This window comes from Symsagittifera roscoffensis, chromosome 8, assembly GCF_963678635.1.
Source record: "Symsagittifera roscoffensis chromosome 8, txSymRosc1.1, whole genome shotgun sequence".
Classification (NCBI taxonomy): Eukaryota; Metazoa; Xenacoelomorpha; order Acoela; family Convolutidae; genus Symsagittifera; species Symsagittifera roscoffensis.
In genome coordinates, this window is record NC_087069.1 from 33,256,069 (window position 1) to 33,328,157 (window position 72,089).

The 72,089-nt window shown below is 35.5% G+C and overlaps 2 protein-coding genes and 1 long non-coding RNA gene across 3 annotated transcripts in view; 1 reads left to right on the forward strand and 2 right to left on the reverse strand.

Annotated features, from left to right (window-relative positions):
* Positions 1-18,973: 18,973 nt before the first annotated feature.
* On the forward strand, positions 18,974-35,166 carry LOC134853199 (uncharacterized). Its single transcript, XR_010164325.1, has 3 exons — positions 18,974-19,360; positions 23,539-24,015; positions 34,548-35,166. It is a non-coding gene; the product is annotated as an uncharacterized LOC134853199 (long non-coding RNA).
* A 35,691-nt stretch (positions 35,167-70,857) lies between these two features.
* Positions 70,858-72,089, reverse strand: part of LOC134853560 (uncharacterized) — a 4,054-nt gene continuing 2,822 nt past the window's right edge. The window contains exon 3 of the mRNA XM_063869560.1: positions 70,858-71,269. Coding sequence (XP_063725630.1) covers positions 70,858-71,269 — 412 coding nt within the window. The remainder of the gene's footprint in view (positions 71,270-72,089) is intronic.
* Positions 72,014-72,089, reverse strand: part of LOC134853117 (histone H2B.1/H2B.2) — a 419-nt gene continuing 343 nt past the window's right edge. The window contains exon 1 of the mRNA XM_063869060.1: positions 72,014-72,089. This exon is cut by the window's right edge and continues 343 nt beyond it. Within this exon, the coding sequence (XP_063725130.1) occupies positions 72,054-72,089 (36 nt within the window). The 3' untranslated portion in view covers positions 72,014-72,053.

Consider the following 72,089-nt stretch of genomic DNA (forward strand, 5'->3'; position numbering starts at 1 on the left):
GGTACTGATTTCGTCTAATAACTCTTTTGGTAAATTCTCACCTGTTAAACTCACATTTTGTGTGTTTTCTTTTGGCAAAAATATTTTTTTGAAATTTTCAATTTTCAAACACGACATGTTAGCAACTAGTAATCACACAAGATCAAAAGAAAATGAAGACAATCAATAAGTATATTTATCATGATTCACAAAACTTGGCATATATATGTGATTCGTCATTTCGGTTCAACAGGCAAATCAACTCCTCGTTCAATGAAGAAAAACTCATATTTTGTGAATTTGTCATGGTTACAATTAGATTTGAACTTTACAACAAAATGAGCAGCAACTCTGATAGTGGCTTGAACTAAATGTATTTCCTCAACGTTATCAGTTTTGACTAATTCTTTCAGTTCAGCTGGAAGCTGATGGTCATGCAAATGGATTTGTCTTCTCTCTCCCAGCTGGGGTTGGAGCCCTTCCAGGTTGAGATTGAACAACGGAATTGACTGGCGAAGTTCCTGGAGTCTGGACATTGTACAGGTGAAAGTAGTCAAGAACTGTAAAAAATTTCCGTAAATTATCGATTTCGATATCGTTCAGTGTAATTTGTTCGAGTTTTTGCAGGAGAGGTTTTCCTCGACAACCTAATATGCCTGTCCGCGTAAGAGTAACTTTAATTCTTGGTGTTAAACTGTTTTCAGGACTCTGATTAGTCATTGAAGCGTAAACCACCAAATTTGGAGATAAGGTTGTTTGCATCATTGGACAGTTCATTTTGTAACCAATCGAAAAAAACTTTAGATTTTCTACGGGTACAATGCTTTAATAACTGATGCGAGGGAAGTAAATGAGAATGTCGTTTGCAAATATGTTTTTCTTGACCCAATAACTGTTCAATCTTTGGGCATCCAATATCTTCCAAATTGGTCACGGGTAATTTCAAGTATTCAGCTAATAAAACAGATTTTTGTGTACCTTTAGCAAAAAAATGGGAATTTGGGTTCCTCAAACGAATGCTGTCAAAAATTTGATCCAAATATGAGTAAGGGTATTCACCTTCGTCCCAACGGAGCCCGTGTAGAAATTTAGATACCCAATTATAAGCTTTTTTCTCTTCTTTTGATAAATTGTTGAATTGAACTGGTGGCAAAAAATGAATTGTATCAATTGTATTAGCAGAGCAAACGGAAAGTTCCTTTATGATCAGAGGTTTCTTGCCACATTTAAATCCTTCAATATCTAAAATAATGAGATGGTTGAAAAACAGATTTTTAGTTTTCTTTCTTTGGGTTAACATGACTTTCACTCAACATTCCAACAAACGAAATAACTTTGGTTTGAATGTTTTAAGAAATAAGCAAAACGCAAAACCTGTCACGTGACCCAGCTAACAGTTTTTTATTGGACAAGGCAAAACATATGTGTACCCAGGACCGATATGATTTTTTTCTTGCAAATATCCTGCTCCGTCATGCAAAATAGCATGTATTCTAAGAAATTTGAAATGTTTCAAGTGTTTGTCGAGCGACGAATTGTCTATTCCAATTAAACCACCAAATGGTCTGTTTTTCAAAACAAAATCCAAATTATTATCAGCATCCAAATACAAACAAGTGGCTAAAAAATACTGAAATCTGACTGATTTGTCTGGATATTGTGATTTTAAGTCTATAAAAATTTCATGAATGAGTTTTAAATCGAAAGTTGAAATCATGTTTACTGAACTCAATATAATAAAAAAGGAATCATGAAAAGTATCAATTAAAACTTAACTTTCTTTTCAACAATAAATTTTACAAATAGCACATCAGTATCTACATCAAGTTTTCCATATCCACTTGTCAAAATATCCATTATTTTACAAAATGCGGCAGAATGGGGTCCATTAATTAAACTTTCAAATCTTTTCAAAGTTTCTGTATTCATCTCATCTGTTTGAACATGTCTGCTTTCTGTATGTTTCTTTGAAACTGAAGTCGAAACTCTTACGGATTTGTTTGACGTCGACGATGCAGCATGCGTAACAGTTTTATCAATTCGTTTCTGTCCCCCAACGGCCGGAGATTTCTTGCAAACGTTTTGATTTGGTGAAGTTTGTTTGTTAGATGATGTTGCAGAAAGCAATAAATTGGGTAAACGTTTTTTGATTGCAGTGAAATCTAACAAATCGGGATTGGCTGCAACAGGTTGTGCTGAATAAGTGAGAGCTAGTTTAAGCTTGTCAAATAACTCACCGTTTCCTTTGACATCTTTAGCAGGAGAAACCAAGTATTTGAAGCAAGTGAAAATACAAGGAACACTGAAACATTTTTGGGAAGGAAAAAATTGGTTTAATTGTTCCTCTGAATCTACTTGAACCAATATATGGTAATGAGTTTTTTTTCCTTCTCGACTGAAAAAGGGCAATATTCAGATTTGAAGTGGCTTCCAAAAGCATTCCAAAGAAATAATCAGGTAACACAACTTCGAACATAGCTTCTGCCATTTTGTAAAGGAAAATTAATTCGAGTCATGCTTGAAATCGTTTGTGTTTGAGGAAAGTTGAGATTTCCTGGCTCGTTTACAGTTAGACTGTGGTTTGTCTTTGTTTTCAACAGTATCAGAAATTTCACTTGTTTGCGCTCGGATTGACTTTCACGACTTTAGTAATTTTGAAAATTCTTCGCTGCTTAAGGAAAGTCTTTGTACACATTCAAATTCAGCGCCTTCAGTTGCTTTTTTGAAAACATTCAGGAATACATAAGTTCCAGTTTGGTCATATGTTTTCAATGTAGCACGCACTAATCTTTTACTGTTTTCCGAAATATCAAAATAGCAATCGCCAAAATCTTTATCTGCATTTGCTGTGGTGCTTGTTTTGGTTTTATTCATTGTAACGAGTAAATTTTCAAAGTAACTTGATTCAAAACTGAATAGAAAGAAATGAATGGTTTCGATTGAATGTATATGTCTGCAAAAGAAAGCGTTGTATCTATTTTAATTTATATACACATGTACTTTATATCGCAAAGATATTGGATTGCAATTTAGTTCAAATGGATAAGTATTTTGTGCATGTACAACTGATAAGAATTTTAATGGGTGTTAAAGGTCACAATGTTTAAACGTTCTTTTTGATACAAGCTATTTGTTTGAATGCAATTTAGATAAACATAGAATACCACGTAAGGTAACATAAATATTTTACACGCCCTCCCTTATTAAACTGATCAAAAACTACATAGGAGGTCTTGAAATTTCTAATTTTAGAAGAACCAATCCCTATTTTAATCTCTTGAGGCGTTTTCACAATTCATTTCTCTCCGCGTTACGTTTGTCCTTTTCTTCCAACTTTTCTTCAAAAATGCCTTGTTATATTATTGCCGGATATTCCAATAACGAAAGAACCATTTTTTATGAAACAGTTCACGGTAATTTTGTAGCAATAATTAACGAAGAAAAAAGTTTCAATTCTGATGAGTGGACTTGTACTCATCACGTTATGATTCCCAAAATTTTTTTACATTTATTCAGTAAACTTTCCTTAAAAAATTCAAAGAAAGACGAAGAACTGAATATAAAGTATTTGAGTTACCTTACAAATTCTGGTAAATATACGGATCCTGACGAGCCTCTTGCTCTTCAGGTTGATATTTCAACTTTATCAAAACCAGTAAAAAAAATTTTGTATAAATACGATTGTGATGTTACTCCGATGTGTGAAAACCAGTTAGAATACTTTGAAGAAATTGAATTTTTTGATCGTTTATGGGAATGGAACAGATTGAATCACCATCATTAGTTACCCCGAAAGCTGATCCTTCTCCTACAGTGTCACCATGGCTTGATGAACCAGATTCTTCAACTCCTACGCGCACCCCCGAAGCGACAGTGAGTAATCATATGGAAAATTTGACTCCTTCTCTATGCCTTGCATCAAAGAAAAAACGGAAGCTAACAACACTAGAGAAAGCGCAGGAGTATTTGGACCTTATATAACTTTGAAACTGAGGTTGAGTTTTATTGATCTTTGTTTGTTTTTATTGTGTATAATAAATTAACTTTAAAATTGAGTTTGAGATTATATCTTGTGTTTGTTCATATTTTTTTACACGATTGTGTTCTGATTAAAAATTTAGTCTAAAAGCCTTTAAAATTTGAAGTTAAAAAAATCATTTCTTTTTCAATTAATTGACTATTTTTTTTCAATTAAAAACAAAAAAAAAGTTCGTAAAATGTTTATTTTTTCCACAAATAGGAGTTAACATATTAACATTGAAGTTCTTATTTACATGATTGATCTTGAGAAAAAAATTGAAAAGCATCCATATTTATGCTAATTTTTTGAAAACAAGATAAAAAAATATCAATTTCGTTTTTTGAAAAAAAAAGATAATTAACGTCAAAAAAACTGTAAAAAAATAATTTTGGATGAAAACCTTTATTGTCATTTGTTTATCCATTTAATTATCATACAAATTGAATATAATAAGAAATAGTATAAAAGATGTTTAAAACCAACTTTTTGTTAAAAATATATATATTTTTCATTTTTTTTAGTTAAAAATTTGATTTTTTAATTACAAAAAGGAAAAAAAATGCAATAATTTTTTCTTTTTCTTCAAATTGGAGTTACCATATGATCATTGATACTGTTGTCTCCAAAAATGATCTTCATAAAAAAATACAAGTATTCATCATCATGCTAAATATTTGAGAAAAATAATAAAAATCAAATTTTTTAATTGATGACTCATCGTTTTTTCATTTTTCCGAAAAAATGCGATTTTCAACCAGAAGACGCAATTTTTTATTATGAGCAAGTAGTGTTGTTATGAAAGTGCAATGAGGGGCACGACTAATGAGATTGTGGGAGTAGATGTTTTTTCAATAGTCTTCGAGAAAAACGCTAATCCCCTTAAACCCCCCTAAAACAATAAACTCATTTTTCTTTACAGAAAAGTATTTTTTCTGACTTTTTTTTCATATCGAAAGACAATTGAGACAAATTCATGATGACATGGACCATGCAACCGCTCCGTGATTGACATCATTGATAACAATGCACCTGGAAAGTTAAAAAACTGACAGTTTTTCAGTTTTTGTTTTACTTATTCATCATTTCAACTGTTTTTGATTCAAATTTTGACATTTTTAGAGAGTATTCTGTCCCCTTGACAATTGGGATGTTTAGGATTTATTATGTGTTGTGACATGCTCAACTTTTATTCGCAATTTCGAAAATTTTATCAACTTATAATTTGAATTGATAAAATATAAAACTAAAACTTTTATCTCTTGGCTCTAAAATCATTTTGGATAAAAATTTAGCTCAAACTTGGTTTGCTTCGATTAATTTTTATCGTTTGTAGTAATTATATCAATTCAAACAACAATTAATCTGTTTCGCCTAATCGAATTTGAGTTTGACAGTTATGGCGGGAAATTCAAATGTAATTCAAATTTCGGCGGGAAAAGAGTTCAAATTCAAAGTTAAGCGGGAAAAGCTATTCAAATTCAAACCGAGAAGGGGAAAAAGGAATCGAAGCGCAGTAATTTAAACCTTTTGGTGTTTAGTTGGGATTCATTCCCTTTCCTGCTTCGCTTTAAAACAGTTCCAGAGCGAAATGGGTTTCAAGTGTAATTATTGTCCCAAAGTTTTTACAATAAAAACTAATAGATCTCGTCATGAACGAAACTTTTACGCTGTTGAAAAAGAATTATACGTTTTTACTTGCTACCATTGTAATTTTAGCACTTTACTGCTATCAAAATTACAGCAGCATATTGAATCAGATCATCAAAAATTTAACAATTTATGTCGGTATTGTCGGCTTGGTTTTTGTGAATTTAAAGATTTCAAGGGTCACATGCAATCAGAGCATGGGCTACCTGTTTTGAATCAACAACTTACACCACTCAGCAACCCCTCTAGCTCAATCACACAAGCAAACGATACTGATAATTTTCCAGCTTCAATTGAAGTTCATGAATCAGCCATGAAAAATACGTTAATGACTTTTATTATTCCCAACCAAAATATTGAACATGATCTTATCGAATTTATGACCTTGAAAAAAAATGAGATTCAAACTTTGATACTAGATAGAACCTGTAATGGACCCTGCAAAGTACAATTTTTGGTTAAACTTACTTTAATCAAGCATGCTACTGTTGTTTCGGACCAAAGCGTGCAACAACCTGAAGACGAACTCGTTGAAATTTTCGCTAATTCTATGATGACTCCCCTTTACGCAAACGGTTTGTCTGATGAAATATTTCTCGAAATGCTCGAAAAAATGGAAGCTGTGTTCCAGAATTTTTCAGCCCATGGTAGCGGCTGGGTTCTGCAGCGTGTAAATGAGCTTTACATTAAAATCGGAAAAATGTTGCCAATCAGAGGCTCTTCGTTTATACCTCTACCTGCAAAAATAGCAAATTCGCAACAATTGATTAATATTCGTAATCACAACGACCACAATTGCTTTTTGTTATGCTACACTGCCGCCTATCATCTTAGATATAAGCCTGATCTAATTGTCGGTAGGTTAGTTGATCCTAAACTTGAAGAGACAGATCCACACACCTATACAAAGCCCGGAACGCATCAGGCTTCTGATGATTTCTTTATGCCTATGAGCTTGAACATGATTCCTCAATTCGAGCGACTTAATAACGTTCAAGTAAACGTGTTTCAATATCAAAAAGGAGATCTCATTCCAATGATTGTCTCAAAGTTTGAAAGCTCAGATAATTTTATCATGGATTTGCTTTTGTTATATGAACCCGGAATGCACCACTTTGTTTTGATAAAAGACCTGCTCCGATTTGTTTGTGAAGTTCGAAAGCAAAAATTCCGAGGTTTCCTGCAGTTGTGTCGTAACTGTTTTCAAATTCATTACAATGAAATTGATCATAAAACGCATGAGCGATTATGTAAAGATCATGAACCAGCTGTAGTGATAATGCCAACAGCTGAAAATGGCTGCCACAAGTATAAATTTAAAAATTTTCAAGCTCTCTGATATGCACCTATTGTTGTTTATTTTGATTTCGAATCGTTCCTGAATCCCGTTACAACATGTATGAACAACCCACAAATTTCCTCATCTCGCGTTCTAGAAAAACATGAACCCTCTGGGTATTCAATGGTTGCTATTGACCATGAGTCCTCAGAACCATTTTTCTTTAGTCTTGACAGCTCTGAAAATTGTTTAGAAAACTTTATCAAAGAGTTACATCTATTAGCCCGAGACGTTTACATCTATAAACGGAAAGTGCCACATTATTTGGGAGATCGCAGCCAACTGCGTAAAGAAGAAACTTTAACCTGTTGGATTTGTCAAGAAAACTTCAGTGAAAGCGAAGAAAAGTGCCTGGATCACTGTCACTCTTCGGGAAAATTTCTAGGATGGACCCACGACAAATGTAATTTAGCGCGAAGAAACATAAATTACATTCCAGTCGTGGGACACAATTTACAGAATTATGACATGCATCATATATGTCTAGCGTTGAACGAATGTGACTCGCGTAGTACAATACAAGTCATTCCATCCACCGATGAGAAATATATTTCACTAATTATCGGAGTAGTGGTTAAAACCATTACACGAAAAGATCAAACAACACAAAACATTTATGAGTATCTTCGTTTTATAGATTCTTTCAAGTTTCTAAACTCATCACTACAAAAGTTAGTTGACAACTTGCCTGACAACAAATTTACAATTCTGGAAAACCACTTTCAAAACGTAAGCCAAACTTGTAGAACTCTCATACGTAGAAAAGGATTCTATCCTTATAATTACATGACCGACCGTAAAAAGTTTGACGAAAAAGAGTTACCGCCTCTCGAAAAGTGGGTGAATAGTTTAGACGGAGCTAAAATTGCTATTAGTGCTGATAACTTGGTTGAAGCAAAAGAAGTTTTCAATCAATTCAATTGTCAGAATCTGCGCGACTATCATGACTTATATTTGTCATGTGACACATTGCTCCTAGCCTGTGTCTTTGAGGAATTCCGCTCTATCAGCTATGAAACATACAGCCTTGATTGTGCTCATCATTTCACCGCTTCCAATTTAGCTGGTGACGCTTTCAAGCGGGTATGTAAAGCTGATGTTGAATTGCTAACGGATCGAGATCATTTAGACATGGTTGAAAAAATGATGCGAGGTGGTACTGCATCAATCTTTGAAAAACGACAGTTCACTGCAAACAACAGGCAAATGAATGAAACATTTAATTCGAGCGAAGATACTACCTATGGCTTCATGGTTGATGCCAACAACTTATACGGTGGAGTAATGCAAACTCACAAACTGCCTGCACGTCATTTCGAGACAATCGGAGTTAGAAATGAAAGAAATAATCAAGAAAACGAAGATGAGAATTCCATGTCAATAGAAGAAATTTTAGCAACCCCTGACGTTTCAGACTACGGTTATATTGTTGAAATTGATTTAAAATACCCTCAATTGTTGCATGAAAGTCACCGTGACTATCCACTGGCACCCACTAAGGAAGTTGTTCAAAAAGATTGGTTGAGCAGATACCAAACAAATATCTCAGAACAAATGAAAAACAATGAAAACTGTGGACCCACAATAGGTAAAGTGAAAAAACTTTTACAAACTCTACATGATAAAACTCATTATATAATTCATTATAAACTCCTGAAACTCTACGTGAAGCTTGGCCTTATCGTTACAAAACTGTACCGCATCGTAAAGTTCAAACAAGAATTGTGGCTCGAACCGTACATAACTCTAAATACAAACAAACGGAAAGCGGCAAAAAACAAGTATGAAGAAGCCCTGTACAAACTATTGATCAATTCAATTTATGGAAAAATGTGTGAGTCAAAAAGAAAGAGAATGAAAATCAAGATTTTACGAGATGCTGAAGAAACAATGCGAAATATAAGTAAGTTTGAATTTGAAACCTACAAAATTTTTGGCGAAGACACGGTTGCATTGACATTAGCACCAACGAAAATCAGATGGGATGTACCCACAATTGTAGGAGCGTGTATACTAGAGCTAGCAAAGTTTGAGATGTACAAATTTCACTACGAGGTTATGAAGCCCAACTTCAACTGTCACCTCTTGTACTCAGACACTGACAGCCTAATGTACGAAATAAAAACGGAAAAAAACTCGAATTTTTATGAGAAACTGTACGAGAAACGTGAAATTTTGGACAACTTTGACTTCTCCAATTATCCATCGGACCACTTCCTCTACAATGTAGAAAACAAACTTACAGTTTTAAAGTTTAAAGACGAATTCCCGGGTGATATAATTACAGAATTCGTTGCATTGAAGCCAAAGCTTTATTCAATACTATCGCAAAGTAAGTACATTTCCTTCAATAATACCGGCTCAAAATTGTTCAAACAGCGCTTTTTATTTTCAAAAATTAAAAAATTTCGAAAAAATTTTTTGAAAAATTTTGAAAAAAAAAATGTCAAAAATTTTCGTTGAAAAAATTTAAAAAAAAATTTTGTCAAAAAAATTTCGTTGGAAAAAAAATTTGGTAAAAAAAAAATGTTATAAAAAAAGTTTTGTAAAAAAAAAAATTTTGTCATCAAAAAAAAAATTTGGAAAAGAAAAATTTTATGAAAAAAAAATTTGTCATCAAAAAAAAATTTGGAAAAAAAATTGAAAAAAAAAAATTTTCTGAAAAAAATTTTTGAAAAAAATTTTGAAAATAAAAATTTTGGAAAAAAAAATTTTATGAAAAAAATTTTTTGTGAAAAAATTTTTTTCTGAGTAAAATTTTTTGAGATGACTTAGGTTTTTTGGTGCGTCTGTGGGTGGGGGTAAGGGGGGGGAGGTATAGGTTAAATGGTTATCACCTTTTTTTTAAATGGGGGGGGGGGGGGGTGTGGATCTTCTGAAAAGGATGCGTTCATACTTTTTTTTTCAATTTCAAGTATTAGTTTACAAAACATTTAGATATATAATGATTAGTGAGCATCATTTTTTTAATAGATACACGGAAGCACTCAGCAAAAGGAATCACTAAGGTGACTCAACGGTTGCTAACTCATGAAAAATACATCGAAACTCTCGCGTCTGGAAACCTTGTACGAGCCGAAAATACTCGCATCATCTCCGAGAGGCATATTCTGAACACTGTTCGAGCAAACAAAATCGCATTATCAGCCTATGATGATAAGCGATACATCCTCAGCGATGGTATCTCTACATTGCCATACGGTCACTATAGAACAGTAAATGCTTCTATCTTTCCCGATAGCAATCAGGATGATGATGATGATGATGGTGAAAGGAACGTGAGTGAAACTAATAGCACCAGTCACCACAAAGATCAAGATTTAGACGATTGGCTGAAATTTTTCGAGGAAGAAGATGAGATAGTCGACTGGGATCACGAGAGCTCGAACCAAGAAGAAATCTTTACGCAGGATACGAATTATGGGTCAGAAGATAGCTTTCTTGTGTTAGATACTCAACCGAGCCGTTCGTTGAGAGACCTGTTAAATAGTATCACCAGCTATGAAGCTCCAGATCCAGGTAGAGTTCGTGTCACAGAAATTGTTGAGAGTGATATCGAAAGCGATGATTTGGTTGATCCAAATGCAGTTACTTCTTCTTCGTCGTCGGATGATGAAGGGTACCTCGACCGCGAAGCAGTTGAAGATTCAGCACCGCAGTCAAAAAGACGTAAAACAAACAAAAAACTCTAATGTTGTGTGTTTGATTCAAGTTGAATACAAAATTTAATGATGTAAATTAGTGTACTGTATTATACTTACTTTCCACGTTTGTTCACTGTTAGGTAATGGCGGGCTACTTTAAATCCACTTTTGGTTTTGTGTTACTATTTTATCTAGAGTGGTTTTGAGAGTTTTCATATTGGAATTGACCCCAAACTGCTTTTGGTGCGTTTAACCGACACTTACTTCAGAAGATTGTGTGTATAATTCAACCATTTCAGTTCATATCTCTTTTCACCAAGACCAAAGCGTTTGTAGAAACATTGAAAGAACCAATTCGCAAAGACCTTCAACAGCAAAACACAATGAAAAGTTTTAGTTCAATTGGAATACAACATAGCTTGCCGAGCTATAGGTGGCGGAAAGAAATAATATATCGCCAGTACGATTTTGTTTTAACCAACACAACTTACACATAAGGATCATTAAGTATAAAAATTATACATAGGGATCATTAGGTATAAAAATTATACATAGGGATCATTAGGTATAAATATTTTACATAGGGATCATTAGGTATAAATATTTTACATAGGGATCATTAGGTATAAATATTTTACATAGGGATCATTAGGTATAAATATTTTACATAGGGATCATTAGGTATAAATATTTTACATAGGGATCATTAGGTATAAATATTTTACATAGGGATCATTAGGTATAAATATTTACATAGGGATCATTAGATCATAACAAAACCTGGCTATGGGTGAGCAGCGGGTCTCAGGTCACTGTACCAAGCATGCATGATCTGAAATGGACATTGAGTAAAATAAATTTTCATCTGCAACCAAATGTAGAGTCTTGTTACTATAATAACAACAGAATCCAAATTCTGGGCAGGAGTGATGTGAAGATTGACTTGAAAGAGTGGGCGACAAAGGCCAAAGTTTTAGTGATAGCTGTGAACGACCAATCAATCCAATCAATCCTGGGGTGTGATTTGATGAAAATTCTAGGCGTCGAGTTGGCGCAGAAGGTGAAAATGACCAAAGTTGCGGAAGAAGAAGACGGCGAAAACGCTAAAGGGCTTGAAAAGTTGCAAAAATGTTATGATAAGTTATTTCTGAAATTTTTGAAAGTTTAAGAAAAATCCGAAAAGCAAAAACTAAGGCTGAATTTTTGATCAAAGGAAACCTATAAAGAAGAAATTGCGTAAGGTGCCTTTTAGTTTCAAAATAAAGTAGGCAGGTAGATAAACCGATTAATGAAGAACGGTTAAAATATAAAAAAAAGAATGTTTCAGTAACGAAATCTGAAAATAAAACTTTGCCATTGGCGATAAGAGAATTGATTAAGCAGGGAACTCAAAAATGGGTGACAAACATCAAATATCGATGTACTATTAGATGGGATTAGTCAAATATTTGCGGAATGAAAGGCCGACATAGTACAGTTCAGTACCCTGAATTTCATATCATCTGCCCACGGGTAGGTGGCGTTAGAACAGAAAGCCAGCAATTTTGCAACTTTTTGTTAGTGGGGAGGGAGCCAACTGGAGCATGCTGATTTAAAACTGTTTTTATGTTTTCAGTACTATTCCGGCGGAGTTTCAAAAACTATTCATACGTTGCGAAAAAGTTTCGGCAAGTGCAAGGGTTTAAAGATCACAAATTAGTAAAGTCTTAAGACGATAAGCTTCAACACGTCGCTCTGATGGAAAAATTGTTATAGAAACTGGATATCGCGAGCGTCGCGTTTGAATTACGAAAAGAAGAAGTCGCAAAAGCAGATTATCAAAATATGCAAAGCAAAATTTACGCCTCTTGCAAGAAAAAAAGCAAACAAATAGTTCAAACTGCCATCATCAAGAGAACAACTGAAATCACGAACCAATTGCATTATTGCGTAGTCTCCATAAAATTTTGCCGAACCTAGTTGAATATAAATTCTTAGGATCCTTATTGATCCTAAATAACGACTTAGACTGGATACATGCATGAGGTATGGAATACCCTTTTCGAACAGTTAAAGAGATTAGTCAACCTTATTGTCGAGGTAAAGCATTTCCATATACTCCGCATAAAACGAATAGTGTGTGACATTAGTCACGATGGACTTGGTGCGATTTTAAAACAACTCAAAAGGGACGCGGGACAACCAATATTTGACTATCACATGGTTATGTCAAACAAAATTAATACATGGAAGAATACATGGTTATGTCAAATAAAAGTAAGCACGCAGTAGAAATGAAAATACCTGGAGCAAGGTTCCAAGCTGATGTATCCGGAAACAAAACCTGGCTATGGGTGAGCAGCGGGTCTCAGGTCACTGTACCAAGCATGCATGATCTGAAATGGACATTGAGTAAAGTAAATTTTCATCTGCAACCAAATGTAGAGTCTTGTTACTATAATAACAACAGAATCCAAATTCTGGGCAGGAGTGATGTGAAGATTGACTTGAAAGAGTGGGCGACAAAGGCCAAAGTTTTAGTGATAGCTGTGAACAACCAATCAATTCAATCAATCCTGGGGTGTGATTTGATGAAAGCTCTAGGCGTCGAGTTGGTGCAGAAGGTGAAAATGACCAGAGTTGCAGAAAAAGAAGACGGCGAAATCGCTCAAGGGCTTGAAAAATGGCAAAAATGTTTTGATAAATTATTTCTGAAATTATTTTGACGGAAAAAGAAAATCCGAAACGCAAAAACTCAGGCTGAACTTTTGATCAATGGAAACCTGTACAGAAGAAGTTCCGTAAGGTGCCTTTTTGTTTCAAAATAAAGTAGCCAGGTAGATAAACCGATTAATGAAGAACGGTTAAATTATAAAAAAAAGAATGTTTCAGTAACGAAATCTGAAAATAAAACTTTGGCATTGGCGTTAAGAGAATTGATTAAGCAGGGAACTCAAAAATGAGTGACAAACATCAAATAGCAATGTACTTTTAGATGGGATTAGTCAATTATTTGCGGAATGAAAGGCCGACAAAGTACAGTTCAGTACCCTGAAATTCATATCATCTGCCCACGGGCAGGTGGCGTTAGAACAGAAAGCCACCAATTTTGCAACTTTTTTTTAGTGGGGAGAAAGCCGACTAGAAAATTTTGATTTAAAAACGTTTTTATGTTTTCAGTACTATTCCGGCGGAGTTTCAAAAACTATTAATACCTTGCGAAAAAAGTTCCCCAAGTGCAAGCATTTAAAGATCACACACTAGTAAAATCCCATGGCGCGAAGCTTGAACAGGTAGCTCTGATGGAAAAATTGTTAGAGAAACTGGATATCTCGAGCGTCGAATTTGAGTTACGAAAAGACGAAGTCGCAAAAGCCGATTATCCAATAAGCAAATCAAAAAATTTACGCCTCTTCCAAGAAAAAAAGCAAACAAAGAGTTCAAACCGCCATCATCAAGAGAACAACTGAAATCACGAACGAATTGCATTATTGCGTAGTCTCCATAAAATTTTGCCGAACCTACTTGAATATATATTCTTAGGATCCTTATGGAGTCTAAATAACTACTTAGACTAGACTCAGGCATGAGACATGCAATACCCCTTTCGAACAGTTAAACAGATTAGTCAAAATTATTGTCGAGCCAAAGCATTTTGATATACTCCGCATAACAGGAATAGCGTGTGACGTTAGCGACGATGGACTTGGTGCAATTTTAAAACAACTCAAAAGGGACGGGTGGCAACCAAACATTTTTGCCTTATCAGATTTGAAGACGACAGAGAAAAACTATAATGATATGGAGTTGCTGGTCGTCGCATGTGTAACAAAACGTTTTTGCAACTGCATCTATGCAAAAATGGTTTTCAATTGTAATATTGGATCACAAAGCGTGACCTGATAATTTTAAAAAAAATTCTAATAAATTCTAGAACCAAAAACAATTTTCGAAAAAAAATGAAGGGCAAACTATCATGCAAACCAATGGCAACCAATTCAAAAACGTTCAACAAAAACGTGCAAATACCGAAATGAATTCAATAGTGCCACCAGAGGGCGTGACGTCATGTGGTTGAAATTCAGTCAATCACGACCGAGATAGAGGTATAGAGAAGAATTTATGCAAAAACGAGCATCCCATGATCAGACTTTGTTCTCAAGCTGTTTTGTCAAGTCATTATGAACCCATCAAATCCCCTATTCTAAACGCACTCTCCCCGTCGTTGATGCATCGCAATCAATTGGCTATCGCGAATTAGAATAAAATCTTTAGCCAGACTTTCCAAGGAAAACTTAGGCGAAGTGTAAACAACAGAAGAACCAAATGAAATAGTTCAACTGAACTGGACTTCTGCGTATTGGTAAACTATGTTACGGCCACAAAAAATACACGTTAATGACAGTAAACATTTTCTCTCCTTAGTAATCCGCACACGTATGTTAAAGTAAAGAATACAAAAACACTAGGAAACCGCGCATCGTAAAAGACCAATAGGAGCGAAAAAACCAAAACCGAAATCTCTCAAAAAAAGGGCTATTACTGAGGACACCAAAAAAACCATAGAGACGACGAATAGGAGATTTAAGCAGCGTAGAGAATAGCAGTGACGAAAACGTGATCAAACTGAAGAAAACAGCTAGCAGTCCCAGAGCAACCGAAACGAATAAGGCGGCGAAAGCCAACAAGGCGATCGAATCCGCGGAAACATCCGAAACTTTAATGCAATTCGAAGAACAACCAATCATCGTGCCAAAAAGGAGGTGTAAACAAATTACCAAGATCCGAACACAATAAGCCCTTCGACAGCAGTCCCGATAAAATACATGGATAGAATAAATTATAAATGTGCATCGTAAAAGACTCCCAATAAGAGGGAAAAAACCAAAACAGAAATCCCTCAAAAAGTGGGGCATTACTGAGGAGACCAAAAAAACATAGAGACGACGAATAGGAGAGTCAAGCAGCGTAGAGAATAGCAGTGATGAAAACATGATCAAACTGGAGAAAACAGCTAGCAATCCCAGAGCAACCGAAATGAACAAGGCGACGAAAGCGAGCAAGGCGATCGAATCCGCAGAAACATCCAACACCCTAGTGCAATTCGAAGAACAACCAATCATCGCGCTAAAAGAGGGGTGTTGGCAAAATGAGCGGAGTGATGGTTTGGAATATCGCGGAAAAAACTCAAACCAATGTCAAAACACAAATCAACTCACCGTGAGGGCCGGCGTTAAAACGCCGAAAAACTCAATTGAAACAAAACTTATTTAAAATGAATGATTTCTTAAGGGTACATTTATCATTACCTCTGGACATTCAGCCTTACCTACTTACAGGATGTTTGTATACGGATGCATGATTTACTTGAGTTATTTAGAAATTTTTTAACTTTTGTTTTAAAAACTTTTATAGTCATTTCCAAGACATATGTTATTGAAATTAATTTAAAGTCTCTGTTTGAAGTTTGCTGTCTGAAAACCTGCCATTTGACATTTTTGACCTCTAGTTTGTCTGGAGTTACCTGAAACAAAAATAGCAGTTGCTTTATTGTTGTTGGATCATATAGTTGCACTCTAAATTGAACATTATGTCTTATCCGTTTTCTAACTTACATCGAATCGATTTTTAGAACTGTACATCGAATCGATTTTAAATAAAAGTTCTGCAAAAGAATGAAATTTCTTTTAAACTTTTTTGTGTTTTTTGCACAGTAACCGGCGGCTATCCTTGCTAAAATTGATTTCAAAACTAATTGCGGAAAAATTTTCAGCAGAATCAATGTGTCGAAGAAAATGCGTCATAGTTTTTGGAAGTCAGATGCAGTATATTTTTAAGTTATCCGCACAAACAAAAAACTTCATAATTTGAATCGTTTTTCTCAAAATGGGACAATTTTAGAAGAAATGACGAAATCAAAACTGCATATAATTGACCTAGAAGTAATATGAAACCATTTGTTGGAGAATAAAACGACTAGTTTTTAAAATGATAAAATAGAAATTTTGTGAATCATATATTATAACTTGCTTATACGGCTGCATACGGTAGTAAGAAAACAAACATTTGTTTCTCAAAATTTGTTCGCTTGAAAAAAACAATCACATTGATTTAACTTATCTCAGTTGATTTTGCATAAGTCAAGTCGGGCCGGTTGCGGAGCGTTTGGGTCCGAACTTTTTGAAAAAAAAATTGACATAATAAATTTGATAACTGGTGAAACTTTTCAGCATTGTTTGTCTTCGTCATTTTTCGCCTAAAATCGACCCAAAGAAAAATGAGTTTTATATTTCAAATTTCAATTGTTTTGTTCGGATACTTCAAATAAGTGCAGAGGTTATAAAATTTTTTCTTTAAAATCGCCAATGGTGTACAAACATGAGAAGAACTTGCTTTCAGCAAACTTTTAAAAATGAAATTAAGCGTTTAATTCTTCGAAAATTTTAAGATTCTTCTAAAAACTATCGAAAAATTTAGTTTTTTTGGAATTTCGTGCAATAATTCAAGTAGTTGTGTTGCAGCGATACCACGCATGATCCGTGCTAGTTGCCCGAGGCGGTGAAGTAATTTCAGATGCTTAACTAAGCAAGAAAGCATCAACAAATTTGTTTGTATCAGTGCGATGCCCAGTCCAGCTTACCCCCCCCCCCCCCCCTCCCAGTTCCTTCTCAGCTTACCCCCCATATAACCCACCCCTTTAGTTGTGGGAGTTAAAAAATGCTTGATGAGGCGAGGGAATGACGTTAACACATGGTATTTAGAAATTGACATGGTATACATTTTGCAAATTTCTCGCAAAACTTGCAAAACTTTGCAAAAATAATCGAAATTAGTTCTAAAACTAAAATGGATTATAATCAATTATAAAGAATTATAATGGATTTTTAGTTCAAAAATAATCGATTATAATGGATTATGTTGGTAAAAATAATCAATTTCAGTGACAAAAATAATGGATTATAATCTAATATAATGGATTATAATAGAACTTTTTTTAATAAACAATTAAAATGGCAATATAATCAATTTCGTGGTCATTTGAAAATGTACAAAGCAAATAACAAAGAAATAAATAGACCAAAGAGCATACCTCAATTATATTTGGAACGTTTTTTGTTTCGGATTAAATCTCAGCTTAGGCGCTATTAGCACGAAACATATCGCTCGTTTATTGTCCGAAACTTTCAACCTTTATACTCCCATAACTTTACGAAAATTGATCACAGGTGAACTTTTTTATCAAGTTGAGCTCAGGATAACAATATCTTTCAAATGATATAAAATGATGAATTAATGATTGAATTACCGTCAAAAATAGCTAGTTAAGAAAGTCGAAACAACAAAATGGCTGCAAAAATGATTCAGCTATCACTTGCCCGGAAGTTTCAATACTTACCCGGAATTAAATACCGATCCAGCATTAGTTTGTTAATGTTCAGAAATATTAATATTGCAATGTTAATATAAACATAAATATAAAAAATATAACAATGTTCAGAAAATGAGAATAGTAAAAAAAGTTCACATAAAGACAAATCTGAGCCATCTTTTCTCATATATTCATAAATTCTTATTTTGCGGTGGGTTTTGAATTATTAGGGCTTTTATCCACTATGTTTTGTAATATCAGAGTAAATACTTCAGATATTTTTCTGTTTATTTTCAATTATTTCGTAAGATATTTAATTTATGGGCTCGTCTGAAGTCAATTAAATTCTGCATAGTATTATCAGAGTAAATCCTTCAGATATTTTTCTGTTTATTTTTAATTATTTCGTAAGAATAAATTATACGCTCGTCTGAAGTCAAATATATTTTGCATGGTATGTTCAATACAAAGCGGATAAAGCGTGGAGGTATCAAAAGTTCTCTCTGAGTGAAGTAGGGGTTCAAATCTGAGTAGGAGCCAGTTTTTGATCAGTTCTTTGTTTTTAAAAAAAATTATATCTGATATTGCAAAAAAAAGCTTTGTTCCATCGATTATTCAGTAATTTTTAGTACTGCAATTTTGCCTCTGCTTTTTATCTCTTATCCAGAGTGAAAATGGCAATGTACAGACTCTAATGCAGTTTTGGAGCGGGATCTACTTAACAACCTCCACCCCTTTCAAGAAAGGGGGGGGGGGGGGGGTTATTGTTAAGTAGATCTTTGGAGTGTTTCGCTGAAATATTATTGAGTCATCACTGATTTGCACTGAAAACAACCCGAGTTATGCATGAGAGTAACCATGATGTCATTGTAACATATAGTTCAAATGCGCCATATTATGTGGTTTGTTCAAGCTCTATACCTTCTCTATCAACAGCGAGATTTGAGTTGATCCAATTTCAGACTAGATGTTCGGTAGTACAAATCATTATTTTAGCAGCAAACTTAATTATATGAAATAGCATTCCGGTGGAATTTACATTGTAAGCATCATTTTCTTGAATTTTATTAGAACCATTTGACATTTGGTATTCTTGTAAGTAATAAGAATCAACACAACACGATGCTCTGGGAGAGTATACAAAAAGTTTTAATGGTGATTTTCGCCTGGCGACTTATTTGTGGAGTTGCAGTTTGTTACCGAAACTTCCTCGTATATCATATTCTTAAGAGGAGCACCAAGAAATCTGCAACGGACTTCGTGATTTTGTGCAACTTGTTTTCAGATGGACTATATGGGGCTCAAATGGTGTTGTCATTCGCTTTCGTTGTTATTCAGTACGTGATGGCTAAATTTGGGCTCTTTCCTGACTTCCCTTCTTGGTAACATTTATTATGATCCTCGACTTACCTAAAAAACCTAGAAAAAGTAACTTCAAAAAATTAACTTACAAAATTGCCATGGTATGACTTTGAAAAAATGCTTTGAGGTTTTTTCGACAACTAACCATTAAATAATGATTAAAAAATTACCACCAATCCGAATTGATATTGTTTAACAAAAGCTTTATATTGAAAAGGGCAATTCAGATTCAAGCAATTCGATCTCCATTGTCGTTATTTCGCATTAATGAGACTTTCAAGGTTGATTTCATTGCTGAATGTATCAAATCGGTATCATAAAAAGTGAGCTTCCACATGGTCTGAACATAAGACTGAACATAAAACCACAACCTCGGCCAGGGACTATATCTAGTTAGGGGGGAGGTACTTGTTTAATTGAGAAGAGCCAAGCATTGGCTAGTTTAACGGTACTGTAGTTGCACCTGTTTATAAACTTCGATCAAAATAGATTAGTCATAATAAGAAAATAATTGAATTTAGTCGAAAAATCAAAATATACATACTGTTAAGTTTATAATTTTGTCTTATTTGACAAGCACTCGAAATGAAATAACAAGCTCTTCTAGTGGGAGTTCTTGTAGACAATTAAGTGACATGAATGGAATCATAATTTAAGGAAACACTTAAAAGAAGAAAATTTCTTCTTTTTCTCTTATATAAAGTTTTTCAATCAGCTTAATATGTTGATTAGCAGAGTGAACATATTTATCTCTGCTGGAATGAGATCCAAAACTTTTGCCCAAATATAGGTTTTTAAGAAGAGTCGCTAGTGACCTTTTTTCTGACTGTGTTTTGGCCAAACTAAGGGATAACTGTGAGTTGGTTCCTGCTCTATCAATCAAACACAAAGAGAAGAATTATAAATACATTTAAAAAGTTCTTTTTGAACCTCAATGACAAAAAATTTGAGAAATGTGCTCAAATTTGATTTTTTCAAGTTGTCGCTTATCGAATCATGTATTCGCATGAAAAAAAATATTCGTATTTTTCTCCGCTGTGCTTGTTTTAACATTTTCTAGTCTAGTGAAGCAGGTAGAACCATAGATCAAGGTGCCAAATGCTGTTATGCTTTTTGCATGATATTTGTAGAATACGAGAAGAAACTTCACTAGCTAATTATCTCTTAATTTGTAAATAACATCACAGAAACTCTTTAATTTTAAAACCACATAAATTAAATGATCATCAAATAGTAAATTGCTATCAACGTGAACATCTATTTATATGTAATAATTTATCACAAATAGATATTTCCGATGGCTTTAATTTTCCAAATTACATCAATTTTACGCTTAGATGAATTAATTAATAATTTATTTGCAATAAATCAATCATTGACTTAGATTCTCTCAAAAAATTTTTTTCTAAAAACGAAAATATTTCTATTAGCCGCACAAAATGTGTTTCTTTGCTAGTCTGTCATTGTTTTGAAAAATCTATTATATGTTTGAAAAACAAAAGAAGTTACAAGATTGATCCCTGTGGTACTCCAGTTAAAACTGGCAGACTTTTTGAGGAAAGATTATTTTCTGTAACGTCTTGACACCGATTACTTAAGTAGTTTTTCATTATTTCAAATATTGGTCCTCTGTAAACATAGCATTCTAACTTTTATTAATATCTGATGATCTAGAGTATCGAACAGTTTTTTAAGTTCATTGAAGATTGCCTGACCTCCCCCATTTTGTACGGAAACCCAATTGTTGCTTTAAAAATAGCTGCAACTTGCAAAAAACCGTTAAAATTCATTAAAATGAGGCTTTCTCGAAAGCACTCCTCAACGATATTATAAGACTTAAAGGTTTACAAGGTTCAGGCTCTTTTATCTTTCCTTTTTTTTTTAACTCAGGCACAAAATTCTGCAATTTTCAGACAATTGGGGAAGATACATTCTTTTTATTTATAGCAAAGGCTAGGTATTCATCAATGTCTGGTGAACACAGTCTTAAAATTTTATTACTCAGAACATCATGGCAACAAAAATTCTTACTTTTCATTTGTTTAATGATTTTCGAGAATTCTTTTACATCAGTGATTGAAATAACCATTGATCTCATTTTGTTTTGTTTTGTTTCAAGTACATTCAAGTGAGGTAATTGTTCAGAAAACTGCCTGCCATTACATGCAAAAACACTTTACCTAAAAGGCAAGGGAGGTGAATCAGTATTTGTTTTGGGTTTTTGTAAGTGTTTTAGAGAATGATAACTTGTTCTTAAAATTCTTATTTTCCACAGTGTTTTTGCATTGCGTTCTTTTTTAGCGTCTCGAAATTGTATTTCGTTCTCATTCTTTAACCTTACAAAGAAATTGTGATCGTTTTCAATTGGATTTGATAACTATATTTGAAAGGCCTTGTCCCTTTTGTTCAAAGTACAGCGAAAATGCTTTCTCGTCCACGTATTTTTTTTGAGTTTTTTGTATATCTCAAAATTGATCTGAGCAGACATTTATGCATGTGAATAATTATTCGAAAACGCTTTTCAGATCTCCTGTAAAACAAATGTACTAAAGTCATTGAGCTAACAGAAGAAAAACGGCAGAGCTTTTTTTTCGCTCAAAAGGTTTAGGAAATCTAAGTGTATTATGCAGCGATTTAAAACTGGTTGACGATTGCGATTACAAAACCTGGCCAAAAAAAAATTTAAAAAAAAACTACTTACAAAGCAAAAAAATTATCAGTTAAAAAAACAGATCGAGGATTTTCTCAAGGGGTTTGGTTTTAGAAAACTTTGACAGTTTGCACCCTTTTCGGACGACCAAATTAAAAAGTTATGATGACTATAAATCTTTAAACCGTGAGCAATTTTGAAACAAAAAACAGGCGAAGAAGTCAACCAAAAGTGTCAAAGGTTTTGATCACAAAACATCAAAAATATGAATCCGGGTTGACTAAAAAATGCCAGCCATACAGTTTCCATTAAAAGAAAAAAAGATAATTTTATAATTTCGTAAGCTTTATAGTCAAATCTTTATAGTCCACATCTATGGAATAAGTATCACTATCGTTTTTTCGTAAAGGGAGTTGCATGATTAGAAAAAATAAACTATATATTTTTTAATGACTTGAAGCTTTAGATTTTTGTCTGAGAGCACAATAGAAAAAGAGTTTTCTAATACGGAAACCATAGATCAAGACCCGCCAAGATACAATACTACATTTTGACTTTTTGCTGTCTAAGTCTATGTTAATATCTAGATCTTCATCCAGACATAATTATATTAAAAAACAAAACTTTTATGTTTGGCTTAAAATTTTTCTTCAATATGAAAACTTGAATGCTTAAAAACATGCAATTTTTTGTTATATCTGCGTTTAGATTATCACATAAAATTTTCTGGTTGCAAACAAAACACCTATTTTGATTTTTTCTATTTTCGTTTGAATCTACAGTGCTGCTTTACATTATCTGGACAAAATGAACTAAAACCATCGCCAAAAATTAGGAGATTAAAATTTTTTAAAAACTTCATAGAAACCATGTTAGGTTACAATCTTGGTCCTAATTTTTTTTTGTTTCAAAATAGCTGTAACAAAGTTTTTATAACAAAACAATGCTAAAAAAAAATTTTTCTAAAAAAATCGATCGCAATATATAGCCTGAAAAAATTCCAAAAAAGTGTCAGTTTTTTTTTCTATTGATAATACTAATCATAATAAATTGGGTTTTTTGGAAGGAATGGAGAGGTTATATTCTGGTTGGAGCAGTGAAATAGTCGCTTTTTGCTAATGTCAATTTTTTAATTCGGCCAAATTGGCAAACACTGTTTTCCGTTTTTGCCTAACCACCACCGAATTTCCAAGTTCGGTGATGGACAGCCAAAAAACAAAACGGCATTTGACAGCATCGAATCAAAATGTGAACGTGCGCAGCAGACAATTTTTTAACAGCCCCAAGCAAGCTAAACCCTCTCTACTTCTCCTAAATTACACTAACAAATTTATGAAAAATTTTTAAAAAAACAGACAAACCTTTTTTGTATTATGTTAATTTAAAGAGTTTGCAATGACAGTTTTGATTGAAAATTTGTAAGCCATTATGACAGCAGCGTTCTGTTCTTATTTTTTTCTTTTAGCCTGTCAAAAAGACTTTCAAGTTTGTGCAACAGCATATCGTAAGGAATTTACTTATCAAAAACTAAATGTTATCAAAATCCAGGAATGTTGGAGTACACTTGTTCAACGGACTTCTCCTTTGCTTTGATGAGTTCTTAACTCTTTTTTCATTGCTCATGCTCTTTTTGATGACGATGAACCGCTACTTTGCAATTTTGAGTCCTCATCGGTATAAATCGGTATTCCGTAGAAGCAATATGCGTAACTTTATGATCATGATACTTCTACTGGTAACATTCCAATTCACTATCATGTTGACGCCTTATATTTTCTTCATTATTTTCGAAGTAGATTATCTAGAACCTTCAGCTTCTGGTATAGTTTTCAACGACTTTGGATATCTTTGTTACGAATGTTGCGACTTCAAATATGACTTTCGTTTGATAAGTTATAACGTTTGGTCGCAGATCAAGATGATACTGGTGGTGCTGCTGTCTATTTTAATGGTCGTCGTCTATGTCCGGGTTTCGAATGTGTTCAAACAGAGTTTGTGGGCTCCTTTGCTCAGGCCATTTTCGAGGTGTGTTTTTTATATCCTCATTTTTGTTCCTGACCAAATTATAAAATACACGAGACTGCTCATATCAAGGATCTGAATGTTCCGGCTGCCTTTTAAGCTCTATGAAATAATGTTTCGACTGGGTTTGAATGAAGTTCAAACTCACTTAATTTTTGAAAAAGAAAAGACAACAGATAGAACTGATGCAGATTTCCTAAACAATTTTTAACTTTTTGTTCAGGCGAGTTAAATGATGTTTAAAATCATTGGAAACTTGTCGTAAAAATGAGACAAAATCGGCCATGCTTCTTTTATATGAATAACAACTGTTCCGACTATTTTTTGAATAAAAAATGTTTCGGCTGGTTTTTCCCAGACCAATTTCAAGTTGCTTAAATTATCAAAAAAACATATTTTCCTGTGCTTAAATTTAAAAAGATATTTCACCTGTGATAGTTTTTTGTAAAATTATGGGGGTTTAAAGATAGGCAACTTGAGACAATTTTCGAGCAGTTAATGCGTAAGCGGCGATTTAATCCATCTTGGAAACCAATTCAAATTGAATTGGGGCATGCTATTCATTCTAATTAATAAGTTATATTAGTATTATGTGTTTACTATATCGCTTTTGTACTTCAAATGATTTTCAAAAAATAATCAATTTTTTGCTCGTTAAATTTTTCAATGTTTTTTTTTTGGAAAATTTCATCGTTTTCTAGAAAATTGGAAATTATTAGTAGACGTTAAGGGGAAGTTGGAACATTAAAAGCGTCGCCGGTATACGAGCAGTTTTTTTTTCAGAAAAAATAGACCTGTAGAAAAAATAGCAGAAAAAAATAGCTTTCGTGTAGATTTTATTTTTCGAATAACGTTTGCTTTGTAAAATCAAAAAAAAAATTCATATGATGCAAGTTATAATTCGGTTGAAATTGAATTTGAACAAATTTTCAATTTTTTGAGGAAAAAAATGGTTTTTAAGAAAAACAAACTAGATCTTAAGGGTAAAATTTTAAAAACTGTAAAAACGGATGAATTGGAACCTGATCTAGACTACATTTTATGATTGGATAATTTAGATATTTTACCAATGTAAAGTATTTAATATTAACCAATCATGATCCATCTAACTAACAACCCACTTATTTGTAAGTGCTGAAGTTACTTGTAATTTCAGCACCAGAGAGATTTGAATTTAACTTAGAAATTAGTTGGACTCTCCCGAGCACTTCAGCAGCCGCAATAAACCAGTATACCCTAGATCTATTGAGCCTAGCAGAGACTAGTTAAACAACCTGAGACTAGATAGTATAAGAGTAAGATTAGGATCGGTATTAGACTAAGAAGTTGCACGAATCTATCCGGCCGAAAATAAGATAGCGTGACGAGCAGACGGTGTACCCTATCCGAAATTACTCTATGAGTTAACCAACTCGGTCCTAACTCATCTGGTGCGATCCCAAGATAACCAAACACCACCTTCAACTACTCAAAATCCTCAAACATCTACACGAATTTCTTTTCAAGACAATCCATACACTTTTGAAGAACGACATGCTCGTTTATCAGAACCACTAGAACCAGTTCAACGACAAGCACCTCTAAGCGAACCAACATATAACCTATACCCAACACTACCACAAGAACTAAGTAGAATAAGAAATCCTAGTCAAAACCAAAATACAGTCGAAATAAATAGACAAATTATACATCCTCGACGAAACAGAAATTTTCAAACTCCCCGAGTTCATTTTGATATACCTCAATCCCCATCACAAAACACTCCAGAAAACCCCATTGGTATATTACCAGAAACCCCTACGCTTCTTTCACAACGTAGCACCTCAAGCCTACCATCAGATTACTTAGGTTCAACACCAACATCTGAACAAATACGTGAAAATCCCTTTAACCCCCCAAACCAGGCATCACGACTACCATATTGGACAACACATTCATTTACACAAGGTGAATTAAATTTAGTCAATAATCCAATAGATATTTCTACGGATACAACAACATCCTCATCACTACCAGAAACATTATCACTACCATCAACACCATCAATAAGCCAGATTTCACCACCACCTTTTAACTTAAATTTTCCAAATAATCTCGACGCCAGATATCGAGAACAATCATCAATAAATATTCCTTTAAGACTAGATTGGAATACATTTACAGCACCTCCACCATTATTTGGACAACATCAAGAAAGTAACCGCCTTCATAACTGGGCACTTAATAGATTACAATATCGCCAAGATATTCACAACGATATCCGTGATCACAATATTCAAATACTCCAACAAAACAGTTTACAATTAAAGTTTGAAACCACAGTTAAGTTAAATAATATTACCCAACATCCCTACCCATTAAATCCACCTAACATAACAGCTCAATCACTACCACCACCGTTTATAACTACTGAAGTAATATACAAATACGACAGATATACCAAAAACACAATTGGCTACATTACATTTTATAATCCATACTCAGGATTATCATACACATGTATATTCTAAAATTATTAATTTTTCTCCAACTCCTTTTTCTAGTAATCTCAAATCAAAACATAAACCCTTCTCCTCGTACAGGACCACAAGATTTATTAGTAACACATTACGATTGTGAAGAAAATGAACAAAAAACACTACATAAATATGCAATAAATCAAGTATCACAATGTGAAACAGAACCACAAGCTATAGAAACCACAGATGTAATAGCAACACTCTATTCAAAAGCCCGAGCAACAACAGTTACAGGTTATAAATTCACAGCAACATTTTCCGAAAAGAAAGTACATTGTTCACAAGTCTCGAACGGAAACAAAAACCGACTTGACCATGAATCATTCTATCAGAGTAATATAGAACGTCTTTTACATCTCAATCCCGACGATTGTAAAAATGAATTACTTAGACTAAACATCACACAAAATAAAAACTCCGCAAGAAAGTTAGTTAATTTTCAAGTTTTTTCAGACTCTGTACATCAATCACAACTTGAAAGACACCAAGGACATATAAAACTAGACGAAAAATACCCGTATAACGGCGCACACGGACGATTAACCTATGACCTACACGATAAACATTGGATACCACACATTGGTATAAATGACCCATCAAACTGCAAAGCAGACACAAAAAATAAAGGATACCAAGAAATAATGTTTTTCGATTGGAAAATACAACTCGAAAAAATACAACTAACACGAGATTTATCAGATAATACAATGATCTATCAAGGAATCCGATTACCTTGTAAAAATGATCAAGGTTATTGCGACCCTACAACGAGAACACAGGCAACCATTGTTTGGTTCCCCGAAGATACATGTACAACATTTCAAGTAGCAAAAATACACGCTCGTATGATAAAATTTCACGAAAAATATTTTATACAATCAATTCCATATGAACAAGTCCATCCATCACGAAAACTAAGTTCTAATTTTAGAAACATAGACAATATAGAAAATAAATTGACACGTTTTCAAATATATCAAGAAACAGAACTTGCATGTAAATACAGGAATCCACTTCACAGAACACAATACTCTGAAATATTAGTTGAATACGAAAAAGGATTCGACATGACCACTGGAAAAGTAAAAATCGACCCATATGCCACAGGTCATCCTCCAAACGAAGGAACATCCTATATACCAGTTAATTTTGAAAAAAGCAACGGACAACCTGGTGGACATCTAAAACCCCATGACACCAGAAGCACACGCTTACAAGAATTATCACTAATGAATACTACTAATTTCGGTAATATCCACTATGATATTCATTTAGATATGAAACTAGATTATACAATTAGCCGAATTTTTCAAGAAATGACACTCTCCGAATTAGAAACACTACACCAACTATGCGAATTAGAACGAACACAAATATTACAATCACTTGCACTAGCAGTATTAAAAATACCCTATGCAGGATACTTATTATCTGGAAATAGATCAAATTTTTTAGACTATGAAGGAAACATCTTATGGTTTTATACTTGTACTAAAAAAGTATCACCACTATACGTTTTTGAAGATAAACGATGTTATAAAAGAATCCCTATCTTTTATAAGAATAAAGTACATTTCGTGGATACACTTTCACGAAGAACCTATTTCTGGGATACCGCAGTCCCATGTGGATCAGAAAACAGCCACAATGTAGTACAACTAAACCCTGATGAAAATAAATATTATCTTCTCACTCCATATCCCACATTAATGCAATCACTCAAAAAATTTTCACCAGAAAGCATTCGCGCTATTGCTCGAAACCCAAATATAGACTTACAATCAATAGGAATCTATTCAAAATCAGATATCCAACATCACATTAGAACACAACAATTCCAAGAATTATTAACACAAATGGACACTATACAAAGACAATCAATAGACCAAAATTTACGCAAACTTGCAGAAACCGCAGGATTTGCCGAAATCTACACGCAAGACTATAGCGGATATTTTAAAGACATTAAAGATTATATATATCTAAACGGTGAAAAATACCGTCCCCAAGATATATCACCAATTAACATTTTTAGCTTTGTTACACTCAAAAATGAGATCCTCGATTTTCTATGATGGCCCTACTACATCTTAGAAAAATTGACTATTTTATACGCAATGTTTAACTTTATTGGATTTCTTTTCTCACTTTTAAAAGGAATCTACAACACATGTGCTATACACACACAAGTAAACAGACAAGCAAGCGTAGCACGCATACTCTTTGCAGGATTTTTTGGAATCTTTTCTACATCTATAAACAAAATTCTTTTAGACGCACAAATAAAAGAATATAACACAAAAATAGCAACACGACAAAATACATACGACGAAGAACATAACAATGTAGACATAACGCCAACGGCACCACAATTACCACCCCTACCAAATAACCATCCACTATCCCTAGTCCCACGAAATTTTCGAAATTTAGCCATCACACATAATCCAAATTTTCGACTCACCACATCACAAAGTCCCATCCAACATATAATGACACACCAGTCACAAGATGATAATACTTATGAACAAATTATTGAACAACCCCATACCACCGCTTTTCAGTCTCAAAATAATCATTTTTTTAGCCCACGATGAGCCGCCAACTTGGATCACTACACCGATCAAATTCCCACCCAACCAATCTTACCTCTCCAATCCCAATAATACCACTTTTTGCTTTTCCGCCACCCGATTTTCCATCTAGTAATGTAACATCAGGCATGAATTCCGACACTAATTCACACATCTCAGTTTTATATTCCATCTCACAACTCAATAACCCGAATATTGAAACCCCCGATGAATTTGCCGACTCAGAACCATCCCCATCCAATAATTTTAATAACTCTTCTAATTTTTCTCAACCCCCTTTTCAACCCATATTATCCAATAACCCTGACCCAATCACTCCCACACCCTCTTATGCTTCCCAAGTTACCCCAACCTACTCCTCATACCATTCTGACCAATCATCTCATTCTCCAGACACCCCCCGAATCTCCCCAGAGCTAGATAATTTTATTACCCTTCAACAACAACCCTACCACCTTAATACCCCAACCATAAACCAAATCTCCTCCACAATAAATTCATCCAACCCCCCTACCCCTACACCCTCTTCAAATTATACTGAATCATTAGCACCATCATCCACATCAACTGAATCTTCACTCAACACTAATAGAGCTTACCGCACTTTTAAAAGAAAGTTCCCCAACCATCCTTTCCCAGCAAAACCAGGAACAGCCCGTGAATACATCAACCACCCCAAGCATACTAACACAAAAGAATTTTTAGCCATCACCTTACCCTCATTCCCACAATACACCTTAAACACCCCCCACGACACTAACGAAACACGCAACTTTGTAGATGAATACGTTTTAATGCCCACTCTCTCTTGGACCTCATATTATCATTTTACTAACCCTCTTTGCTTACCTTTATCTAACACTCACATCGATATAGAGCGAAATACGGACATGCTATATCGACTCACTACACCACTAACACCTAGACAATTTACTTACGTTGGATATAAAAAATCACTAAAAACACACACTGCACCTAGAGCTAACGAATATACACTCGAATACTATGATCACAACATCATCAGAGCTAACCAAGATCAATTCTTAGACGACGATCGCTTCGCTAATCCACAAATTACCGAGAAATTTTTCATCAAGACACCATATATATTTACACTAAACATCTTCGACCGAAAGTTTGATCACATTATTTCAGAAGCACTAACAGACACACAAGCATACGAAAGTTTTAAAGAACGCTTCCAAATATTTTCACTAACCTTTCATTTCCTTGCACCACACGAAAGAGATTTACACTGCTCACACGATATTATGTTGCGCACTAAACAAACCCACACATATAGTTATTATCGCTTCATCCAAAATCACTTTGACCTACACACACCCTCTAGACAACCACACCATCGCTTTCAATTCATTAATTCCAAATACACTTCATCATTTTTCCTAAATTTCACATATTGCATTAAAGATACTAACCTTCATGGTATTCTTCGCAATTATGATCCCATAACCCAAATGTACATCTTCTGTCCCATCACCAAGACCTTCAACGCCGAAGAATCCCGACCCTTCCTTATCCCGCACGAGTTTGTACAACCTATAGAAATCCCAATTTTAGAATTCATCCACAACACTAAATTCAATCACAAATTATATAATCTAATCCAAAACACACCTTATGAGTTTGCAGTTGGCACTGAAGAACTAACCACTATTAAGGCACTTCAATTGCTTTGGCCACTGCTTCAGACTAAAAATATCATCCGCATCTTAGCAAAACTACTAACAACTTCAGAACTAATTCACGACATCTTCCCCCACGGTTTTTTCCCCGACGACTAACAGGTAAGTATGAATTAAATGAATATTACTAACTAATTAAAATATTAAAAAACTCACCATACCTTATCCATGTTTTCCTTAAATTTTTAGCCTTCAATCCGACGACCACCTACAAAAACCACAAAAAACAAATAAAGATCGCAAATTTCATCAAACAGATTTCAACAAATTCTATTAATCTCTTACACTTATAAATTTATAAATTTAATACCAATGCAATAAATTCATTTCTAAAATTTCCCCCACAAGCAGTAAATCTAATTATGATGAAAATTTGTAACTTAAAATTCCCCCATAACTAGCAGTAAATTTCCAAATTCTATGCAGTAAATTAATAAAATGCAATTGCAGTACTAACCTTTTGATATTCTCATTCATTCGCACAGAAATTCTATCCACACTCGCACAGCTCGCCCACGAAGAATTGTTTAAAATAATGAATTTCAGTTTCAAGTTTTCACACTCAACAACTCTAACATATAATAACATGTTTCAAACCTTCCTTTAACCCGGTTGGAAAGGAATCATATACTAAACAAAACTAACCAACGCAGCTTACTAAATACCACAAATCATAGAATAACAGCATGACTAAGAAAAGGAAACCAACGGTACCCAAACCGGATTAACCCAGTTTAAAACTGGATAATTTATTCTTTTGAAGACTATTATAAAGTCTAAAAAAGAAATAATAAAACACAAAAAAGTCGAAAGACAAACCCATACCACGAACAATTTGCTTTTTGGAAAAAGGACATAACCAACAAGACATAAGAAAAACCACAACAAACCCAACATAAAACGTTGTCACATAACAGGACCCCTCATAAAAACCGCATGAAATCATACTCCCACTCCTGGCCTAACCCACCAGGAAGGACGTCCTGAGCATGCTCTATAGCCGGCCTAACCCACCGCGCTACATCCACGCTTTGTGACCACACCTCTATTTTTAATAAGAGCTACTCAAGTGTGAGTAACTCTTCAAAATAACCGAACTAAAACAAAAAGCTTTTGTGAAAACAACTAACTAAAATCATAATTAAAAAATATTAAACTAATAAATGTTTTATAAAATGTAAATTACTTTATGCAATACATAGATCAGAATACAACACCAAGGACGAACATCTAAAGACAAAACGACCCCACTACACTCGAGAGAGAATGACCAACCACAATCGATATGCCACTCACAATCACAACTCAAAGGATTTAGAGTACGACTTGACTTCGCAGAAAAGGACTTCATTGAACTAGACCAATGACCACCTCGATGTTCAAGTATACGTACAGATCCGAGTAACCAGGCATCCCCTCCACGCACAATCTCCACGCAGAACAGAAAAACCTGACATAGCAAACCATTCTGAAATCAGATTTGAGTTTGTTGCAAAGACTTAGTCGTTGTCACTAGAAGACACAACGTCTTATGTCTCTAACTCCAGCTTCCTGGAACTTCTTTAACAAAGAAGAAACCGAAGAAATAAGATGTTCGCCAAACACCAACGTCTATCATCCATCCTTCGAATTGCAGAAGAACTATTCTAAAAAACTCTGTAAAACCCGGATGGGTGGAACCTGATCTAGACTACATTTTATGATTGGATAATTTAGATATTTTACCAATGTAAAGTTTTTAATATTAACCAATCATGATCCATCTAACTAACAACCCACTTATTTGTAAGTGCTGAAGTTACTTGTAATTTCAGCACCAGAGAGATTTGAATTTAACTTAGAAATTAGTTGGACTCTCCCGAGCACTTCAGCAGCCGCAATAAACCAGTATACCCTAGATCTATTGAGCCTAGCAGAGACTAGTTAAACAACCTGAGACTAGATAGTATAAGAGTAAGATTAGGATCGGTATTAGACTAAGAAGTTGCACGAATCTATCCGGCCGAAAATAAGATAGCGTGACGAGCAGACGGTGTACCCTATCCGAAATTACTCTATGAGTTAACCAACTCGGTCCTAACTCAGAATTTAATAGGACAGAGTTATTTTATGAAATTGAAAAGGAAATGTTTTTTTTAGCCAGATGGTCGGAAAAGCAAATTTGTGGAAAAGCCATTTATCTCACCTGCACATCGGAAAATTTTAAACTGAAAATTGAGGATTTCAGCAAGAATTCATTTTTAATATTCTCGGTAGTAGCGGATTTAGGGGAGGGAAACGCCATCGAAGCCTTAGTTGATCATTTCATAACATTTTTTCACGTTTTTGACATTCTCAAACACCAAGTTTTGTGAAAAATTGAGGGGTACAAAAATTAAACTGCGGATTAATTTGCATCAATTCATTTTTGGGCAGTTTTGTGCGACATATTCGCAAATTATAACCTAAATAAAATCTTAATACATAAAACTTCAAAAAAAAGAAAAATAATTTGTTGTCTTTGAACCCGGGTAGTCAATATCTTTCATGATGTAAAACAATTTCTTACTTTTGATTAAAAATTCTACGATTTGTTCAAGATAGAAAGTCAATCAACTTTCGAATTGACTAATTTTCTCACATTGTTCACGAAAAAGTTATTTTCTACTTTTTGAATGCAACTGATGCAAAAAATGTATGCCATTTGAGAAACTTTTCATTTTTATTCCATTTGGGAATTATGCCATTTGAGACGTAATAAAAAAAACAACCCTAAGCATAAATTTTTTGGAATTTTTTCGAAAGTCGGATCAAAAAGAATAACGCAACTTCAAATCTGAAATTAAAAATTCACTAGCTTCGAGAATAGTTGGAATTACCTTTAAAATTGATTGAAGGAAGGTAGTTTAATTGATTTTATCATTTGAGAATCTTCTAAAAAAGCAACTGATTTAAATTGTTAGTTGATACAACTTTCAAGGTCGTTAGCAACAGTGAGCAGGTCTCAAGTTAGAACAGTTTTGAGCAGAATTGAAGCTCAGCAGTCTCCTTTTTTCAGAAAATGTCGATAGTTATAGTACAATAGGGCAATAATTGCACAACACTTTAAAGAAAAAGGACCAAGAAAAAGTAAAAAAAGTTTTAAGAATTTTTTTCCAAAATTTTTTCAAGTTTCTTTTAGAGAAATTTTTTGAATTTTTGAAGTTTTCGATTCAATGAAAAAAGTTTGGAAGCTTGCAAGCATCTGAGAAATTCAAAATAAATTGACTGCCTAAAACTTTTTCATTCAAAATTTGAACTCAAGGCTTCAAGATAGACAATAAAAGCAAACAAGTTGCCAACATCTTCTATTTCAATAAGCACAATTGTTCGGGATAACAGACAAATGTCGCGCATATATTCCGTTATTTTCTTTGAAAGTCTGGAATACAACATCGAATTTTGTGTATAAAAATTGTTTAAATTTTTGCGTGCTTTGGATTTGGGAATGGATGGTATTAATCGTTTCAGATGACAAAAAGAGTGTCACATTTTGAATAAAAATGCACCAAAAATCATATAGCAGTTTTGTTAACGCCTTTATGTAGATCGTTTTAGAATTTGAAGCTTTGTTTCGGGCTTGTAAGGAAAAATCACAAATAAACTGTTTCGATGGCTTCGACCACTTGGTTCAAAAAAGTTATTAAAAACGCAAAAAATTGTTATTAAAAAACCCTCTCAAACCGGTACACTGGAAGAATTCCTCTTTGTCAAAAGAAAGAGCAAATCGAATTAGAAAAAAGTGGCGATTCTCAAATTGACAACACGAATTCAACTCGGTTCTCCGAAGGTCAAATGATCGAAACTGTAAGCGTGGACGACACGTCAAAATGTGCACTCAATTCAGACGATTCCCATGCAAGCCTGAAAGAAGCAGCCGAGAAGAAAAGATTCGAGCAGCAGAGAAAAATTACTCTGACTTTCTTTTATGTCGGAGTTTTCTTCATTTTTGTCGCCTTGCCGAGTTCCATGTTTATGGCGACTTCAACGATGCGACTTAATATCTTGATGTGTGAAGACAGCTACACATACGACGTCGAACAAGTGCAGATGATGATTTTCATCTCCTTTCAAGCATTGTACGGGGCAGTGTTTTTATTGAACCCATTTCTGTATTCTTTTCGCCATCCTTACATACGAACCAAACTGAAGAACAGGAAAGGACTTCGCTATTATTACAGACAACTTTTTTGCAGCCTCTGTTCAAGGAACTCGGAAATAAGCAACAGCCAGTCAATTCGGAGTAGACAAGAATCACTGAATAATTAAGAGCAAAAAGTTCGGACAGACAGAATTAATTTAAAAGAGCAAATGACTTTTTTCAGACATTTTAGCATGCAAAAACTATTTTTTCAGACACAAATTATGTCTCCAGGTCTTCTAAAAACTAAATTGCTCAAAAATGGCAGATTACTCTTTTTAATCATTTCAGTCTGTCCGAACTTTTGGCAACTTTCTAAATTATTGTCATCCTTGTTAATCAGAAATCATGTAGACGACCGACCCAAGTCAGTTTTGTTTTCAGACTGTCTCAAAAACTAACACTTAGCTATAGCAAATTTTATAGACAACAGCGGGCTTTTGACTCAAAAATAGTCTGAGCGCAGTCATAAACAAAGTCACGAACATACAACCCCCCACGCCACATGAATTCGAGCCCATGACCAGCCAAAATGCCCCCGTGTACGGCAAAAAAAACATTGGCCAATACGCTCCAAAAAACTGCTATAATTGCATTTAATCATTAAACTCCTTAGCAATTTATCTCAGTTTCAGTTCAATCATGCATTAATTATTAGAAGCAAGATCTACACTGTTGTTTATTTTAGAAAACTCGCCTTTTTTGGCACGAATGGCAGTTGTTTAAATGTTTCATAACGATTCATAAATCGAGTGAGTCATGGCCGGTTGGTTTGTAAGGCTGTACGCTAAGGGTTATAGAGCAAATTGATTTTTTTAGGACCAAACTTGGTGTGAAAATTGTTTCAAAATTGTATTTAGTAAAACATTTGTTAGCTCACAGACTGGGTACTAAAGGGCAGCAGTGAAGTTGCACGGCGTTAAGCTTATTTATAATTTTAACCTTATTTGCCGTCACATAAATTTGGCACAAAAGCGATATAATTTGCTTAAACTTGCTTAAAGGTAAACGTCATGGTCGCGCAGAAGTTTCCACGTCGCTCAAAGTCGAGCAGAAATTCGGAACAAATAAATTTCCAGGCGCACAAAAAACTCGATTGGTCGTCAAAAGTGTCAATATAAATAATTGGGTCGCGCAGAGCCGCCTTAAATCTATTTTGTCGCGCAAAGTTGTGCAGAAAGCTTAAAGTCGCGTAAAGTCGGCAAATTTAACTTACGGGAGAGGCTCAAGTTGCGCTGTTTTCTTTGATAGCGCAAAGTTGATTGCAATTTTTTTTGTAGCACAAAGTTGCAACATCTTTTTTGAGTCGCGCAAAACCGCGGTGTGTTTTTTGGGTCGCGTCACAACCCAATTTTGTGTCACAAGATTAGCGACATACCCGTTTTGAATCGCGATTTAAATTTTCAGAGATAAGATATCAGATAATTTTAAAACCTTCAAATTATTTATGGATTTTTCTTTTTTTTTTCTAGTTCTTCCAAACAGATCTAGTTTTTTTTCTAGTTTTTTGAAGAAAATGACCCAATGCTTTTGCCTTGGGTGGTTATTTACTCTGTCAATTTTCGACTTTCATACAAAAATCTTTTTGAACTGTTTTATATCATCTGATAGATATTTTATCCCGAAGCCCAAAAAGCTAAATCTGTTTCACCTGTGATCTATTTGATAAACAGATGGTTACTTAGCAAATCGCAAATTTGGCTAATTTGGTATAAATAAGGCTCGACATAATGCGTTCTTATAACACGCGCAAACGGGGGTTTTAATTGTTTCGAATGGAATTGAGGCTATTCTCATTATTAAAATTTAAAGCGCTAAAAGCATCCTTTTGTACTCAATATATCGCGTGGGGTTCAATTGAAGAAAAAAAAATTGAAAATGTTTTTAAACCATCCTATCAACTTATCAACCCTTTGCTCAAATGAAGAAAAAAAATGAATTTTTTAGATATCTATCCAATTCTTTAAACTTCTCCTGGCCATGCACATCACTGAACAAAAAATAGGTTTCATTTTTTTTATAAAATTGATGTACAACCAATCACAAGAACTAGTTTAAAATGCAAAATTTTACAGAATGTAAGTTGCAAAACGTGATTAAAATTTATTAAAAAAACCCTTAAATAGTAGCTTTTCAGGCCTCAATTAGTAAGCTTAATTGGACTACTCCTGTACTTATAAAAAGGACTTAATTTGGAACAAATTATCGTCATTAAAAGGGGGTTAAATTGTTGTGGGGTTATCATGTTACGGGGTTATGATATAGGGGGTGTAAGCAGAGGGGGTTAAATATCGTAGGGTTAAAGAGTGGGACACCATTTTTTCGTTTTTCAAAACAATAGTTTGGCAAAAAATCCATATTTGGATCCAATTACTGGTGTGAATTCAATCTGGAATGATTTAACAACCGCATTTCGTTTGCATATAGACACTACGCGTTAATAAAAACAGCACATTACCAAATTAACAAATATAGCTATTTTCAAAGCTCTTTAGTGGTATAAAAAATCGAAATAGCTTGTATACTGAAATCGTCAGCATTTTTTGCACCAATTTTATCAAAAAAAATGTTTTGCTGTTTTTATCAAAAGTATTTTATCAAAAAATTTCATCAAAGAAATTTTATCAAAAAAAAGCCCTCATCAGCGTCGACAACATTGAAGCCATCAAAAAAAGTAGAGAACAACAAACTGCCTGGCATACTTTTTGCTGCTAGGATCAAACAAAAACAGTCGACAGAAATCAAAATCATAACAAGTTGTTCTCATCAATTAGTTTTCAGTATAGTTCATCAATTGCCGAGCATCAAACTTGATGGAACGCTGAAAGCTGTAGCTTTTGTGCTCGGTTGCTTTTGTGCTCGGTCCTAAAGGTTTTGCTAGTGATTTGAGTGTCATGTAAACAGGTAACTCGAAAACTGAGTAAACAGTTCAAATTGTCTTTGCATTTTGTACAATTTAGTTTTGTTTGCTGTTCCAAAATCAGGTGAGTTAGGACCGATGTGGCTAACTCATAGAGTAATTTCGGATAGGGTACACCGTCTGCTCGTCACGCTATCTTATTTTCGGCCGGATAGATTCGTGCAACATCTTAGTCTAATACCGATCCTAATCTTACTCTTATACTTTCTAGTCTCAGGGTGTTTAACTAGTCTCTGCTAGGCTCAATAGATCTAGGGTATACTGGTTTATTGCGGCTGCTGAAGTTCTCTTGGAGAGGCAACTAATTTCTAAGTTAAATTCAAATCTCTCTGGTGCTGAAATTACAAGTAATTTCAGCACTTACAAATAAGTGGGTTGTTAGTTAGATGGATCATGATTGGTTAATATTAAATACTTTACAGTGGTAAAATAACTAATTTATCCAATCATAAAATATAGTTTAGATCAAGTTCCACCCATCCGGGTTTTACAGAGTTTTTTAGAATTATCTTTCTGCAATTCAAAGGATGGATGATGGACGTTGGTATTTGGCGAACATCGTATTCTGGTCCGGTTCAAAAGTGTATTCAGTAAAACATTTGTTAGCTCACAGACTGGGTACTAAAGGGCAGCAGTGAAGTTGCACGGCGTTAAGCTTATTTATAATTTTAACCTTATTTGCCGTCACATAAATTTGGCACAAAAGCGATATAATTTGCTTAAACTTGCTTAAAGGTAAACGTCATGGTCGCGCAGAAGTTTCCACGTCGCTCAAAGTCGAGCAGAAATTCGGAACAAATAAATTTCCAGGCGCACAAAAAACTCGATTGGTCGTCAAAAGTGTCAATATAAATAATTGGGTCGCGCAGAGCCGCCTTAAATCTATTTTGTCGCGCAAAGTTGTGCAGAAAGCTTAAAGTCGCGTAAAGTCGGCAAATTTAACTTACGGGAGAGGCTCAAGTTGCGCTGTTTTCTTTGATAGCGCAAAGTTGATTACAATTTTTTTTGTAGCACAAAGTTGCAACATCTTTTTTGAGTCGCGCAAAACCGCGGTGTGTTTTTTGGGTCGCGTCACAACCCAATTTTGTGTCACAAGATTAGCGACATACCCGTTTTGGATCGCGATTTAAATTTTCAGAGATAAGATATCAGATGATTTTAAAACCTTCAAATTATTTATGGATTTTTCTTTTTTTTTCTAGTTCTTCCAAACAGATCTAGTTTTTTTTCTAGTTTTTTGAAGAAAATGACCCAATGCTTTTGCCTTGGGTTGGTTATTTACTCTGTCAATTTTCGACTTTCATACAAAAATCTTTTTGAACTGTTTTATATCATCTGATAGATATTTTATCCCGAAGCCCAAAAAGCTAAATCTGTTTCACCTGTGATCTATTTCATAAACAGATGGTTACTTAGCAAATCGCAAATTTGGCTAATTTGGTATAAATAAGGCTCGACATAATGCGTTCTTATAACACGCGCAAACGGGGGTTTTAATTGTTTCGAATGGAATTGAGGCTATTCTCATTATTAAAATTTAAAGCGCTAAAAGCATCCTTTTGTACTCAATATATCGCGTGGGGTTCAATTGAAGAAAAAAAAATTGAAAATGTTTTTAAACCATCCTATCAACTTATCAACCCTTTGCTCAAATGAAGAAAAAAAATGAGTTTTTTAGATATCTATCCAATTCTTTAAACTTCTCCTGGCCATGCACATCACTGAACAAAAAATAGGTTTCATTTTTTTTTATAAAATTGATGTACAACCAATCACAAGAACTAGTTTAAAATGCAAAATTTTACAGAAAGTAAGTTGCAAAACGTGATTAAAATTTATTAAAAAAACCCTTAAATAGTAGCTTTTCAGGCCTCAATTAGTAAGCTTAATTGGACTACTCCTGTACTTATAAAAAGGACTTAATTTGGAACAAATTATCGTCATTAAAAGGGGGTTAAATTGTTGTGGGGTTATCATGTTACGGGGTTATGATATAGGGGGTGTAAGCAGAGGGGGTTAAATATCGTAGGGTTAAAGAGTGGGACACCATTTTTTTGTTTTTCAAAACAATAGTTTGGCAAAAAATCCATATTTGGATCCAATTACTGGTGTGAATTCAATCTGGAATGATTTAACAACCGCATTTCGTTTGCATATAGACACTACGCGTTAATAAAAACAGCACATTACCAAATTAACAAATATAGCTATTTTCAAAGCTCTTTAGTGGTATAAAAAATCGAAATAGCTTGTATACTGAAATCGTCAGCATTGTTTGCACCAATTTTATCAAAAAAAATGTTTTGCTGTTTTTATCAAAAGTATTTTATCAAAAAATTTCATCAAAGAAATTTTATCAAAAAAAGCCCTCATCAGCGTCGACAACATTGAAGCCATCAAAAAAACTAGAGAACAACAAACTGCCTGGCATACTTTTTGCTGCTAGGATCAAACAAAAACAGTCGACAGAAATCAAAATCATAACAAGTTGTTCTCATCAATTAGTTATCAGTATAGTTCATCAATTGCCGAGCATCAAACTTGATGGAACGCTGAAAGCTGTAGCTTTTGTGCTCGGTTGCTTTTGTGCTCGGTCCTAAAGGTTTTGCTAGTGATTTGAGTGTCATGTAAACAGGTAACTCGAAAACTGAGTAAACAGTTCAAATTGTCTTTGCATTGTGTACAATTTAGTTTTGTTTGCTGTTCCAAAATCAGGTGAGTTAGGACCGATGTGGCTAAACTCATAGAGTAATTTCGGATAGGGTACACCGTCTGCTCGTCAGGCTATCTTATTTTCGGCCGGATAGATTCGTGCAACATCTTAGTCTAATACCGATATTAATCTTACTCTTATACTTTCTAGTCTCAGGGTGTTTAACTAGTCTCTGCTAGGCTCAATAGATCTAGGGTATACTGGTTTATTGCGGCTGCTGAAGTTTTCTTGGAGAGGCAACTAATTTCTAAGTTAAATTCAAATCTCTCTGGTGCTGAAATTACAAGTAATTTCAGCACTTACAAATAAGTGGGTTGTTAGTTAGATGGATCATGATTGGTTAATATTAAATACTTTACAGTGGTAAAATATCTAATTTATCCAATCATAAAATATAGTTTAGATCAAGTTCCACCCATCCGGGTTTTACAGAGTTTTTTAGAATTATCTTTCTGCAATTCAAAGGATGGATGATGGACGTTGGTATTTGGCGAACATCGTATTCTGGTCCGGTTCAAAATTGTATTTAGTAAAACATTTGTTAGCTCACAGACTGGGTACTAAAGGGCAGCAGTGAAGTTGCACGGCGTTAAGCTTATTTATAATCTTAACCTTATTTGCCGTCACATAAATTTGGCACAAAAGCGATATAATTTGCTTAAACTTGCTTAAAGGTAAACGTCATGGTCGCGCAGAAGTTTCCACGTCGCTCAAAGTCGAGCAGAAATTCGGAACAAATAAATTTCCAGGCACACAAAAAACTCGATTGGTCGTCAAAAGTGTCAATATAAATAATTGGGTCGCGCAGAGCCGCCTTAAATCTATTTTGTCGCGCAAAGTTGTGCAGAAAGCTTAAAGTCGCGTAAAGTCGGCAAATTTAACTTACGGGAGAGGCTCAAGTTGCGCTGTTTTCTTTGATAGCGCAAAGTTGATTACAATTTTTTTTGTAGCACAAAGTTGCAACATCTTTTTTGAGTCGCGCAAAACCGCGGTGTGTTTTTTGGGTCGCGTCACAACCCAATTTTGTGTCACAAGATTAGCGACATACCCGTTTTGGATCGCGATTTAAATTTTCAGAGATAAGATATCAGATGATTTTAAAACCTTCAAATTATTTATGGATTTTTCTTTTTTTTTCTAGTTCTTCCAAACAGATCTAGTTTTTTTTCTAGTTTTTTGAAGAAAATGACCCAATGCTTTTGCCTTGGGTTGGTTATTTACTCTGTCAATTTTCGACTTTCATACAAAAATCTTTTTGAACTGTTTTATATCATCTGATAGATATTTTATCCCGAAGCCCAAAAAGCTAAATCTGTTTCACCTGTGATCTATTTTCATAAACAGATGGTTACTTAGCAAATCGCAAATTTGGCTAATTTGGTATAAATAAGGCTCGACATAATGCGTTCTTATAACACGCGCAAACGGGGGTTTTAACTGTTTCGAATGGAATTGAGGCTATTCTCATTATTAAAATTTAAAGCGCTAAAAGCATCCTTTTGTACTCAATATATTGCGTGGGGTTCAATTGAAGAAAAAAAAATTGAAAATGTTTTTAAACCATCCTATCAACTTATCAACCCTTTGCTCAAATGAAGAAAAAAAATGAATGTTTTAGATATCTATCCAATTCTTTAAACTTCTCCTGGCCATGCACATCACTGAACAAAAAATAGGTTTCATTTTTTTTATAAAATTGATGTACAACCAATCACAAGAACTAGTTTAAAATGCAAAATTTTACAGAATGTAAGTTGCAAAACGTGATTAAAATTTATTAAAAAAACCCTTAAAAATGTGCTAAAATATCTCGTCAAGCAAAAACGTTACCAAGAAAAGTGTAAAAACAAATCAACCCCTTCAAATATCATAAATCGTTATAAAAAGAACATACCGAGTGGTAAACATAATATACTTACGTATCTTCAAGTTTTCCTTAGCTGAAACTGAGAGTTAAGCATGGTACTTTGTTATTCTAGTACATTCTAATCAGAAGGAATTACGTCTATATCCATTTTTTTGCCATCTTACCACTTTTCACTTTATTTTATAAATCTGAAACGCATTCACCACTTTTTTATTTTTATCCCTATGCAAAAACAATACTGTCACGAGGCTATAGCATAGCTATTCAGCTTTGCCACAGCTGATATCTAAAGCTTTTTTTATTGGTGTACAAAACTGAAAACAGGACTTCTCGCGTCAGGGTGGAGCCTTGAAATTTCTGATTGCTGTTTCTCGTGGCTCATTTAGCCTTTGATAGCCTTTCGAACAGAAATTTACGCTGTTTTATGTATATATTTTTTCGGTTCCCAAGCTTATCACCCCGTGTTTTGTAACCCCCTTTTTCTTAACCCCCTCTCATATAACCCCCAAATCAGGTAACCCCACTACAATTTAACCCCTTTTTAAAACCAATTGTTAGAATCAAAGTGAAAGTTACTTGAAAAGGATTCGGAACCATATCGTTGGTAAACATCAAAGCTTTAATTGCGAAAAATTTTGCGAACCAAAATGAGTTAACACGCACGCTGCTAAATGCGTTTTAGATTTGAACAGAAATGACCTTGCCGATAGTCTAGACTTTGATATGAACTTGAAAACGAATCCGACCGACATGATTCAAACTGGTGCATATACAAAACAGTCCAAAACCATTTGAATTTCTTGACCTTGATCTTTTGGCGCCGACAGAATTGATCTACGCTTTGAAAACTCAAACATGGGCTTAATTAAGATCAAAGAGCCAAAGTTGGAAGAATCTAGAGTTCAAAGGATCGAATCCCTGGCGGCACAATAAATTTTCCAATTTTCCCAAAAAAGTTGAATTTTGGGTCAATATGATAACGGGTATATCAAGGGTACAATAAATGGATTAACCTTACAGGGTTGGGCGGATGGAAAAGAAAAGTCAACACCTTGTATGTATTTATTATTTTGCCGGTTTCAAATCGACTCTAGCTCAATTTTGAAAAATCAAGGAAAATAATTAAACTTGGAAAAAATTTTATTGCTTGGCAATATAAATTAAATAGCAAATATTTAACTCAAGTTCGCCATAGCGCGAAAGAAATGCAAATCAGTTTTTTCTTCGTAAACATGCATAATATTCTGCACTTTTTCGTTGAGCACCCGGTATTTTTTCTTTTTTGTAAATTGATGCCCACTCGAGGCGTTATAGAAATTAAGTTTTTGGACGGACGCGTCTTTTTGCAAATTTGCAATCACTTTCCATATACTGGGATGCGATCCACTGAAGTATGACTGTATGCCATAATGCCAGCCCTCTACAGCATTTGTTGTTCTGGCCAAACCCGATGATGCCGCATCCCTTTGATTCCATAATGAAGGGGGAATAGGGCTTCCCGATTCGGGACGAGACTTTTTATGTAGTTAGATCCAGAATAAAGGCAAAGCTCGTCAACTTTCGCTATTTTTTCCGACTCTTTTATGGTGCGATCGCAAACTATTTGAATTTCCTCCACTATTTTATCGTATGAATTTCCTTATTTCTTCTTCTTTTTCGAAAGCCAGTGCGGGTAACATTTTGAGTGCTAAAGCGAACTCGTGGTTAGTTTCGTAATCCTTTTTCAATCCGAGCTCCCCGATTTTTCTCATAAAACTTTGTGAAAGATGGAAGAAACATCCCGACAGCTTGGTCTCGGGAAAATTTTTCTGAAACGCTTGAATTTTCTTTGGATGGTAGGGCTAGTTGAGTGGCAATGTTGTCTGTAATTGGCTGAATGGCGGTTGCGACTGCGACGGTTGGGGTGTTACTATCGCTTAGCTCCTTGATGTTTTTCAAAACTAGTCGAGCATCAGGTTTGCCCGTGGAAATATCGTGATTATGTTGACCCCTCGTTTCAATAAAATTTTCTCCTTCCGTAATTGCTGTTGCGCGGCATTTATGGGTTTGGTACTTTGAGCAGTTCCAATTTGTTGTTGTTTTGCTTTTTCGTTTAAGGTAATACTCGTGGCCTGATACCACTAGCATTTGTTTATCTTTCGAAGATAAAGTAAAATGGAATGACGCTTCAAACATTATATCTGATCTGATAGAGTGGTATAACAATGGTTAAAGAAACAGGCAGTATGATTTTTTATAAAACTCACAATCGTCTTTTGTTGCCTTCAATTAGCACCATGTAGGTTATCTCTGTTTTAAACGCGTGAGTGAGGAATTATTTCTCTAACTAATCGAAATGCAATTACTTTTGAGATGCTAGAGGCATCAAGTGAATTAAGACTAGCTTTTCAGGCCTCAATTAGTAAGCTTAATTGGACTACTCCTGTACTTATAAAAAGGACTTAATTTGGAACAAATTATCGTCATTAAAAGGGGGTTAAATTGTTGTGGGGTTATCATGTTACGGGGTTATGATATAGGGGGTGTAAACAGTGGGGGTTAAATATCGTAGGGTTAAATAGTGGGACACCATTTTTTCGTTTTTCAAAACAATAGTTTGGCAAAAAATCCATATTTGGATCCAATTACTGGTGTGAATTCAATCTGGAATGATTTAACAACCGCATTTCGTTTGCATATAGACACTACGCGTTAATAAAAACAGCACATTACCAAAATAACAATTATAGCTATTTTCAAAGCTCTTTAGTGGTATAAAAAATCGAAATAGCTTGTATTCTGAAATCGTCAGCATTGTTTGCACCAATTTTATCAAAAAAAAGGTTTTGCTGTTTTTATCAAAAGTATTATATCAAAAAATTTCATCAAAGAAATTTTATCAAAAAAAAGCCCTCATCAGCGTCGACAACATTGAAGCCATCAAAAAAACTAGAGAACAACAAACTGCCTGGCATACTTTTTGCTGCTAGGATCAAACAAAAACAGTCGACAGAAATCAAAATCATAACAAGTTGTTCTCATCAATTAGTTTTCAGTATAGTTCATCAATTGCCGAGCATCAAACTTGATGGAACGCTGAAAGCTGTAGCTTTTGTGCTCGATTGCTTTTGTGCTCGGTCCTAAAGGTTTTGCTAGTGATTTGAGTGTCATGTAAACAGGTAACTCGAAAACTGAGTAAACAGTTCAAATTGTCTTTGCATTTTGTACAATTTAGTTTTGTTTGCTGTTCCAAAATCAGGTGAGTTAGGACCGATGTGGCTAACTCATAGAGTAATTTCGGATAGGGTACACCGTCTGCTCGCCACGCTATCTTATTTTCGGCCGGATAGATTCGTGCAACATCTTAGTCTAATACCGATCCTAATCTTACTCTTATACTTTCTAGTCTCAGGGTGTTTAACTAGTCTCTGCTAGGCTCAATAGATCTAGGGTATACTGGTTTATTGCGGCTGCTGAAGTTCTCTTGGAGAGGCAACTAATTTCTAAGTTAAATTCAAATCTCTCTGGTGCTGAAATTACAAGTAATTTCAGCACTTACAAATAAGTGGGTTGTTAGTTAGATGGATCATGATTGGTTAATATTAAATACTTTACAGTGGTAAAATATCTAATTTATCCAATCATAAAATATAGTTTAGATCAAGTTCCACCCATCCGGGTTTTACAGAGTTTTTTAGAATTATCTTTCTGCAATTCAAAGGATGGATGATGGACGTTGGTATTTGGCGAACATCGTATTCTGGTCCGGTTTCTCTTGTTAGAGAAGTTCCAGGACGCTGGAGTTAGGGACATCAATCGTTGTGTCTTCTTGTGACAACGACGGTGTTTCCCAATGAAATCAATCTGATTTCAGAATGGTTTGCTATGACGGGTTTTTCTGTTTTATGTAGAGAACTTGTTTTGTGTTCGACCTCGTCTGGGAATGGCGTGGAGATTGTGCGTGGAGGGGATGCCTTGTAACTCGGATCTGTACGTATACTTGAATATCGAGGTGGTCATTGGTCTAGTTCAATGAAGTCCTTTTCTGCGAAGTTAAGTCGTACTCTAAATCCTTTGAGTTGTGATTGTGGACGGCATATTAGTTGTGGTTGGCCATTCTTTTTCGAGTGTAGTGGGGTCATTTTGTCTTTTGATGTTCGTCTTTGTTGTTGTATGCTGATCTATATACTGCAAAGTATAATTTACATTTTATAAAATTTTTATTAGTTCAGTGTTTTAATTATGATTTTGGTTAGTTGTTTTCACAAAAGCATTTTGTTTTAGTTCGGTTATTTTGAAGAGTTACTCACCCTTGAGTACCTCTTATTAAAAATAGAAGTGTGATCACAAAGCGTGGATGTAGCGCGGTGGGTTAGGCCGGCTATAGAGCATGCTTAGGACGTCCTCTCTGATGGGTTAGGCCAGGAGTGGGAGTATGTTTTCGTGCGGTTTCTTTGAGGGGTCCTGTTATGTGATAACGTTTTATGTTGGGTTTATGGTGGTCTTTCTTATGTTCCGTTGGTTGTGTCCTTTTTTTCAAAAATCAAATTGTTTTTGTTATGGGTTTGTCTTTCGACTTTTTTGTGTTTTATTATTTCTTTTTTAGACTTTATAATAGTCTTCAAAAGAATAAATTATCCAGTTTTAAACTGGGTTAATCCGGTTTGGGTACCGTTGGTTTTCTTTTCTTAGTCATGCTGTTATTTTATGATTTGTGGTGTTTAGTAAGCTGCGTTGGTTAGTTTTGTTTAGTATATAATTCCTTTCCAACCGGGTTAATGGAAAGTTTGAAACTTGTTATCGTGTGTTAGAGTTGTTGAGTGTGAAAACTTGAAACTGAAATTCTTTATTTAAACAATTCTTCGTGGGCGAGCTGTGCGAGTTTGGATAGAATTCTTGTGCGAGTGAATGAAAATATCAAAAGGTTGGTATTGCATTTTCATTTTATCGATTTACTACATAGAATTTTAATTTTACTGCTAGTTTTGGGGAAAAGTTAAGTTACAAATTTTCATCATTATGAAGTTTACTGCTTTTGGGGAAACAATTTATAAATTAATTTACTACATTCGTATGAATTTTATTATATTTATCTAGTGCAAAATATTAATAAAGTTTAGAAAAATTTTAACAAGTTTTATTTTTTCTTTTTCTTTTCTGTCTTTTGTAGATGATCGTGGGATGAAGACTAAAAATCTAAATGAAACATGAGTAAGGAATGGTTAGTATTAATTTAAATTTATTAGTGAAGAATATGTATAAATTATACTTGCCTGTTAGTCGTCGGGGAAAAAACCGTGGGGGAAGATGTCGTGTATCATGTCGGAATTTGTTAGTAATTTTGCTAGTATGCGAATGATGTTTTTAGTTTGAAGCAGTGGCCAAAGCAAATGAAGTGCTTTAATAGTTTTTAGTTCTTCGGTGCCAACTGCAAACTCATAAGGTGTGTTTTGAATGAGATTATATATTTTGTGATTTTATTTAGTATTGTGGATGAATTCTAATATAGGGATTTCTATAGGTTGGATAAATTCATGTGGGATAAGGAAGGGTCTGGATTCTTCTGCATTAAAGGTCTTCGTGATGGGACAAAATATATACATTTGTGTTATTGGGTCACAATTGCGGAGGATGCCGTGGAGGTTAGTATCTTTGATGGAATATGTGAAATTTAGAAAAAATGGCGAAGTGTACTTTGAATTAAGAAACTGAAAACGGTGGTGTGGTTGTCTTGATGGAGTGTGTAAATCAAAATGATTTTGTATGAAGCGATAATATGTATATGTGTGGGTTTGTTTAGTGCGTAACATAATGTCGTGTGAGCAGTGCAAATCGCGTCCATCTGGTGCAAGGAAGTGGAAGGTTAGTGAAAATAATTGAAATTTTTCTTTAAAACTTTCGTAAGCTTGCATGTCAGTTAGTGCTTCAGAAATGATGTGATCATATTTTCGATCAAATATATTGAGTGTAAATACATATGGTGTTTTGATGAAAAATTTTTCTGTTAGTTGTGGGTTAGCGAAGCGGTCGTCATCTAAAAACTGATCTTGATTAGTTCGGATGATATTATGGTCATAATATTCTAGTGTAAATTCGTTAGCTCGGGGTGCAGTGAATGTTTTTAGTGATTTTTTATATCCTATATAAGTAAATTGTCTATGTGTTAGTGGTGTGGTGAGTCGATATAACATATCTTTATTCCTTTCTATATCGTTATGAGTATTAGATAACGGTAGGCAAAGGGGATTAGTAAAATGATAATATGTTGTCCAATGAAGTGTAGGCATTAAAACATGTTCATCTACAAAACTACGTGTGTCGTTAGTGTCGTTAGGTGTGTTTAATGTATATTGTGGGAATGAGGGTAAGGTGATTGCTAGAAAATCTTTCGTGTTGGTGTGGTGTGGATGATTAATATATTCGCAGGCTGTTCCTGGTTTGGTCGGGAATGGATGGTTCGGGAATTTCCTTTTAAAAGTGCGATAAGCTCGGTTAGTGCTATTTGATGATTCGGTGGATGTGGATGATTGTGCTAATGATGCAGTATAAGCTGAAGAGGGTGTAGGGGTAGGTGGGTTTGAGGATTCTATTGTGGAAAAAATCTGATTTATAGTGAGGGTGTTAGGGTGTAATAGTTGTTGTTGTAGGGTGATAAAATTATCGAGTTCTTGGGAGATTTGGGGAATATCTGGAGAATTGGATGATCGGTCTGAATGAAATGAAGAGTAGGTTGGGGTTACTTGTGAAGCATAAGAGGGGGTAGAAATGGACGGTAGTGGGTTATTTGGTGGGATTGGTTGAAAAGGGGGTTTTGAAAAAACTGAGGAAATGGTTTGAAAATTATTGAATGGAGATGGTTCGGAGTCTGCAAATTCATCAGAGCTTTCTATATTAGGGTTATTGAGTTGTGAAATGGAGTATAAAACTGAAATATCTCAATTAGTGTCTGAATTCATGCTTGATGTTATATTACTAGTTGGGAAATCGGGTGGCGGGAAAGCAAAAAGTGGAATTATTGTAATTGGAGTGTTGAGGTTGGTTGGATGGGAAATTGAGCGGTGTAGGGATCCAAGTTGTCGGCTCATCGTGGGCTAAAAAAATTATTATTTTGAGACTGAAAAGCGGTGGTATGGGGTTGTTCGATAATTTGTTCATATGTATTTTCATCTTGTGAATGATGTGTCATTATATGTTGTATGTGTCATTATATGTTTGGTCTAAAATTTGGATTATGTGTTATTGCTAAATTTCGGAAATTGCGTGGGACTAAGGATAATGGATGGTTATGTGGTAGGGGTGGCAACTGTGGTGCTGTAGGCGTTACTTCTATATTATTATGTTCTTCGTCGTACGTGTTCTGTCTTGACGCTATTTTTGTGTTATATTCTTTTATTTGTGCGTCTAGAAGAATTTTGTTTTTTGATGATGAAAAAATTCCGAAAAATCCTGCAAATAGTATGCGTGCTACACTTGCTTGTCTATTTACTTGTGTGTGTATAGCGCATATATTATAGATTCCTTTTAAAAGTGAAAAAAGAAATCCTATAAAGTTAAACATTGCGTATAAAATAGTAAATTTTTCTAAGATGTAATAGGGCCATCCTAGAAAATCGAGAATTTCATTTTTTAGTGTAACAAAGCTAAAAATATTTATAGGTGAAATATCCTGTAGTCTGTATTTTTCACCATTTAGATAAATATAGTCTTTAATGTCTTTAAAATATCCGCTATAATCTTGTGTATAGATATCTGCAAATCCTGCGGTTTCGGCAAGTTTGCGTCAGTTTTGGTCAATTGATTGTCTTTGTATAGTGTCCATTTGTGGTAATAATTCCTGGAATTGTTGTGTTCTAATGTGATGTTGGATATCGGATTTTGAATATATTCCAATTGATTGTAAATCGATATTTGGATTTCGAGCAATAATTCTAATGCTTTCGGGTGAAAATTTTTTGAGTGATTGCATTAATGTGGGGTATGGGGAAAGAAGATAATATTTATCTTTATCAGCGTTCAATTGTACTACATTGTGGCTATTTTCTTATCCACATGGGACTGCGGTATCCCAAAAATATGTTCGTCTTGAAAGTGTGTCAACAAAATGTACTTTATTTTTATAAAAGATAGGGATTCTTTTATAGCATCTTTTATCTTCAAAAACATATAGTGGTGATACTTTTTTGGTACAATTATAAAACCATAAAATATTTCCTTCGTAGTCTAAAAAATTTGATCTTTTCCTGATAGTAAATATCCTGCGTAGGGTATTTTTAATACCGCTAGTGCAAGTGATTGTAGGATTTGTGTCCTTTCTAATTCACATGTTTGATGAAGTGTTTCTAATTCAGAGAGTGACATTTCCTGAAAAATTCGACTAATTGTGTAGTCTAATTTCATATCTAAGTGAATATCATAGTGGATATTACCAAAAAAAGAATTATTCATTAGTGATAGTTCTTGTAAACGTGTGCTTCTTGTGTCATGTGGCTTTAGATGTCCACCAGGTTGACCATTACTTTTTTGAAAGTTAACTGTAATATATGATGTTTCTTCGTTTAGAAGATGACCTGTGGCATAAGGGTCAATTTTTATTTTTCCAGTGGTCATGTCGAAACCTTTTTCGTATTCGACTAATATTTCAGAATATTGTGTTTTGTGAAGTGGATTTCTGTATTTGCATGCGAGTTCTGTTTCTTGATATATTTGAAAACGTACTTTGTTTCCGTGATGGATTTACTTGTTCATATGGAATTGATTGTATAAAATATTTTTCGTGAAATTTTATCATTCGAGCGTGTATTTTTGCTACTTGAAATGTTGTACATGTATCTTCGGGAAACCAAACAATTGTTGCTTGTGTTCGTGTTGTAGGGTCACAATAACCTTGATCGTTTTTACAAGGTAATCTAATTCCTTGATAGATCATTGTGTTGTCAGATAAATCTCGTGTGAGTTGTATTTTTTCGAGTTGTATTTTCCAATCGAAAAACATTATTTTTTGATATCCTCTATTTTTTGTGTCTGCTCCGTAGTTTGATGGATTATTTATACCAATGTGTGGTATCCAGTGCTTATCGTGTATGTCATAAATTAATCTTCCGTGTGCGCCGTTGTATGGGTATTTTTCATCTAGTTTTATATGTCCTTGATATCTTTCAAGTTATGCTTGATGTACAGAATCGGCAAAGACTTGAAAATATACTAATTTTCTGTCGGTGTTTTTATTTCTTGTGATATTTAGTCTGAGTAACTCGTTTTTACAATCATCGGGATTGAGATGCAAAATTCGTTCTATATTACTTTGGTAGAATGATTCGTGGTCAAGTCGGTTTTTATTTCCGTTTGAGACTTGTGAACAATGTACTTTCTTTTCGGAAAATGTTGCTGTAAATTTATATCCTATAACTGTTGTTGCTCGAGCTTTTGAATAGAGTGTCGCTATTACATTTGTAGTTTCTATAGCTTGTGGTTCTGTTTCGCATTGTGATACTTGATTTATTGCATATTTGTGTAGTGTTTTTTGTTCATTTTCTTCACAATCGTAATGTGTTACTAATAAGTCTTGGGGTCCTGTGCGGGGAGAAGGATTTATGTTCTGATCGGAGATTATTAGAAAAAGGAGTTGGAGAAAAATCAATATTTTTAGAATATACATGTGTATGATAATCCTGAGTACGGGTTATAAAATGTGATGTAACCAATTGTCTTTTTGGTATATCTGTCGTATTTATATATTACTTCAGTTGTTATAAATGGTGGTGGTAGCGATTGAGCTGTTATATTTGGTGGGTTTAATGGGTAAGGATGTTGAGCAAGGTTGTTTAGTTTAACCGTGATTTCAAATTTTAATTGTAGACTATTTTGTTGGAGTATTTGGATGTTATGGTCACGAATGTCTTCGTGGATATCTTGTCTATATTGTAATCTATGAAGTGCCCAGTTGTGGAGTCGGTTACTTTCTGGGTGTTGTCCAAATAATGGTGGGGGTGCTGTGAATGTATTCCAGTCTAATCTTAAAGGGATATTTGTTGATGATTGTTCTCGATATCTAGCGTCGAGGTTATTTGGGAAATTTAAAGGAAAAGGCGTCGGTGAAATCTGGCTAATTGATGGTGTTGATGGTAGTGATAATGTTTCTGGTAGTGATGATGATGTTGTTGTATCTGTAGAAATATCTATTGGATCATTTATTAAATTTGGTTCACCTTGTGTAAATGATTGTGTTGTCCAATATGGTAGTCGTGATGTTTGGTTTGGGGGGTTAAAGGGATTTTCACGTATTTGTTCAGATGTTGGTGTTGAACCTAAGTAATCTGAGGGTAGACTTGAGGTGCTACGTTGTGAAAGAAGCGTAGGGGTTTCCGGTAATATGCTAATTGGGTTTTCCGGAGTACTTGGTGATGGGGATTGGGGTATATCAAAATGAATTCGGGGGGTTTGAAAATTTCTATTTCGTCGTGGATGTATAATTTGTCTATTTATTTCAACTGTATTTTGGTTTTGACTAATATTTCGTATTCTACTTAATTCTTGTGGTAGTGTTGGGTACAAGTTATATGTTGGTTCACTTAGAGGTGCATGTCGCTGAACTGGTTCTAGTGGCTCAGATAAGCGAGCGTGTCGTTCTTCAAAAGTATATGGGTTATCTTGGAAAGAAATTTGTGTAGATGTTTGGTGGTTTTGGGTAGTTGTAGGTGGTGTCGGGTTTTCTTGGGAAGTTGTCGGTGAAGACTGACTGTGTGAGTGTTGGTTAGCAATTTTTGAGGGTTTTTTAATTTATTTCTTCTTAGTGAAAAAATTTATGTTTAATGTAGTATTTTTCTAGAAAAATAATTAAAAGGATTGTTGCTAAGGCGAATGTTATGACTGCCTTCTTTATACATTTGCATATTGTCAATATGAGGGATGATAAAAATTACAAATAGTAAAAAAATATCTGTTCTACTAAAAATGGTTCGTATCATTTAAATAAATTTTGGGTTTTCGTACCTGTGAATATGGTCAATGGCTTTTGAAAGTTGGAGATATAGTTCAAATATGGAATAGAAAATTTAAAAAGTATTGCAAAAATTGATTAAGATTATTACAATAGCTTCAAAGGTATCAAAAAGAAATACGAACAAAAGTTTAAATTTTGTTAAAAAGTTTATGAAAATGTTGAAAATTATGTTGACTGATCGAGAGAAGAGCATTTAAGAAATGGCTTCTTGATTGAATATTTTTTGTTGTTTGGGGCCATTTTCAAGTGTGGTCAAATTATTTATTGGTTTTTTGACAAGTGGGTTGAGTTTTGTGAAAAATTGTTGGGGGCGAATTTTATGGTGCTCGGGAGGTCTTCTTTTACTTTATTTTTATTTGTCAGTTGATCTGGGGTATTTTTGAGATTTTTGTACTTTAGGCTAAATGAATATGGTCGTTCTTTTACTTTAGGCAAATTTAACTTTTTTGTTTGGGGGGTTTTTGAGGTCTGAGTTGGGAAAATATTGTTGATCTTTGCGTTATTAGATAAGGAAGGGTTATGATATTATGGTGGTATTTATTTTAGTTGTCAAGTTTGAGTGGTTTGCTTATTTTTGACCTGGAGGTTGTAAAGTTATAGTTATAGATATGCCTGGAGTTTAATATCTTTCGTCTAATTGGTTTGTGTTAGAGTTATAGAAAGTGACGGATTGAATGAATCCTATTGGCTAATTTTGAACTAGAATCGCTGCGTGTTTGTCAGCATGTTATTTTGAAAAATGAAAGTTTAAAATGTTTCAGAGGTGCAAAGATTATTAATTTTAAATTGAAAGCTGTTTTTTAAATTCAACTTTCTTTAATATTTTAGATTGTGGAATGAATGTTGTGTAGTTTTTGTTGTTTGGACGATTTCTTCATTTATAAAGTGTGATGGTGTTTGGATATCTTGTTGTGTAAGATTCCTAGTTCCATTAAGGTTTTCATTGTGTATGACGGTCGAATTTAAACTGTTATTTCGCGTATCAGGTAAAAATGTATTGTAGTTTAATGGTGTTGCATCAATAGTCAGTGGTACTACTCTCACATAATCTCTTTGATAAGATATTGTACTTATTGCTTGACTTGAGATTGATTGTTGGATATTTATAAATGCATGATGAGACCATTCAGGGCCCCAAACGTAGTCTGACTGTTCTGTGATGGCAGTATCATCGTTTGGATTTTGAGGTCTGAAATTTTTTCTTGCTTGTGAAATTAAGTCTATTTTATGTGTGAAATAATCTATTATAAACCATGCCAAAATTTTTTGTAAGTCATGTTTTGTGTGTTGTGAAACTTCGTCTTTAGTGAAATTTTCTTTGATTATATGTAGAAAAGTTGAAAATAATGTGATTTCTTGTCGTACTTTTGTACGTTTGGATGTTTCAGTTGGTGAGATACTTTGAAATTCTGTTTTTTCTAATATTGAAATATAGCTATATATTATTGCAAAAACATCGTTAGTAAATATGGAGTTTGCTCTTTGTGAGTTATGATATTGTATGCTTTTAATATATTCTAAGAATACTTTTGAAAATTCTAATTCAAAATCGTCTGTTTGAATTACATATTTGCGGTGATTCGGGTTTGGTGTGCTGAATTCTATGGTGTAGATTCCGTATTGTTGTGTTAAATTACATATATCTTTCAGATAATGTTCAATAATTTGTGTTTTGATTTTTACATCTGGGAGTTCTGCTTTGCATGGACTGATTTCGGGTTCAAACAAATTTAGGAGTAAATTCTTGCAAAAGTCATGCTGCCCTCTATTATCGGGTGCATCTATGAGGAAGGGGTAAACCTCTTCGTCATCTGGACTTTCGTCACTTTGAGTATGGCTGTGGCTCTATTTTTCGTTTAATGACTGTTAGTATATAACTATCGATGTGTCTAATTGGTTGATTCTAATTATACAAGTGTACTGGTTTGTGTTTATATTTCTTCTTTTTCCTCTTTTTGATGAATTTGAAGTTGTTTCTGAGTCGGAAAAATATAATTGATCATGAATGGGACAATTTTTATCAATCGATTCTTTTAATTTATAGAGTTCATCTAAATTGCTGGCTTCTGATTCTGAAAATGCGTTTCTATTTTTTGAAAATCTTTTTCGTGTGATTTGTTTTTGTTTATTTATTATTTTTCTTTTATTGTTAGTCGTTTTGTTCTAATATATCCAACTGTTTGTGTATGAGGTGTGATTACAAGATCGTATTTTTTGTTATCGATTTCGCAGTTGTGTAAAACGATTGTTTGCTTATTTCCCAGATTTTTGAATGACATAAGGTTTAGGATAAGGGATGCAAAAAGTTGTTAGATGATGTCTACTTTCTTAAACTGTTAGTCCTTACGATTTTTTGGTTAGCTTAACCTGGGTCTATTTGTTCAGGGTTGGAGAGAAAAGTATATCGATTCCGAAGAATGAATTTTTAAACTCTCGTGGCTAGTATAAGCTAAGGTGTTAACTTACTTAATCTTACTTAGGGGTAGTGATTGTGTTCAGGGCTTGGAGAATAGTAAATCGATCCACAAGGTTCAGGTATAATTAGAACGCGAGTAGTTCGTTAGATACTATTTTAAACTTACTAAGTCTAAGATTTATCCTGGGTCTAGTAAGAGGAGGGTTCAAGTGAAGGATGAATAACCGAAGTTCTTCACTGTTTATCCTAATTTGAATGGTTAGTTTTGTTGAAAAATTTCTATTAGTCTTGGGTTTTTTGGAAGGGTTGGATAGTGAATCGACGTTTGAGGTCGTTAGACACTTGTTAAGTGGGTGGGGGAGAACAAAATTGTTTTTTTTTATCCAAGGATAGGCCTTGATGATCAGGTTTTTAAATTTAGTGAAATAGGAAATTAATTAAGATCCAAGGATAAGCCTTGATGATCTGATTTTAAAATTAAGTGAATTTAAGTTTAAAATGGTTTAAATTTATTTAAGAAAAAGATTTAGTTTTTTAATGATATTAGTGAGCTTATGATTGCTGTTATGTTTAGGTGATGAAGCTGGGACAACAGATGATTTTATGATTACTAACAATTAATTGTCATGCTACTAGTTTTTATTTTGATTTTCAATAAATATTTTTCAAACATGTTTTATATAAGACTGCAGAATTTAAGAAAATGATGTGAGATCTTTTTATCAATCGTTATTGTATATTAATACTTTTGTTTAGCGCCTGAAATGATTATGAAGATTGACTTCAAGATTTTATGTATGCAAATGAAAATCTAAATTCATTGCTAATAAGATTCTAAATATAAAAGTTTGTGTTGGCTTTTGCCGTACTATCACATAACTATATGGTAAGTTTCTACTTTGGCGTATGTCGTCTCTTGTTCGAGGTCTTCTTACAATTCCGGGTAGTTCTGTTATCGTTCGGAATATCGTCTCTGATCTATTGAGTCGTAGAGACATTTCGATTAAATTATCGTCGTATAACATTTTAAAAATGTTTTGTCTAAATTCTAATCTATTTTTGGTTAACTCTAAGCTATTAAGGTCTTATTCGAGACTTATGGTCGCACCAGATGAGTTAGGACCGATGTGGCTAACTCATAGAGTAATTTCGGATAGGGTACACCGTCTGCTCGTCACGCTATCTTATTTTCGGCCGGATAGATTCGTGCAACTTCTTAGTCTAATACCGATCCTAATCTTACTCTTATACTTTCTAGTCTCAGGGTGTTTAACTAGTCTCTGCTAGGCTCAATAGATCTAGGGTATACTGGTTTATTGCGGCTGCTGAAGTTCTCTTGGAGAGGCAACTAATTTCTAAGTTAAATTCAAATCTCTCTGGTGCTGAAATTACAAGTAATTTCAGCACTTACAAATAAGTGGGTTGTTAGTTAGATGGATCATGATTGGTTATTATTTAATACTTTACAGTGGTAAAATATCTAATTAATCCAATCGTAAAATATAGTTTAGATCAAGTTCCACCCATCCGGGTTTTACAGAGTTTTTTAGAATTATCTTTCTGCAATTCAAAGGATGGATGATGGACGTTGGTATTTGGCGAACATCGTATTCTGGTCCGGTTCAAAATTGTATTTAGTAAAACATTTGTTAGCTCACAGACTGGGTACTAAAGGGCAGCAGTGAAGTTGCACGGCGTTAAGCTTATTTATAATTTTAACCTTATTTGCCGTCACATAAATTTGGCACAAAAGCGATATAATTTGCTTAAACTTGCTTAAAGGTAAACGTCATGGTCGCAGGTCAAAGTCAAAAGTTTTGCTAGTGATTTGAGTATCATGTAAACAGGTAACTCGAAAAATGAGTAATCAGCTCAAATTGACTTTGCATTTTGTACAATTTAGTTTTGTTTGCTGTTCCAAAATCAGGGTCGTTTTTTTAATATAGTGGCATAACAACTTTTGTGAAGGTTTTTCAAATTAATTTTTGACTTAAAATTTTTTTTGTTGACTACAAATTTCAAATAAACTCATTTGGCTTCTTTCTTAAAGCCTTTTACAGTTCCGAAAAGTACAGGTTTTTGACAGATTCCCGAATTAATATTAAACATCGCTTGTGGGGCTAAATGTTTTGGTTTTATGCTAGACAAATATTAAGGAAGTCTGATTTTCGTTTTGTTATTACATATCGTTTGTTATCATAAATTTGTTTTGTTGAATTCATTGTTTTTCTTATTGTTCCGACCTTCGAGACGAAAGTAACGGAATATTTGTGCTCGGGGTGGGTTTTTTTTTCTTCAGACAATTTTCGACTTTTTAACTAGCCTTTTTTGACGGAATTTTTTATATCATTCGAAGGGTATTGTTGTCTTGAGCTCAAATTTGAAAAGATATTTTAAGTGTGATCATTTTTTTTAAGTTATGGGGGTTTAAAGATTGCCATTTTGGCCAATTTGGGACAGTTAACTCGCGATATGTTTCGCTCTATTAACACGTAGAGGAGAATTATTCCTTTTTAGAAATCGTTCCAAATTGGTTCAAAGAAGCTTATTTGCCATAAATATTTTATTACAAGGAGCGAAAACTATTCTTTTGTACTTTATATGGCGCGTGGGGGATGATTTTCATTATAAAACTCAGGTTTTTATCTTGTTTTATTACATTTAATTTTGTAATGTTATTCCTGCTCCATAAATCTTAAAAAGCAGTCGGAATATTCAGGGCTTCGCCCTGATACGAGCAGTCTTGTTGTAACTAGATCCTATTCAAGTATTCACTTTCCGGTATTTTGCTTGAGTTTGTATCACCTCCAGTTAGAGTGAATTTAATATTTTTAACTGTCTGTTAATTAGTTATGATAAAAAATGTAATAGTAAAAAAACAGGACCTAATACTGAACTGCGCACTATGAATATTTATAACTGGATTATGATTGCCGAAAATAAATTTTTTTCGATCAGGCAAAATGAACTAAACTACTCAAGCAAAAAATCTCGCCAGCCGTTCTTGTAAATTTTTTGTAGTAGAGAGGCGTGATTGACTGTATCGAGCAATTTTGATGAAGCCGATACGGTATAAAGCGCCAAAAATATGCGAAACCTTGAAGCATGCAGCAAAGGATCTCAATTAAAAAGTATAATAATGTTTTCGAATTCTTTTCAATTTCGGCTTTAAAAACTGTTAAGAAGACTTTTTTTGTCTTTTGCTCAATCACTTTTTGAGTTTCGATTTTCAGCTATTTTGCTTTCAAATTTAAAACTGCCAAATTTAAGCCTTAAATCAATTGCAGCTGCTTTTATACAAAAAGAGCACATTTGATTTAGCCTTGGCTAATTTTAATTGTGCAGTTGAAGCCAATTAAAAACAAATTCTGATCAGCATGATCAGCTATTTCCCTAAGGCTGATATCGATCTTGAACTTTATTGCCCTGAAATTAAACAATTGAATCATTAGTGTGTCATAACTTTCTCAAAATTTTGTTGTTATTAACTTGTAACAGACGTTTATTACATGTTTACATATAGCGAAAACATCTTGTAGTATTTGCAATTCGGCAGTTGGATTTTTTTATCAAAAAATATTTCATTTTTGGACTGAATCGTTACACATGATCACCTTTCTTTACTTTTGTTGCCTTTTGCAATTTTTTGTTATCATTCCATCAAATAAAATATTGAAAAATCATTCAAATCTAATCTTAACGCTAACACTAAGAGGTTTTCATTTCAAGCCATCAAAATAGGGGGCGTTCAACAGTGCCGAAAAAGGCGTGGAAATTTCAGAATAATTTAAACGCATTTTCTAAAGAACGGGAAATTACTGACGCCAATTATGAAAGAAAAACATTCCAATTTTGGCACCAAAATGTCTGCAACTGCAAATTAAGCAGTTATTTTGGCGCCAAAACATCTAAACTTTTCTCTCAAAATCTTTTTCTCTCTCTGTTAATATTGACTTTGATTTTGTGGGAAAGGCGTTTAGCCAATAAGAATGCTTAGCTATTTTGCTTGGTTGAAATTTCTCAAGCATTCGGTACCTCAAGCATGAGAATCCTCCTCATTAAGTGTCACTTAAGGTTGTAAACGCTCGCCGTTTAATTTTGATATGCCGCACTTAATATTTTTAAGTTTGTTCATATTTTTGTTCAGTCGTTTCTGAATTCATTTGTTTAATAAAATAACTCTACAGTCAGCTGAGTAAAAAAATTAATTTTGATTTTGTTCTGATTCATTGAAAAAATATAAAACGATTACTGGAGCAACTAATTTTTTCAATTTTTGAACCTGATCACCCTGATCATCCAAAGACGTCTGAAAAAACTCATGCACAATCAGCGATTAGCTGCATCAAGAGCACATATATCATTAAATTTTTTTTTACAATTTCTCAATTATGGCACATTTGCACAGTCGAAAGTCACTGTTCAATCTCAGTAAAATTGCATCACTAAAATATGATCTTTTGCAAAAACTTTGGTTTGTTTGTTTTTCATCAGGTTCAAATATGTTCAAAATTGTAGTTCAGCGGGGGATCGCATGCTAAACAAGCTAAACTTTTTTATCCAGGATTAATCAGACCACTTGCTTCAGTCAGTGGAGAATCGGTTCACACAGTTTATGTTTAAAGAGTGTGTACTACATCTTTGATTTTAACTGTTTAACAACGAAAGAAAATTTTTTCAATCAATAAATCTTGCACCAAAAAAATACCCACTCGAAGCATCATATAAAAAGTTTGTTTCTTCACATTCTAAAAATGATTATCATCGAATTTTTGAGTTTACAGTTATTGTTAAAAAACAAAAATGTTATTTAGCTGAGGTACGTATCTTGCAACTTTTTGCGGCATTTGTGGTTCTGAAAATTATTTGATTTTTATTTGTTTTACCTTTACTTAGAATTTTGTTGTTTATTGTTACCCTTCGCAAGTCAACGAAAGGAAGTACGAAAAGGGTCAGGGAATGCTATTTTCAAAGACACAACAAATATGAATACCTTATTAGGACAAAATGCATGCTGATTCCGTGACAAGGTTGAAAGAACCATAGTAGAGTAATTCGCAACAATGCGTTTTAAAAATCTTTTTAGGTTGCAGCAAAAAAGGCAAAATCCAATTCAGGTTTCAAAATTTAAAGGCAAAAAATTTTATATCTGTAGAATTGGTGGATCTACTGTATTACATGCTATAGTAACCTGAGCGTAGGATTGGTAATTCATGATGAAAATGGTTGAAAATTGCGAAATTTGATTTTAACGTAGACCGACTGTATGATCTTGTAGCAATGAAATTCAGTGATAGATAAGCTTAGTTTGAGAGCAAACAATCGTAATCGGACTCTGCACCTTGAATTTGACCTCTAGGGCAAAGAATTGGAAAAGCGCGCAAAATCTGGAAACCTCCCCAGATTGGGAACCACTGGTCCGATCGTTATGAAAACTGGTGAGTGACTAATAGAGATGATTTTAACCGGGCATGCCAATTTCCAGAATTTTGGGACCCCTGGGGGGCGAGTGATAACGATTTCCGAAAATTCAATTAGCACTTTTTGTAAACCGGTAAATAATGGTCAGAATGCAATATGTTGTAGCCCTAGGCGAGGGAAGTTCACCACCGGGATTTTGAACGCATCCGGTTATTACTTCCGGTTTTACGCCCTATGTAAACAATACCCACTTTTCGTTATTTCTTGACCCCTGACAATGCTAGGAGGCTGAAACTTGGGGGGACGGTAGGTTGGGGGAAGACCTATAATGTCTTAATGTTTGGACCCAATCCGGTGACTACATCGGAAGCTATTAGCACTTGAAAATTGAATTAGGCTATTAACACCTGATAGTGATAATTGACTTGTGATTTTAATGCACCAATGTGCAGGGGGGGGCGCAACCCAGTAGGGGACCCCTTGTGATCCAATCCTCTCCCGGAACTTCCTATGGGGTGAAAATGGCAATTTTAGGGAAAAGTGTTAATTGACCCGAATTTTTCGAAAAAATGGGAAGGGATGGTCCGATATGAATGAAACTTAGTGGGAATGATCTTCCATCGAAAATAAGACGTTTGGACGTGATTGACCTCATTTGACCTCGATGACCTCTAAGAGGTCATTTGGCATTTTGACCCCCAGACCCCCGGAACCCCCTGAAAAGCGATAAAATAGCATTGTAAGGACCCGTAAGGGGTACCTACCCACATTGGGAGGTAAAGTGAGGACCCTAAATTGAGAATTTTTAGTTTTGAACTTTGTACCCGAGCGAAAGTGATTTTCTGTAATTAGCAAACATTGGGGTCAGCTTAACCCACTCCACTTGGACTTTCGATAAGAACGACAAACAAGTAAAAATGCAACCCCGGACAAAAATTGGGAACATCTATGAGGGGAAATAGGATTTTTATGAACAGTCTTAGCATATTAAATAAAATCTTGTGGTGTTTTTTTGGATCAAAACGGACACGGGGAAGGGAATTACCCGGCGCTTGGGCTTAGGGGAATAAAAGTAGAAATGACCAAAAATGGAAACTTTTCAAGTATCATGGAAGTTAAATTCCCGGTTGTGTGAGAACTACCTAATTCATAGGAAAGGGAAAAAGTTAGGAAGAAATAAAATAAAGTCATGCAAGGGGTCATTTGTCAAATACGATTGGGAGCTGATTTTGTAGTTGAAACAATGTTTGCTCAGTATGTCCTGATTAACTAAGTGCCACCCCGATGTTTGATTAAAGCTGACCTAATGGTTGATTCAGCTGATAAGTCCTGAGTAGCAGCTAGTTAAGTGAATGTTAGTAGGGATAGGGAACGGAACGCCTCTGACCGAACCGAAAGTAAGTAAAGATAACGATACGCGATCAAGGTACAACCACCGAACTGAACAGAACAAGAGTGAAACCTATAGAATTCAGACGGGTCCTGAGAGTGACTCGTGAAGTTTTTAATTCGAGTTATTGACGCGAGATTTTTAGTGAAGCTTTGTGAAGCAAAGTTGAAGAGTTGTTTAGAATTGTTTGTAAAGTGAACTGCAAGAGGCAGCTTTCTGGAACTTATCGCATAGTAAATTCATTGATACTAAATAAATTGTTTTCAGGCCACTAAGCGGTCCTTATACTCGACAAGTTATGTTTTTATTTCTTAATTCAATTACTATCCAGGTTCTTGCGATTCTTTCCGAGGAAGAGAACAGAAGAGATCAATCGAGCAAAGGGGGCGCAACCCAGTGTAGTACATCGATCGACCACCAAATTCAACCTTTCAACCGAGGGGATTCTCGCCAAATACCGGATCACAGCTCATCCCTTGCTGGTTCTGGTTTTAGGGAATGAACTTAGCGGACAATATAGAGAGGATATATTGGGTCTAAACAGTCAACTTCCCCAAGACGACATTGGCGCTCCTAGGTGGGCATTCTGTGGACTACAGTTGCGTGAAACGATACGTTTGATCAACTGTTAGACGATACGATTGCAATGGCGATGAACGACGAAGATCGCCAACTGATGGCAGAGGCTGCGGTGGCGGCAGCAAACGCCCTCGACCGACAGCAAGGTGTGTTCGGCTTCGGGACGATACGTCCGGACCGGTTTCCGTCCAGCAGCTAGCAGAACTGGGCGGACTGGAGGAAGCACTTTGCATGGGTGGCCGATGCGAACCGGTGGAACGACGAGCAAACCCGGATGGTCCTGCCAACTTGCCTGACGGTTTGGGCACTCGACGAGTTCACCAGCATGCCAGCCCACTTCCGCGAAGAAATAGAGGGATTCGAACCACCAACTTTGGTAGCGATGTTGGCTGAGCTCGATCACAGCATGATGCCGTTTCAGACACAAGCTGGGGCCCGAGCAGAGTTCAAGAACTTGATGCAGAGTGAAAAAGAAGGCCTCAGGGAGTTTTCCCGTCGAGTCAGATCCCTCGGCGATGTTGCGTATGGTAATGTTGGGGCTCAGGCGAGGGACGCGATGAATCGTGAGCAGTTCATCGATGTACTTTTCGACGTCGAGCTACAAGACCAACTATTGCGAGAAGAACTTGGGAACTTGGCACTAGCGGTCGCTCGCGCACAGGCACTAGTGAACAAATCATCAAGGGCCAGGAACAGAAAGAGACTGCATCTTGCACGCGTGGCGGAGGGCATTCCCGAGCCAACGTTTGAACCCAGTGTGGGGAGCGGGCCGAGTGGGCGAGCTCGGGTCGTCAACCATTTGGTACAGACCCAAGGATCGACCGATTGGTGAGTGCTCAGGGTGACCTCTTGACGCAGATGCAGAATGGGGAAGGGCTAATTGTTTCTCTTGTGGGCAACCCGGACACTTCGCGAAGCAGTGCCCCCAGAAAACTTCGGATTCTTTAAACTACCAAGGACCGGGACAAGAGAGGCATTCCAGGGAGGGTTTATACCGGCCGAATTTAAGAGACAACAACAGAAAAACCGGGGTCCTCCGAACAGTGACGTTCCCCTGCCAGATCCCAAACCCCAGAAGCCCCATCCTACCGTGAGATGGAACGATGGCCCTACCGCGACTGAACAAGTACAGTCCTTGTTCCATCAGACAAGCCCCAGCGAAGTTTGTTACGTGTGTGTTAGGTGCCCGAAGCAACTTTCGGACTTATAGCAGAAGCCAGCGTGGGGGGACCAGTGTAAAAGCTTTGGTGGATACTGGAGCCACGATCAACCTCATCCGCAGTGTAACTTACGATGGATTGAGGGAGCACCCAAGCCTGAAACCCTACTACGGTTCCCTACAGACCGCAGATGGACGTCATGTGGCCGTAGATGGTTGGAATACAATGAAGTTGAAACTCGGGTCAATCGATGACGACATAGAATGACATAGAAGCCTTGGTAGTCCCAGAATTAAAAGCCGAGATGATTATAGGATTGCGATCCCTGAAGCAATTCCAGTGCTCCTTGGACTTTCATTGTGACAACTTGTGGACCGGACCGCAAAGAGGGGTCGATTGTTCCTTTGCATTACGAACTCTTGACAATCTCTTCGTCCCAACCGGAGGCGACCCAGGGTGTGGATGACCCACAAGGACTTCTATCATCCCCAGAGCCACCCGATACAAACTCAGCAGTTCAGCGGACGTCTGGCAACCCAGCCAATCCCCGATAGACTCAGAGGAGAGCGGTCACGAGTACGATGAAGACCACGCACAACGTTTGGGCGACTAGCGAGAACGGGTCGATCGATCTACAAGTGCAAGCGAAGTGCCACTTGGACGAGGACATCGAGAAGATTTTGGAAATAGCGGCACCGGGAATGACAGGGACCGAGAGAGACAGGCTTGTTGACCTTGTGTGCTTTAAACGATGACCGAGAGGTCGGTGAACTAGTACAGGGTTCAGTTCAGTTCAGTGAATAAAACTGAAAACTTTTTCTCCCTCTCTCACGTTCTAATCTCATTTGCGATGTTTATAAGTGCTTTAGAAACATCTCCACCAGTAGGACGGACAGAAACTCAGTGAAAATCTTGGTAGTATGATTTATTGTTTCGATAGAAGGGTGGAAATATTTCACAACGCGTTTAAAAATCTTTCTTAGACTCTTAGTTGCTTCACTTAGTTGCAAATTGATTATGTAAGAGTCTATGGAAACTGAAGCTTGTGGTTCGCTGCGTCGCAACACATAAACGATGGTGCATATATTGTGTCGAAAACTGGAGAGTAGTACAAGGCGGTGTAGTATAGCAGAAAAAAAACGAAAGTCTAGTTTAGAAAAAAAAATTGGTGTTAAAAGGGATTAGATATTAGACAGAGAGTCGAGGTTGAGGTGTTAGATTGGTTATTTGTCTTTGGTGATTCTACTGTATTAAATGCTATAGTAACCTGAGCGTAGGATTGGTAATTCATGATGAAAACGATAGAAAATTGCGAAACTTGATTTTAACGTAGACCGACTGTATGATCTTGTAGAAATGAAATTCAGTGATAGATAAGCCTAGTTTGAGAGCAAACAATCTTAATCGGACTCTGCACCTTGAATCTGACCTCTAGGGCGAAGAATTGGAAAAGCGCGCATAATCTGGAACCCCTTCCCCTCGGATTGGGAACAACTTGTCCGATTGTTATGAAAATTGGAGGGTGACTAATAGAGATGATTTTAGCCGGGCATGCCAATTTCCAGACCCTGGGATCACTGGGGGGCGAGTGATAATGGTTTCCGAAAATGCAATTAGCACTTTTTGTAAACCGGTAAATAATGGTCAGAATGACTTCATATTGCAAGATGTTGTAGCCCTAGGCGAGGGAAGTTGAAGTTCACCACCGGGATTTTGAACGCAGCCCGTTATTAACTCCGGTTTTACGCCCTATGTAAACAAAACCCACTTTTCGTTATTTCTCAACGCCTGATAATGCTAGGAGGCTGAAACTTGGGGGGATGGTAGGTTGGGAGAAGAACTATAATGTATCAATGTTTGGACTCAATCCGGCTGCTACGTCGGAAGCTATTAGCACTTGAAAATTGAATTAGGCTATTAACACCTAATAGTGATAATTGACTTGTGGTTTTAAAGCACCAATGTGAAGGGAGGGGGACAACCCAGTAGGGGACACCTTGTGACTCATTCCTCTTCCGGAACTTCCTATGGGGTGAAAATGGCAACTTTAGGGAACAGTGTTAATTGACCCGAATTTTTCGAAAATATGGGAAGGGATGGTCCGATTTGAATATAATTTACTGGGAATGATCTTCCATCGAAAATAAGACCTTTGGACGTGTTTGACCTCATTTGACCTCGGATGACCTCTAAGAGGTCATTTGGCATTTTGACCCCAAGACCCCCGGAACCCCCTGAAAAGCAAAAAAGTAGCATTGTAAGGACCCGTAAGGGGTACCTACCCACCTTGGGAGGTAAGGGGAGGCCCCTAAATCGAGAATTTTTAGTTTTGACGTTTGTACCCGAGCGAAAGTGATTTTCTGTAATTAGCAAAAATTGGGGTCATTTTAACCCACTTCACTTGGACTTTCGATAAGAACGACAAACAAGTAAAAATGCAGCCCCGGACAAAAATTGGGAATATCTATGGGGCGAAATGGGAAATTTGGGATGAAGATTTTATGAACAGCCCTAGCATATTAAAGAAATTCTTGTGGTGTTTTTTCGGATCAAAACGGACACGGTGAAGGGATTTACCCAAGTTTGAGTTCAGGGGAATAAAATTAAAAATGACCAAAAATGGAAACTTTTCAAGTATCACGGAAGTTAAATTCCCGGTTGTGTGAGAACTACCCAGTGATTCGTGAAATTTTTAAAGTGAGTTCTCGACGCGAGATTTTAGTGAAGCTTTGTAAAGCAAAGTTGAAGAGCTGTTTAGAATTGTTTGTAAAGTGAACTGCAAGAGGCAGCATTCTGGAACTTATCGCAGAATAAATTCGTTGATAATTAATAAATTGTATTTAGGCCACGTAGCGTGCCTTATACTCGGCAATTTATATATTTATTTCTGAATTCAATTACTATCCAGTTTCTTGCGATTCTTTCCGAGGAAGAGAACAGTCCAGAGCAATCGAGCAAAGGGGGCTCAACCCAGTGTAGTACATCGATCGACCACCAAATTCAACTTTTCAACCGAAGGTACTTTCGCCAAATACCGGATCACATCTCACCCCTTGCTGGTTCTGGAATTAAGGAAAGGGACAATATAGAGGGGATATATTGGGTCTAAACAGTCAAATTTTCCAAGACGACAATATCTATGCATAATGAATTTAAAGTAATCCGCATGTTAGTAGAAGTCGCTTTTTGAGTCAAATCCTCATTTTGATTAGATAAAAATTCATTTGTTTTCAAGTAGAGTTTGGAGAAAAAAATTAACGAGTTTTTATTTAGCAATGAAAAATTATAAGTTTTGCCATTGATCATCCGGTTCTTTTTCTTTTCCCTCACCTGCAAATTTTTAAAACCTAATTTACTGATCACATTGTTCGATTGTAATGAAAATTAATGAAGACTAATTAGGCCATAAAAATATTTGGTATTCATAACCATTCTTGTAGAACCAATCGCTACACCATAAAGTTATGCTCGGAAGGGGGGCGCAAGAAGCAGAACGTGCTGACCACACTGACAGAAGAAAAATTTTAAAAAGCAATTAAAAATGATGAAGAAATTTCCTAAAACTTTTTTTCGTTGAATAAAGTTTCTTTTTTTTACTTGATTTTATTTATAGGCTAATTAATCCGGTGAAAAATTCAATAATAAAGTGCTAAGATAAATTAAAGTTTTGATAAAATTTAAGTAAAGTTAATTTTAGATAACGGCACCTCTTTTTGTTATTATTTATCTAATTCAACAGGATAAACAAAAAACCTCAATTATTTTTTACTCAACACTTAGATACTTTGTTTCGGAATCTGAATCCCAACTTGAAATGCTTAAATATGATATCAATTTGAGCCCCTTCGAGCTTTTATTTTGTATAGGCAAAACCGGGGAGAGAAAGACATCTTCATCCCTTTATACACCACTGGTTCAGACCGAAACAAACCAATTCAAGCAAAACAAAAAATTTGGTTTGAAAAAACTGTATATCAATGCAAATCATTTTCTTTGCCATCTTCTCCCAAACTCAGAAAACTTGAGGTTTACTTTTTCGCCAACCTTCAGCGTAACAATTTCGGTTGAATCGTGCGTATATACTAGTTGTTTTCAATGTTTTTAAATGTAGCAAAAAAAAACTATAGCCCGACGCAAGCAAAAACAAAGAGTTCATTTTATCATCAATCGAATTGTCTTAAGTTTTCAATTTTTGCCTTAACTGCTGAAAACTTGGAACTAAGCTATTAATTTTATGAACATTACCAATTTTTTAGTTCTGCTATTGGTTCTCAAATTTTAATTTTCATACTTAACCTTCTTTTTTGCTGGTGAATAGGTCATTTTTTTTTGTTTGTAAAAAAACTAGCCTTGCACCAGACATAAAAATTTGCATTAATTACTATAAAATTAGTACTACGCGTATATTGAACTAGTACATTGGTGGCCTTTAAAAAGGCCGGTTTGGCGTTGAAGCTTGAAAGCTAGCATTTGGTTGAGGTAGAAGGTCTTTGCTTCATGTCAGACTTGGGCTGAGACGAAGACTGCTTCTTGGCTAGGAGCACAGCCTGGATGTTTGGCACCACACCACCCTGAGCAATGGTCACTCCGTGGAGCAGCTTGTTCAACTCTTCGTCGTTCCTGATGGCCAACTGCAAGTGTCTGGGTATGATCCTGGACTTCTTGTTGTCTTTAGCAGCAATGCCAGCCAGCTCAAGGATCACAGCAGTCACGTACTCGAGCACAGCAGCAAGTCAGACCGGGGCTCCAGCACCAACTTGCTCAGCGTAGTTACCCTTGCGGATGAATCGATGGATTCTTCCATTAGGGAACTGCAGCCAGCTCGGCTTGATCGGGTCTTGGCCTTGGCTCCAACTTTGCCGCTCTCCGATTTTCCTCCTTTGCCTAACATCAAGTTGTAGTTGTAGCTGTTGTGGTAGAAGCTGTAGATTGACGATTGACTTTACCCGCAATTTGGCTACCTGTCTTAAGGTAGCATGTTCAAATCGACCACCAAGATGGGAGAGCCAATCAGAATCGAGCTAGCGTTTTAAGTTAGTTTAGACACGCTGAAAGCTCTAGACTAACTAGCTGAACTAGTTTGAGCTCTAGCAGAGCTGGACCTAAGATTTGAGATAGTTGGTGGCCTTTAAAAAGGCCGGTTTGGTGCTGCAGCTAGGAGAGCAGCTGGTTAGAAGTTTCTTAAGCACCGAATCTGTACAAGGTCTTGCCTTGTCTCTTGAGGGCGTAGACGATGTCCATGGCTTCAACGTTCTTCCTCTTGGCGTGCTCGGTGTAGGTTACAGCATCCCTGATCACGCTCTCCAAAATGTTTTTGAGCACTCCTCGGGTCTCTTCGTAGATCAGTCCATTGATACGCTTGACACCTCCTCGTAAAGCAAGACGTCTGATGGCTGGCTTGGTGATTTCTTGGATGTTATCTCTTAAGATCTTTCGCTGCCTCTTTGCTCCTCCTTTTCCAAGTCCTTTTCCTCCCTTTCCTCGTCCAGACACGGTTGTTGCAGTTGTAGTTGTTGTAAAATTTGAAATAGAAGTTGGGTTCCGGATTGGCAAAAATCGCTAGGTACCTATCATTTTTCGACCGACTTCTCTGCTCTCTCATTGGCCCTCATACCAACAGCCAATGCGAGAGCTGATAAGAAGCAGAGCTCAACCGGAACGAAAATTATTTCACGTATAAAAAAGTTAGGCACATAAAGGAGCAATTGATTTTTTATGAGCTCCCACAAGACCTTCTAACACAAACTGGTCAGTCCAGAGAGCTTATCTGAGCTATGCTTTATAAATCAAGCTCATTGAAGCTCGCTTGAGCTCTCTGAGATAGCTTGCCGAGCTCTGAGAGCTCGAACTTAAAAATAATTAGGCTACGTACGGGAGCAATTGAAAAAAGTTTGAGCTCACACAAGGAGTACCAACTCAAACTGGGCAGTCCACAGAGCTTATTCGAGCTCTGTGATTAAAATCAAGCTCGTAGAAGCTCGCTTGAGCTCTCTGAGATAGCTTGCCGAGATCTGGGAGCTCGAACTTAAAAATAGTTAGGCTACGTACAGGAGCAATTGAAAAAATTTTGAGCTCACACAAGTTGTACTAGCTCAAACTGGTCAGTCCACAGGTTATTCGAGCTCTGTGATTTAGATCAAGCTCATACAAGCTTGCCTGAGCTCTATGAGGTAGCTTGTCGAGCTCTGAGAGCTCGAAGCTCAAAAAAGTTAGGCTACGTTCTGTAGCAATTGAACAGCTAGCTCGAGCTCAATTTCCAGCTGAGTCACCCCAATGAGGGGGAAGCAGAGCTCAACCTATACCAGCTTGAGCTTGCTCTGGTCGAAGTTAGCTTGAGCTAAGCTCACTGTGAAGAAATATAGAACTGATAGTTGGGTGGCCTTTAAAAAGGCCGGTTTGGTTGGTGTGGAGTACACCTAGAGCTTAAGCTCGCTCTCCTCGGATTCGTCGAGCCAACTGGATGTCCTTGGGCATGATCGTGACTCTCTTGGCGTGGATCGCGCACAAGTTGGTGTCCTCGAACAGGCTGACCAAGTAGCTCTCGCTGGCTTCCTGCAGAGCCATGATTGCAGTGCTCTGGAACCGCAAGTCAGTCTTGAAGTCCTGGGCGATTTCTCTGACCAGTCGCTGGAAGGGCAGCTTTCGGATCAACAGCTCAGTGGACTTCTGGTATCTCCTGATCTCCCTCAGGGCAACGGTTCCTGGTCTGTATCGGTGAGGCTTCTTCACACCGCCGGTGGAAGGTGCGCTCTTTCTTGCAGCCTTGGTAGCCAGTTGCTTCCTGGGTGCCTTTCCTCCGGTACTCTTTCGTGCAGTCTGCTTCGTTCGGGCCATTCTTCGTCAGTTGAGTGTAGCTGAGTTGTAGATGTAGAAGTAGATTTTGGGTGTTGAATTTTGGACAAATCCGTGAGGTAACCAAGATATTCAGATCTCCAGAAGCCTTGAGAGCGCTCGACGTATAAAAAAATAGTTAGGCACGTAAAAGAGCAATAGAAGGAGAGCTCTGGTGAGTCGTTACTTATATATATTAAGGAGCATTTTCAACTATATATAGTAAAGTATGTGAAGTGCAGACTATTTATACTTGGATTGGAGGTTACCCGCCAAAAGCGGCATAGGTGATTGGCCCGTGTCTGAGTGATAGCGGAAGCTCAAACTAAGCTCGAATCTGATTGGCTGAGAAGTGAAAACTTGAAATTTTGGTGTTTCTGCCTCTAGAATTGACCCAAAGCTAACTTCAGCCAGCTAAAAGCTCACTTCAGCTTAAGCTAGCTGAATTGGACTTGTTAGCTAGCTTTGTAAGCTTAAACTTAGCTATTTCGAGCTGTAAGTTAGAGAGCAAAATGAAGCTCAAATCTGATTGGCTGAGACGTGAAAGCTTAAAATTTAGCAGTTTTTTAGCTCTAAAGTTGGTCTGGAGCTGATTTAAGCAAGTTACAAGCTCAGTTGAGCTTAGTAGCTCAAATTAGACGCTCAAAGCTAGCTGTTGAGAGCTCGAAATTGCATACAAGCCAATTTGAGCTTGCTAGCTAGAGTACAAATAGAACTATGCTTTTTGGTGGCCTTTAAAAAGGCCGGTTTGGTGTTGCTCAGAGCAACTAGTTGTAGAAGCTGATCGTCTACTTGGAGCTGGTGTACTTGGTGACGGCCTTGGT